Genomic DNA, 69,716 nt, shown 5'->3' on the forward strand with positions numbered 1-69,716 from the left:
CCAGGTCTGGCTCCAGGGTACACAACCAGTGTACTAGACCCTCATGGAGAGAGGTGATACTCGCACACTATCCCCAGATGCCACTGTCATGCACACCTGATCCATCACATCTTGGTGTCTAGTTTACTTTTTTGGTGCCTGTGTGGTCAGACCCTGTGTGATTGATAGGCCCCTGCCCTCTGGGAACTTTGCTCTAGCAGGGAGATGGCTGTAGCAGTGCTCCCCCTGCAGTCAGTGTAGCTTGTGTGGGGCCTTGAAGGAAGAGGAGTTGTTGACAGGAGAGGAGGCGGGGTGGCCTGGAGGACAGAAGAGGGCTTGAGTGCTGGTCCCCACACAGGTCCACTGAGACGAGTCCCAGCCCCTCCAGGGATGAATGAGCAGTCGAGCCACAGCCCCTCGGAGAAGCTCTGGACTAGAGTAAAGGTTGGTTGGGGCAGAGGGTGGGTGGGAGCGTGTGCCGGGGATAGTTGAGAAGAGCCTTCGCTGTTCCTGGGAAGCTGTTGGAGGAGCAGATGATGCTGATTCTTAGAGAAAAATCAGTGGTGCCCAGGTGGTGGGGCCGAGGACATACCACTCCCATGTCACGGGTAGAGGGGACCCTCAGAGAGGTGGTCAGCATGGTAAAATTCCAGGGGGCAACTTAGAAGGGGATTGCAGAGGACTGGCTGGGGGCTTCCTGCACTGAGGACGGCCTTGACCGCCTGCTGCGAGCACCAGCAGCAAGTGGCCACAGTCAGCCATGTGCTGACTCCTTCCAGGTGTCCACAACAGACTCTGCCACCCAAGCCCTCATTTCTGTTACTCCTGTCGCTGCTCCCTCGGGCCTGTCAGCTTTTCCCTTCATATCCTCTGGCTGCGTCCCTGCCCCACGGGACCACACTGCTCCAGCCAGCCTGCCTCCCACCCCTGTGGAGTCACTACATAGCACCCTCCAGGCTCCCTGCTTCTCCCCTGCACGTGGCAGTCTGTCCTTATACAGCACCAGATCTGTCACTCCCCTCTGCCAACACTTCAGTGGCTAAACATGTCTTTAAAAGTAAAAGCCTGTGGCCCCACAGCCTCTGGCTTCACCCCTCCTCCCCCGTCCCAAGGCTTGCTCTGCCCCAGCCCGGCCTTCCTGCTGTTCTGAGAATGCTCAGCATGTTTCTCCTGCACCCCCTTCATCCCTTTGCCTGGGGAGCTCTTCTCTGGACGGCCATAGGGCTCCCCGGGATTCAGCTCAGAGAAGCATCCCAGTGCCCTAATGTGTAGGACAACCCCTCCATCACTCTCTCTCCCGCCCTACCTAACTTTACCACTGGGTGTAATGCTTATTTATTTATTTATTTATTTGAGACGGAGTATCGCTCTGTCGCCTGGGCTAGAGTGCAGTGGCCGGATCTCAGCTCACTGCAAGCTCCGCCTCCCGGGTTTACGCCATTCTCCTGCCTCAGCCTCCCGAGTAGCTGGGACTACAGGCGCCCGCCACCTCGTCCGGCTAGTTTTTTGTATTTTTCTTCAGTAGAGACGGGGTTTCACCGGGTTAGCCAGGATGGTCTCGATCTCCTGACCTCGTGATCCGCCCATCTCGACCTCCCAAAGTGCTGGGATTACAGGCTTGAGCCACCGCGCCTGGCCTGTAATGCATATTTAAGCAAATATGCAAATGTACTTATTTTCTGTACTAACTGAGGTGTCGCTTCCATGAGGGATGGGACTTTGCCTAAAGCAGTACCTGGCATATATGTTTGTAAATATTTCTTGGTCTTCCAGCTGTGGTGGAGCAACAAAACTGGCCCATAGACGACCAGATATAGATACAGATACAGATCTGTAGACAGCAGACGGCAGCCAGTGCAGGATAGCAGTGCCTGAGAGGGAACAAACGCCAGGAGCCCAGGGCAGCTGGAACACTGGAGTAGAAATTGCCTCCGTGTTGTTCCCCACAAGGCTCCTGCTGAGGACTGATGGCTCCTGTGTGTTGGGAAACTGCCTGAGGCTGGGGAAAGAGCCATTGGAAGAAAGCAGGAAGCAAGTCACATTCCCAGCACTAAGTGTGGAGAAACCTCATTCATGGAGAACAGGGTAGAGGACTCCAAAGGATATTGATGTCATATTCAGGCTAGATTAGCCCTAGACTAGAGACTGCTCTGTGCCTTCCTAACAACTTTAAGTCAAGCCTCAAAAAGACCAGACGGTTGCAAGTACTTTAATAGCATCCAGAACAAAACTCAAAAGTAAGGGGGAAACGTTTTGTTTTTCTTTAGAACAAACATGAGGCCGGGTGTCAATAACTCATGCCTGTAATCCAAACACTGTGGGAGGCTGAGGCGGGTGGATCACTTGAGGCTAGGAGTTTGAGAACAGCCTGGCCAACATGGCAAAACCCCATCTCTAAAAATACAAAAATAAGCCAGGCATGGTGGCAGGTGCCTGTAATCCCAGCTACTCGGGAGGCTGAGGCAGGAGAATCACTTGAACCCAGGAGGTGGAAGTTACAGTGAGCCAAGATCTCACCACTGCACTCCAGCCTGGGTGACAGAGTAAGACTCCGTCTCAAAAAAAAGAAAAAAAAACAAACATGCAAAGAAGCAGGAACTACACCACACAATGAGAAGAAAAGTTAGTCTGTAGAAACAGACCCAGAAATGACACAAGGTGGTAGAATAATTCTGTCTACTAAGTAGACAAAGACATCGGAATGGCCATTATTAAGAAGGATAGAGGAAAACAGGAGCATGTTAAGAAAAGGAATGAAAGACATAAAAATGGCCCAAACAATTTCCAGAGACAAAAATACAACGTCGATGGAAAATACACTGATGATATTAAAACCAAAATAGACATTGCAGAATGTGGACTTGAAGCCATAGCAATATAAACTATCCAAAAGGGAACAGAAAAAAAAAAATGGGGGAAATGGCAGAGCCCCTCTGAGTTGTGGGACAAGTTCAGGCAGCCCACTGTGCCTATAACTGGAGACCCATGGACCAGGGGCATAGGAGGGTGGAGACAACTTTTGGAAAAAATAATGGTAGGCTGGGCGTGTAATCTTAGCACTTTGGGAGGCTGATGCTGGCGGATCACCTGAGGTCAGGAGTTGGAGACCAGCCTGGCCAACATGGTGAAATGCCGTCTCTACTAAAAATACAAAAATTAGCCAGGTGTGGTGGCAGTTGCCTATAATCCCAGCTACTTGGGAGGCTAAGACAGGAGAATCACTTGAACCTGGGAGGCAGAGGTTGCAGTGAGCTGAGATTGCGCCATTGCACTCCAGCCTGGTTGATAAGAGCGAAACTCCATCTCTAGATAAATATTAAAATAATGACTGCAAAATTTTCCAATTTGGTGGAAACATAAAGCCACAGATCCAGGAACCTCAGTAAACCCCAATAGAAACATGGAGAAAATTACATGAAGCACATCATGAAATTCTCCAAACCAGTGAAAAATAAAAATCTGAAAAGCAGCCAGAGAAGAAAGGCACTTTGTGTTTACAGGAACAAAAAATGGCAGCAAGACTTCTCACTAGAAACTGCAAGCAGACAGTGAACAACACCTGTGGGTTGGGCAAATAACTTGAATAAACTTATTTATTTATTTATTTAGTTAGTTAGTTAGTTAGTTAGTTAGTTAGTTAGTTAGTTATTTGAGACAGAGTTTCACTCTTGTTGCCCAGGCTGGAGTGCGGTGGCGCGATCTTGCCTCACCACAACTTCCACCTCCCGGGTTCAAGCAATTCTTCTGCCTCAGCCTCCCAAATAGCTGGGATTTCAGGCATGTGCCACCACACCTAGCTAATTTTGTGTTTTTAGTGGAGACGGGGTTTCTCTATGTTGGTCAGGCTGGTCTCAAACTCCCGACCTCAAGTGATCTGCCTGCCTCAGCCTCCCAAAGTGCTGAGATTACAGGCATGAGCCACTGTGCCTGGCTTGAATAAACATTTATCCAAATTTAGTTTTGTAAGAAAAGAATGTCAACCTGGAATTCTATACCCAGTGAAAATATCTTTCAAAAGTGAAGATGAAATAAAGACTTTTCAGACATACAAAGCTGAAAGAATTACAAAAATTATGAAAAGATGCTTTCCTGGCAGAAGGAAAATGACACCAGATGGAAAGTGCATATACACAAAGATATGACGAGCCCCTGAAATGGTCACTGTGTGGGAGGACACAAAAGGCAGGGTTTTTTCTGATTTTTAAAAGTACCTGTAATCCCAGTTACTCAGGAGATTAAGCTGGGAGAATCACTTGATAGGGGTTCAAGGCCAGCCTGGGCAACATGGCAAGACCCTGTCTTTAAATATGTATATATATAATCTCTTTAAAAGACAATTGCCTAGGCTAGCTGCAGTGACTCACACCTGTAATCCCAACACTTTGGGAGACTGAGGCAGGCGAATCACCTAAGGTCAGGAGTTCAAGACCAGCCTGGCCAATATGGCAAAAACCCCATCTCTACTAAAAATACAAAAATTATCCAGGCGTGGTGGCGCACACCTATAATCCCAGCTACTGAGGAGGCTGAGGCAGGAGAATCACTTGAACCCAGGAGGCGGAGGTTGCAGTGAGCCGAGATCTCGCCATTGCACTCTAGCCTGGGCAACAGAACAAGACTGTCTCAATTTTAAAAAAGGCCAGGCGTGATGGCTCATGCCTGTTATCCCAACACTTTGGGAGGCCGATGCTGGCAGCTCACCTGAGGTCAGGAGTTTGAGACCAGCCTGACCAACTTGGAAAACCCTGTCTCTACTAAAAATATAAATTAAAAAAAATTAGCTGGGTGTGGTGGTGGGCGCCTGTAATCCTAGCAACTCAGGAGGCTGAGGCAGGAGAATCGCTTGAACCTAGGAGGCAGAGGTTGCAGTGAGCCTAGATCGCGCCATTGCACTCCTGCCTGGGTGATAGAACGAGACTGTCTCAAAGAAAAAAAAAAAATTAAAAAAAAATTGTCTATACAGATGCTCCTCAGCTTATAATGGGTTACATCCAGATAAACCCATCACAAGTTGGAAATATTGTTAAGGAACATACTGAATGTGTATCGCTTTTGCAACATCATAAAGTTGAAAAATTGTAAGTTGAACCATTGTAAGTCAGGGACCGTCTGTACATAGAGAACTCCTAACAGGCAACAATTAAAAAAAATTCAAAAATGGGCAAAGGACTTGAGTAAACATTTGTCCAAAGAATATGTAAAAACAGCACGCACATGAAAAGATGCTCAACGTCACTGATTATTAGGGAAATGCAAATCAAAACCACAATGAGATACCACCTCACACCCATCAGGATAGCTATTATTTGAAAACAAAACAAGTGTTGGGGAGGATATGGAGAAATTGGAACATTTGTGCACTGCTGGTGGGAATGTGAAATGGTGCAGCCAGTGCAGAAAACAGCAGGCAGTTCCTCAAAACACTAAACATAAGCCTGGCACAGTGGCTAATGCCTGCAATCCTAGTGGTTTGGAAGGCTGAGACGGGAGGATCACTTGAGCCCAGGAGTTCGAGACCAGCCTGGGCAACATAGTGAGACTCTGTCTCAAAAAAATAAAAGGAAAATAAGAACTAAACATAGAATTGCTGTTTGATCCAGCAATTCCACTTCTGGGTATAGACACAAAAGAATAGACAGCAGGGGTGTGAACAGGTATTTGTACACAAGTTTATAGCAGCATTATCCCCAATAGCGAAATGATGGAAACAACCCGCATGTTCATCACGGGACAAATGCATAAACAAAACGGGGTCTATACATGCAGTAAAATAGTATTTAGCCTTAAAAAGAAATAAAATTCTGACATGCTACATCACAAACGAACCTTAAAGATACTATGGCTGAGTGAAATAAGCCAGACACAAAAAGACAAACACTGCATGATCTCACTTCTATGAAATCCCCAGAGGACTGGGGAGCTACATTCATTCGTTTATTCAAAATATATTTATTCTAAATGCAACACAGTATCCTGGATTGTATGTGTATACTGGAATAGAAAAAGAACATCAGTGGGAAAACTGGTAAAATCCAAAAAATAAGCCAATAAAGGAGATAAAATGAGACAACCGACAATACTTATTTAATCCAAAAAAGACAGAAAAGGGTGAACAAAGAACAAATGGGACCTATAGAAAAAGAGCAAGATAGTATATTTAAGCTCAACCATATCAATAGTTGCATTAAATGTAAATGGTCTAGACACCTTAATTAAAGGGCAATGATTGTTAGTTTTTTTAAAAAATAACAACAACAACAACAAAAACCTACATGCTCTCAGCCCCTTCTGTCCCATACTTGCTAGAAGCAAAAGAATGAAATAATTATCTGTTGTATGATAAGTTCAGCCTTTGAGTGGACATTCACTGGAAGTGACATCTTCTGGGAAGGCAGACCTAGCCCTTATCCTGACATGCCACAGAAACGCTGTCAGCTCCTGGGACCTCATCTACAACACTGAGGCCCCCAGACCCAGGGACCTGCAGAGCCTTCAGTTACCCACACCTGCTGAAACGTGGGAGGTCTAAGTGCTAAAGTCACTTTTATTATCTTCCTCCCTTCCAGGCCGGCCTTGTGCTGGAAAGAGCATGATGTGCATATGTGAGAAACAAACTCACCCATCCACGCCCAAAGAATGGACTCGGAGACCCGGAGAGCAGCCAAAGTGAGACTTTTTTTTTTTTTTTTTTTTTTTTGAGACGGAGTCTGGCTCTGTCTCCCAGGCTGGAGTGCAGTGGCCAGATCTCAGCTCACTGCAAGCTCCGCCTCCCGGGTTTACGCCATTCTCCTGCCTCAGCCTCCCGAGTAGCTGGGACTACAGGCGCCCGCCACCTCGCCCGGCTAGTTTTTGTATTTTTTAGTAGAGACAGGGTTTCACCATGTTAGCCAGGATGGTCTCGATCTCCTGACCTCGTGATCCACGTGTCTCGGCCTCCCAAAGTGCTGGGATTACAGGCGTGAGCCACCGCGCCCGGCCCAAAGTGAGACTTTTAATGATGGTCTTGCAAGATTGGGTGTCTGATGGGCTGGCACACCCAGCACAGTTTCAACAAGCAGTGTATCCCCTAGTGCGCAGGTCCCGCCCCCAGTTCCTCATAGGCTGAGTACTATGGGGTCACGACCTTCCTGGACATCACCTATTGGTTGTTGGGTAGGGGCTTTAGGTGTTCTTTAGGGTTGTCTTGTTGCATTTTGTTGCAATGCATTGCAATGCTAGTTAACTCAGGGGCTCTTCAGATATTTGACTTATGACCTAAGTAGCTGGGTGGGCTGGTAAGAACAGACCAAGCGAGTTATTTTGGAGGCTGGTAAGCTTTCATTTTAGACTAAACTTTGGTTCAGATGAGGGCAACTAAGGGGCGGGGGATGGGGGTGACAAACAGGTGTTGGCTATCTAAGCAGGGGCCTAGTATACCCTGTTGCTGCTATAGTTTGCGGACCTAAGCTGATTTAAGGCACTTTGTCTTGGAAATGGACACTTTATACATTATTTCCTTCGGGGTACCTCTGACACAGGAAGGAGAGCTTCCTCTTGGTTGGCATATTCCTGTTATAACCTCTTCAGACAGCCCTTGCTGTTCGGCAGGCCCTGGTGAGGCTTCAGGGTCCTGCCCGTCTCCACCTGCTCTGGCCTTGCTGGCCAGGACTGGACTGCCCCTTGCAGGGGCACCTGCACCTCCTGGAGTTTCCTCTCTGAGATGTGCATCTCCGTGCACATCTCACCCCTCATTGACACCCTCCACCCCACCCCTGGGATGCTGCCTCCTGCTGCGGATGGTTCTGTCTGGGGCAGCTAGGAAGGTCAGGAAATTCTCAGAGGGTCTCCATTTCTGCGTTCATTTTGTTAGGTCCTCAGCCACTTGTAACAGGGACATAACGCAGGGTCATGTCTGTACTAATGCCAATGACTTTGAAGCCTCTCTCTCTGGACTGAAGAAATATCCCTAAGGGGCCAGGTGTGGTGGCTCACACCTTGTAATCCCAGTGCTTTGGGAGGCCAAGGCAGGGGGATCACTTCAGGCCAGGAGTTCAAGACTGGCCTGAGCAACATAGCAAGACCCTATCTCTACCACAAAAAAGGTAAGAACTGGCCCTGAGGCAGGCCTACATTGTCAGAGGGGGCCCTGCTGGGAGAAGCAGCTCGTGCGCCTCAGCCTGGCTGTGGGAGACGCTGCCTCTGCCTGACAATTTCCATCCCTTGGCTACTTTCAGTAATGCTTTGCTCAAAATTGGAGGATATTGGAAAGGCATTGCTGTATTTTTTGGTTTCTAAGAGTCACATTATTGACAGATCTGAAATCCAGATGCCTCTTACCCTCGGAGCATCATTTACTGTGTCAGGTTTTGTGTATTTCCTGAAAAGCTGTGTCAGTTTTGCAGCCTGTTAGAACTGAAGCAATAAGGGATCACCCAGAGGAGAGCTTTGGGCTGCTCCAGATGTGGCTGTTCTTGGCTCCCACAGACCCAGCAGAACATCCTCCCCAGCCTGTGCTCCCTGGGGGCACCCCCTCCAGTGGAAGTGAGGGCAGCCACGCACCCCTGGGAATGCCTTAGAGAGGGGCCAACTGCCATCGCCAGGGGCCTGACTCTGCAACTGTCCACACCTACGGGGAGTCCATCTGACAGATGAGGAAGCTGAGGCTCCAGGGGCCCTGGCTCCCACCCCCTCTGCGGGTCACTCGCCTGCCCGGAGCCTGGTGGCCAACCCGCTGTGTCAGTTGCTTGGCAGCGGACTCCTCTCCTGGCTCAGGGAGTGGTTCAGGCAGGCGTCCACCAGGTGGCAGCACCGGCACATTCTGCAGGCTGTTGGGGCTGAGCTCCATGCAGTGGTGCTCTGCGGGTAACCTGGGCCCCAGCCTATCCCCTCCCAACCCCTGCAGCCCCTCCTCCTGCTCTGTCCAGCTTCCAACAGGACACTCTCAGGCCTCCCAGCCTTTCTTCCACCGCGGCCCAGGCCATGACCTTGGCCTCAGCTCTGGGCCCTGCCCTGTCTGTCCTTCCTGGTGGTCAAGGTCTGGTTTACTGCCCTACCCAGGGGAACAGCAGCTGGGGCTGGGGGCAGATGGCCACGTGGTCCAATGGTCTTCAAGGCTGGGGTGAAGCTGGGTAGGGTCAAAGGAAGAAAAGGTGGATCCCAATCGGGCAGGGCCAGCAGGGCCTCCCATCTCCCCTCAGGCCAGGCCTCTGGAGATGGGGGAGGAACACCTTCCACGGGAGGCTGCCCCTGGGCACAGACCTGCAGACTCCTGCCTCAGCCCACCACACAGCCTGTCCCCAAGCCTGCTGGGGTGGCGGTGCCCACCAGGAGGAGCTGGGGAGGACCAGCTGTTCTGAGAAATGCTCGTTCCCTCCTGGGACCCCCCACTCCCTCCCTGGCCACCCACTCCCCCACCTAGCAAAGTGAGTCAAAAACTTGAAAAGCAACTTTTATTGAAGAATTTGGAGGGACAGTTTCGTATTATAATAGTAAAAATACTAAAGTTTAACGTTGTAAAAAACGCCGTGGTGCAGCAGCAGCGGCAGCATCTGGCCAGGAGGGCGTGGAGGGCCCGGGGACGGCCACCCCCACAGCGAGTCAAGGAGGGCCTGGGGTGAGAGCGGAAAGGTTAAGCGTGGAAAAGGTCAAGTGCTACCGTGGAGAGATCATCTGAGGGGGAGGCTCCCGGTGGGGCAGTCACCAAGAACCATGACACAGAAGGGGAAGGGGGAGGGCTTTCCTGTCACAAAGATTTTTTAAAACCCCCCAATGCATTTGAACAACATAATACACAATAACAAATTTAAACCTTCTCCTCTGTCCCACTGGGTAAACCCTGGCCCATCCCCCATCCCTGGTCCCATCCCAGGGGCCCAGCCTCTGATGATGTCCTCAGAGACACAGCCTTAGTGCTGGGGGGGCTGCCGTGTGCCTGCCACCCCCAGGAGAGGGTGCCGGCCAGCATGCCATAGTGAGGTTGCATCTGGTGCCACAAGGTTGAACTGAGGCCCAGGGCCCCAGAGAGATGCAAGACAGCTGGTGACAGCCCAGGGCGGCTGGCTGACAGGGGACACAGCGCAGGAGCTGCCCGGCCCCCAGCGCCGTATTGCGCATAGCTGCAGAAGTCCTTAACGTTTCCCTACGTGAATCGGATTGTTCTGAGGGCTGAGGCCACGTCCGGAGAACAAACTGGATGAAATAAATTAAAACCCGCAGGACAATTTTCTTCCCTACCCCACTGCGGGGGAGGGTGCTGCCCACAGCACCAAAACGTCTCTCCATCTGCGCTCGGAGGACGGCGTGGCTTCTCTCAAATGCACCCGAGAAATAAAAACCATTAAATACAGATCATGGCACGAGGCCGCCTCTCCATCCCTCCAAGCTGTTGTCCAGCGCAGTCCACTGCCAGCTCAGGCCGTGCCGCTGGCCGAGTAGGAGAACTGGGGAAAGTGGGGCCTGCGCTCGCTGTCCACGCACTCCATGCTGTCATCTGTGGGTGTAGACAGCTCAGATCTGGGCGCCCCACCTCCCTGCCACCCCCACCCACCCACAGCTCCAGTAGGGAGGCAACCTCTTAAAACGCAGCCAGCACGCTGTGATGCCACCAGGAAACTGAGGCAGGACCCCACAGATTGACACAGGGACCTGGGCCCTCAGAGCACTGCCTCCCACCCTCATCATTGGCAGTCTCCAAAGGGAACCTTTTTAAATATTTAGGTTTTAAAACATCTGAAACCAAAAAGGCTGAACACTGCAGGCCTCTCTGAGGGTGGAGAGAAAAGGGAGCGGGCGGGGGCAGGCACAGTGGCCCCTCACCTTGGTCAGGTGGTGTGATGGTGATCATCTGGGCCGTGAACTCCTCATCAAAATACCTGGTGTCGGTCTCCGATGTGACCTGGGGCTTGAAGGGTGGGCTGAGCTGCAGAGGTGGGCAGACAGGACAGTCAGGCGCTTCGCTCCCTACTCCCAACACACCCAGACCCTCAAAGCACCTGGATCTCTAAGGGGTCTCCAGGCAGCACTGATGTCAGAGAGTGGCAAGCCACCAGCCCCCCATGGAGGCAGCTCTGGGAGGGAAGGACATGAGGAGTGCAGGAGCACGGAGACACCCTCACCAGCTGAGACGCAAAGCACGGAGACAGCCTCACAGCAGCCCAGCAGGCGACAGGAGGCGGTGCAGCCCAGCTCTGAGACCCTCCCTGCTACCAGTAGGTGATGACTTTATTTTTGCTTTTTCTTTCTTGTTTTCTTATTTTTCTTATTGGTCTTGTAAATTGGGAAAGAGGGAGACTGGAACAGGGTGCACAGCATGAGCCCACCCTGCCTCCATGGCTCAGGGACTACAGGACCACAGCCTGCTGGCATCTGGCTGCAGAGAGGACTCTCAATAACCCAGGATCAAGGGTGACTCTAAGGTGATGTGCACATGTGAGGAGCTGCCAGAGAGCCCCTCAGGTCCCACAGTGAAGGACCCCCTCAAGCACTGCCCCACTCGAGTCTGGCCTGGGCACCAGCACTGTCCACTGTCAATTAGCAAGGTCTCTGGTCAAGGCTGGGCAGAGGCTGAGCGCTGCCCAGGCCCCCCATACCCTTGGAGGGCAGGGCAGAGCTGGAGGGTGGCAGGCCTCAGGGCAGGAACTGGGACTGGGACCAGGGCCAGGGCACCCTGTGTTAGTGGGAGGACAGGTGCCCAGCTGGGTCCCAGGGCTGCCCAGCCTGACCAGCTGCACATAGCCTAGAACAGGCATTCAGGGGAGGGGCAGGCTGGGAAGTGGGCAGAAGCACACCTGGTGACAGGGCACCCAGCACCTCAGAGTGCAGGCTTCTGAACCTAGCCGGCAGACCCCATCAGCCAGGGTGACGGCCAGGGCTCCTGAAATATGAGCACCTAGGATGGCGACTCATGTAGACAGAGCTGCCTCCTTCCAGGGCGGACTCCCCCATGTGCCAGAAAAGTAGGTGCTGTCCCCTGTCCCTGCACAGCCAGAAAGTAGGGCTGGGCTCTCCTTGCAGCATAAAGGACTGAGGTCAGACAACAGGAGGAACTGGTAGAGAGCAAGGGGCAGCACCCCTGGTCCACCGCCAGCCAGCCTTCACTGCACAGCATCAGGGGAGGGACCCCCAAGGCTGGCACTCAGAGTGTGACACACCTCTGAGGGGAGGAGGAAATAAGGAGGACCAGGCCAGTTTCCTGGAGGAAGCCAGCAGTGCCAGAGCTTCTGAGCAGCAGGCACTGAGGTTGGTGCAGCAAGGCCCTCCTTGTACCAGGACTGCAGCAGGCTTCCGAGGAGAGGGCGAGTGTGTGGGAAATCCGGCGAGCGAGCCACGTGCATGCGTGAGTGTGGCTATGTGGGAAGCAGCCGCACCTTCTTCTCATACACGTGCTGCCACACGATGCCGGCAAAGAAGCGATGCCGCATGATCTCCTTGGCGTCCTCAGAGCCCCCGCCAAGCCTGCGGGTAGGAAACAAGGCCACGGTGTCGGTACTGCCACCCGCCCAGGCCCCAGGCTCAGACCCCTTCCTCCTGTGATGTAGGGCCCGCCGGACAGGACATTCTGGGGCCAGGGAGGGCAGCCAGTGGTGCAGCATCCCTGAGCAGCTGTGGGTAGCAAAGCACCCCAGGGCTCACGGCAGGCAGGGGCTTCCTGAGTGGGTGTGTGGGGGCTGCACGGTTGGGGACCGAGGCCCAACTGACCCTGCCGTACCCAGTCACTCTGCCTGCGCCTGAGGCTTTGGGGATCAGCCCTGGCCAAGGACATCAAGCTCTGGCTATCAGTGTAGTCTGGGAGGTGCCAGGACCACCTGGCACAGGGGCAGGTGCAGCCTGGGGGTGAGGGGGTGGAGGTGGAGCCTGCAGCCGGGATGGGCGGCCCTCACCTCTGCTTAGGGTCCTTCTTGAGCAGCCCTGAGAGCAAGGACTTGGCCTCAGGACCAAGCGTGCGTGGGAAGCGGATCTCCTCCATGAGGATGAGCTCAAAAAGCTTCTCGTGGTCCTGGTTGTAGAAGGGCAGGCGGCCGCACATCATCTCATACATGACCACGCCCAGCCCCCACCAGTCCACCGCACGGCCGTAGTCATTGTCCTCCAGCACCTGCACGGGTGGCAGACGGGCAGGACCTGGCATCAGGGGGTGTCCGGGGAGGTGTCGTGACGTGCTTGGGGCACAGAGAGGACACAGCTTTGCGTGTGCTCGGGACGTGGGGACACAGCGACGCGTATGCACGCAGGTGGGGCGCACACCTCGGGGGCCAGGTACTCGGGTGTGCCGCAAAAGGTCTTCATGGTGGCGCCGTCCTTGATCCCCTCCTTGCACAGCCCGAAGTCTGTGATCTTAATGTGCCCGTCCTTGTCCAGCATGAGGTTCTCCAGCTAGAGGAAAGGTGGCCAGGTCAGTGCTGCCAGGCTCCCAGGGCCCTGCCCCACCCCCAGTGCCCGCCAGCGCACCTTGAGGTCCCGGTACACCACATTCTTCTCCGAGTGCAGGTAGTCCAGGGCTGACACGATCTCAGCGCCATAGAAGCGGGCCCGGTCCTCAGAGAACACACGCTCCCGGGACAGGTGGAAGAAGAGCTGTGGGAAGCGCGACCTGAGGCACAGCCGTGGCCGGGCCTCCACCCCCACGGCCTGCAGGGTTGGGGTTTCGCAGGCAGGGTCTCAGGGCATTGGACACAGGGAAGGGACCACCCCCCAGAGGGCACGGGGGCCTGGAAAGTCTCAGAAGCCCTAACTCAGCAGGAACAAGTCACCCCACAGCGGGCAGCTGCCTGGGCAGGCATCACACCACCCACCCAGCAGGGAGCACTATCTGGTGCTGTGGAGAGTAGCCGAGGTTCCGGGAAGGACCAGCCCCACTATGGGCGGCCCAGCTGCCAGGGCTGGGTCCACAGGCCGTGAGGCCCATCCCCCGCAGCCCCAGCCCCTACCTCGCCCCCATTGGCGTACTCCATGACGAAGCAGAGGCGGTCGTGGGTCTGGAAGGAGTACTTCAGGGCCTGCAAGGAAGCGGAGCTGGAACTGCAGCCCCACGGGCAGGACAGCAGTCCCGCACCACGCTGCCCGATACCACGCTGCTTGATACCATGCCACCCGATACCATGCTGCCCCGTGCCACGCTGCCCGACACATTGTCCCACACCACGCTGCCTGACACCACGCTGCCCCGCACCACACCACACTGCCCGCACCGCGCTGCCCCCCACCACACACCCCCACACCACACTGCCTGCACCGCGCTGCCCCACATCACACACCCCCACAACACGCTGCCTCACACCATACTGCCTCACACCACATTGCCCCACACCACGCTGCCCCACGCCACGCTGCCCCACGCCACGCTGGCCCACACCACGCTGCCGCACACCATGCTGCCTCATGCCACACTCCCCCACACCACGCCACCATCGGGCTGGGCCCTGGCAGCCCCTGAGGCGCCAAGGAGGGTTTGAAAGGTGAGCAAAGTGGCCTGGGCTCAGGTCTCCAGGGCGGGTTGGGACCTCAACAGGGGGCAGTGCTCCCAGCACCAGGGCCCTGGCAAGGGAGGACGCACCCTCCCAGGCAGAGCCAGCTTCCTGCCTTCCACCACAGGCGGCTGTGCTTTTAAAGCAAAGGCTTCTTCTGCAGGAGAATCATCCCCAAACACAGTGACCTGGAACTAACCAAGTGGCTGGAGCCTGGCCCCCTTCACAGTAAATACCTCCTGGGTCGAGTCCCCAGAGCGGGCTCCCCAGGACAGAGCCCGGGCCTCAACAGAAGCCGGGCAGGCAGGGCTGCAGGGCATGGGGAGCTGGGGCCTCCTGGAGCCTCGGCAGAGTGCAGAGACGACCAGGGCCACCTGCCCCACCTGCCCGCACACTGGAGCGGCGAGCACAGCCCCCAGACCACATCGGGCACCTCCACAGCCTGACCCTCCAGGGCAGGCCTGTCACCAGCAGCGGAATCCACGGTGCGTAAAGCCCTCACGTACCCAAGAAGACAGGACATCGTTCCCTAGAGACAGCCCCAGGAGTCGCTACCTGACCCCAGCCCTTCAGCCCCGTCTGGGCTCCCACTCACCGTGAGGAAGGGGTGCCTGGAGTTCTGTAGAACACGGTTCTCGGTGAGTGTGTGGGCCACCTCGTCCTGTAAGGCAGGGTTGGGTGAGCTGCCGCCCTGCATCCTCGTCTCCACCCTGCCCCACCGCCCCGGCCCCACCTTGGCCACGATGACCTCCTTCTTGAGGATCTTCATGGCGTAGTAGCGGCCCGTTGCCTTCTCCTTCACCAGGATCACCTTCCCGAAAGTGCCCTTGCCCAGCAGCTTCAGGTACTCAAACTCGTTCATGGTCTGTGGGCAGGCACCAGGGTCAGCGGGTGGCGCTGCCCACAGTGCCCAGCTGGTCGGCATGTGTCGGGTGGCATGAGGGGCCCCAGTCACCCTCGGCAGACTTGGAGGCGGAGCCAGGAGAGGCGACCGCTTCACACCTGGTGGCCTGCTGGGCTCAGCGGGGAGTCTGGACTTACAGGGAACACATGGCTGCAGCCCTAGCTCAGAGCGTGGGGTTCAGGGAAGGGTGGGGTAACACTGCCCAAGCCTGGCAGGGCTCAGCGGCCCCACTATTTCTCTGACATAGGGACCCGTCTGGGAAGCAGCCGCGCCCCACACGGAAAACCGGCCTAGATGGGGACTGCCGTGGAGTGCCGAGTGTCTCCTGGGCCGAGCTGGGACCCCATGACCCACCCAGCTCTCCACAGCCCAAAGGAGCCCCAGGCACAGGCAGAAATGGGCACAGGCCTCACCACACGGTGCTTGGGTTTGGCCAGGGACACCTCCATCTCTTCAGCCCCTGAGTTGTCGCTGGGTGAGCCCGACCGGAAGTCCATCATCTCCTCCTCGTGCTTCTTGAGGCCATCGGCCACTGTCTGGATGGCGGTTGTCCACTCCTCCCTGCAGGAGGTCAGGTGAGGCTGCAGCCCTGCACCTCACCCCATGAGGTCAGGAGCTCCACCCCACGACTTACACCCACCCTCCAGCCTCACAAGCGGGGTCCCCAGAGACAGCCCTGAGGAGGCCACCCCTTGACCTGGGCTGGCCACACACACTCAGGGTCAGAAAGCCCTTCTGGACCTGGGGGACACACAGGCTTAGCCCCCAAGCAGGGTTCAAGCCCCCAGCAGGACTCCAGCCGAACTCCAACCCGCAGCAGGACGCAGGCCCACAGCAGGACCCAGGCCCACAGCAGGACTCTGCCCCCCAAAAGGACCCTGCACCCCAGCAGGACTCCGCCCCCCAAGCAGGACTGGCCCTCTCCACCGGGTTTTTCTTTTTTTGAGACGGAGTCTTGCTCTGTCACCCAGGCTGGAGTGCACTGGTACAATCTCGGCTCACTGCAGCCTCCGCCTCTCGGGTTCAAGCGATTCTTGTGCCTCAGCCTCCCAAGTAGCTGGGATTACAGGTGTGTACCACCACATCCAGCTAAGTTTTATATTTTTAGTAGAGACGGGGGTTTCACCATGTTGGCCAGGTTGGTCTCGAACTCCTGGTCTCAAGTGATCTGCCCATCTCAGCCTCCCAAAGTGCCAAGATTATAGATGTCGGCCGCTGCGCCCGGTCCCTAGACAGATGTTATCTCCAGCCTCAGTTTCCCCACCCAACCCCACAGGCAGGACTGGGCCAGTTTCCAAACTGGGCTCTGAGGAGGGCCTGGGATCACTGGGGAGTAAGAATGGCTATGGGCAGAGGCGCCCAGCACCCGCCATCCCCATGTCCCTCCTAAGCGCTAGGGCTGCCCAAGTGCCTGGCCTGGCCGCCGCAGCCCACGTACCGCTCCTCGGGAGTCTCCACGTGGAAGGTGCGTTCGATGACAGTGGTCCACTGCAGGCAGCGGATGATGAAGGTGTTGGGCCGGGGCCGCTCTGTCTTCATCAGCTGGCACTCTGCGGGCAAGCAGAGCCTCTGTCTGCATGCATCCCCCTGCCCCTCCCAGGGCCCTCACCACAGTCCCCACCGCACCAGCCAGCTCCCCTTGCATACCACCCACAAGTCCTGGGAAGCCCCATCTCCTCCTCTCTCCAAGCCTCAGTTTCTCGCCTCATAGAGTGGGGCTAGGACCCCCGTTCCAGCTCAGACACTCTACTCCAGGTTGAGGCAGCCCCAAAGGGCATCTGGCCCAGGGTCAGGTCAACCCCCCACCATCGTCCCCTCCTACAGTCCTTCCTTCAGTCACTGAGCCCCACCGTGCGCCAGGCCTCAGAGGATGAGGGATATGGAGATCCCACAGAGGGGCTGGCATGAGGGGGACACCCCAGAAAGCAGCTTGTCCTACCTAGTGTAGAAATGTCCTGCTGTTTTCCCAACCTCACCCTGAGTACCTGGGAAATACAGACACCTAAAGCACATGCATACCTGGGGCACACGCACACCTGGTGCACACCCATACCCGGGGCACAGCCACACCTAGTGCACACCCACACCCGGGGCACAGCCACACCTAGTGCACACCCACACCCGGGGCACACCCACATCTGGGGCACAGCCACACCCGGAGCACAGCCACACCTGGGGCATACCACAGCTGGTGCACACCCACACCCGGGGCACACGCACACCCGGGGCACACCCACATCTGGGGCACAGCCACACCCGGAGCACAGCCACACCTGGGGCATACCACACCTGGTGCACACCCAAACCTGGAGCACACCCACACCTGGGGCACACCCACATCTGGGGCACACCCACACCCGGAGCACAGCTACACCTGAGGCACACCTACACCTGGAACACACCCATATGTGGGGCACAGCCACACCCAGAACACAGTCACAGCCGGGGCACACCCACATGTGGGGCACAGTCACACGTGGAACACAGCCACACGTGGGGCAGTCACACCAGGGGCACACCACACCTGGAACACACCCACATCTGGGGCACACACACACCTGGTGCACAGCCACATCTGGTGCACAGCCGCACCTGGAGTACACACCCACACCTGGAGCACAGCCACACCTGGAGCACACAAACACCTGGAGCACACCCACACCTGGGGCACAGCCACACCTGGAGCACAGCCACACCTGGTGCACAGCCACACCTGGAGCACAGCCACACCTGGAGCACACCCACACCTGGTGCACACCCACACCTGGTGCACACCCACACCTGGGGCACACAAACACCTGGGGAACACATACCTGGGGCACAGCCACTCCTACTGCACGTACACCCTGAGGGCTGTGGGAACGTGCGGGGCCCTGAGAGGTGTGAGTGAGTGCAGTGTGTAGCTGCTGGGGCTCCTTGGCAGGCTCTGGCCCAGCCTGTGCAAAGCAGGAGGGGTCTGAGGGGCCAGTGGGGGGCCTCTGACATTCCAGCATCGAGGCCCTGGCAACCACAAGGGGGCCTGGCCAGGCAGCGAGGGAGCTGTCTTCCAGGCCTGGGGGCCAGGAGGGGGCTCGGGACCAGCCTGGTGGGGAGGGTGGCCTGTGTCAACACAGGCCAGAGAAGTGGAAACCAGCGTGAAGCCCCGGCACACCCACCTCCCACTTGCTCCTGGATGGTCTGATCTGCCCCGATATGCAATCCCCAGGGCCAGGGGCTCGAGCCCACTGCCCCGGAATCCTTCTCTGGAGGAAAGCTCCTGGCCCCTGCCCAGCTCTGCTCCTTGGCCAGGCACTCCAGACCGCCCACCTATGGCCTAATCTGAAGGCCCCAGCCTTGCCGGCTGCTCAGGCAACACCCCCCGCTGGTACCCACCCGTGTGCCTCCCCAGAGAGCTCCCCCTTCCTTCCTTCCCGATGCCTCGGCCTGGCGAGCACACCCACAGCACCCGTCCCCAGCAAGGCCCTGTCCCAGGTGCCACCAGGCACACAGCGAGTATCCAGCCTCTCCCTGATCCCTGAAGCCCCCAGCCCCAACCAAGGAGACACTGGGGAGGGCGTGGGGCAAGTTACGCAGCCCTGCCACATACAGATGGCCCACAACTGGGTCCTACTTAGCTGCTCAATCACACCTTTGGCTGCCACGGGCAGAGCTGGGCTCCAGGACGGACACAGAAAATGAGGACCATGCTGGGAGGCCCACGTGCCTCCAGCCTCCCACCTAGCGGGGCGCCTGGGTCTCCATGCCAGGGTTCCCGTCTAACATGGGTAGGGTTGCACCTGCCCCCGCTACAGGTAGGGAATAAAGCCACAGCAGGGCGAAGCAGGGAGTGTCACATGTGTTTCATCTCTGTGGGATGCTCCGGCCAAGGTCCCCCGCTGGCCTTTCTGCACCTGCCCCTTCATGGGCAAGGAGGCTTCCACCCTGCAGCCTCACAGATGGGAAGCAAAGGCTCCGCCATGGGGTTTGGGGACTGAGAGCCTGTGCAGGGAGAGGCATGAGCTCTTCCTCAGTGATGGAGGCTTCAGAGCTAGAGACCCAGGTGGGCTCTATCTGCCCCGCTAGGAGGAGGGGCCCCCGGGTCAGCTGTCCACCCTGAGGCTAGGCTCTGCTACCACTTGTCTGGACCCTCCAGCCTCCAGAGCATGGCCACCAGGGAACTGCTCCACAGTCAGCCAGCACCGGGACTTGGCCCAGAGACCCCCGCCTAGCCAGCCTCAGGACTCAGCTCAGAGACCCCTGCCCAGCCAGCCTTGGCCTCGGGACTCGGCCCAGAGACCCCCGCCTAGCCAGCCTCAGGACTCAGCTCAGAGACCCCTGCCCAGCCAGCCTTGGCCTCGGGACTCGGCCCAGAGACCCCCGCCTAGCCAGCCTCAGGACTCAGCTCAGAGACCCCTGCCCAGCCAGCCTTGGCCTCGGGACTCGGCCCAGAGACCCCCGCCTAGCCAGCCTCAGGACTCAGCTCAGAGACCCCTGCCCAGCCAGCCTTGACCTCGGGACTCGGCCCAGAGACCCTCGCCTAGCCAGCCTCAGCCTTAGGACTCAGCCTGGAGACTCCCACCCAGTCAGCCTCGGCTTTGGGACTCAGCCTGGAGACCCCTGCCCAGCCAGCCTCGGGACTCAGCCCAGAGACCCCCACCCAACCAGTGCTTGTTGCTTGCTGGCCCAGGACATGGAGACTCCAGGGCACCCCCATCCGGGGGCCTGGTGGGCAAAGAGGGCTCCAGCCAACCCCAAATCTAAATCCCGAAAGGCTGAGGGGACACTTACGTGCCACAGAGAAGTTGTTGAGGGGGGCCTCACGTTGGTCCACGTCCTGCGGCCGCTCCTTATAGCCAATGAAAGTGCCATCGTTCTTGAGGAGGAAGTAGCGTGGTCGCCAGGTCTTGATGTACTCCCCTACAGACGCGCAGGTGGTGAGGGCCACGCACACTCTACCCGTCAGACCCTTGCCAGGCAGCCAGGTAGCAACTGGGTGTGCCAGGACAGATGTGCCTGGGACGCCTGAGTCCCGGGGGGCAGGCGCAGTGGGCGAGCTGTTTCTTAGGGCAAGCGACAGAAGCGGCCCTGGGTCAGTGGGAAGGCAGACTCGCCCCACCACAGCGCCTCTCTCAGAAGAGCCACCCCTAGCTGTGTCTGAAAACGGGCTGGGCCAGCTGGACGCAGGGGATGGAGTACCATTGACAGGAGGCTGGGAAGAGGTCTGGGCCAATCTGCACAGCCTTCCTGGAAGAGGCAGCACCAAACCAGCCAGTCCCCAGCAGGCACCAGCAGCAGCTCGGGCACCAGCTATGGCCACAGGGGCTGCAGGGCTGAGAGCATTCCCCAATCAACCAGGGTTGGCCAGGTGGCGACAGCAGCTGACAGTGGCAAGTATGGGCTGTCCAGCATGGCCGCCCCCCTACCCCTGCTACCCACCAAGAGGATGGAGCATGGCGTCAGAAGTGAGAGATCAGCACTACTCAGACTGAGGGCCAGGCTTGTGGGACAGGACTGCGCCACTGCCGTGGGACAGCACTCCCTGTCTAGGGGCCTGGAGCACAGTCCTGGGGACTGCCAGTGAAGCCAGACACGGAGGTGGCACAGCCAGCTGGGCAGCGGCCCCAGGGCACAGAGGCTGTCAAGTCCCCAGGCTGAGACCCACACTCAGGCCCTGCCGCCGTCGGCCCTGCTGTGTCCCACCCATAGGTCACTCAGGTACACGGGAATGTTTTCCCTCAAGTTTTGCAGCATCAGCCACTTCAGGCGTTCGCACTTCAGAATCAGAGCAGCTGTCCTCGGTGATAGCCCAGCAACCACCATTTTTCATACTGACACTCGGAAAAAAATGTTCCACTACATTTTGCCGAGCAAGGAGTTTGAACAACAGGGAACTTACTAATTAAGCAACTGCTTCATCTGAGGGGCCACTGGGCAGGGGTTGGGGAGGGGGCCGGGTAAGGGGTTGGCGTCCCTGAGCTCTGGGGCCTGGGATTTCCTGCTACACTGAGCCCCTGACAGGGACACCTGGAGGGATGTGGGGGACAAGCAATTGTCCTGTCACCAGACCACCCACCACCCGGTCCTGCTGGGTCTGCATGGTGAGCCCAGACGCGCCCAGCCCTCCCTGGCGCACAGGGAGGTCCCAGCAGGGCAGCAGCCCCAGGGGAGCTCAGAGGCCATGGAGCGTGGGCGTCCCAGCAGGCAAGGCGTTCTACTTTCCAGGGAGCCATGGGCGCTCAGAGGCCATGGGGCGCGGGCGTCCCAGCGGGCAAGGCGTTCTACTTTCCAGGGAGCCACGGGAGCTCAGAGGCCATGGGGCGTGGGCGTCCCAGCGGGCAAGGCGTTCTACTTTCCAGGGAACCACGGGAGCTCAGAGGCCATGGGGCGTGGGCGTCCCAGCTGGCAAGGCATTCTACTTTCCAGGGAGCCACGGGCGAGCTCTTCCAGAGGTGAGCCACCAAGGCTCGACAAATGGCCACCCCCCGGCCAGGTGACCTCTCCCTCCTGCCCCAGTCCCAGGTGCCCAATGCCCTTCCCACCAGCAACATGGGACGTGGTCTCCACAGGACCAGCCCTCATTCTGCCCAAGCCAGGGCTGCTGGGGGGATGCTGGTGGGGGTGGGGACACCCCACCCAGCAGGGCCTGAGTGAGGGGAGAGGCTGCTGTCGGGTCTGGGGTGGACCGGGGAGGGACAGCCACAGCCCACTCACAGCTGCCTGACACCCCTGGAGGATGGCCAACACCCAGTTGCCCATCTGGGGAGGAGGGTCTAGGGCCCAGAATCTGCCCCATGCCCAAGAGCACTCATCAGGGGACCCCACCCACTCCACTGAGCCCTCCATGCCCCTGCCAGTGGGCTGCCGGGCAGGTGTGGTGCTGCCACCCTTGGGCACCGGCTCCTGTCCCTGGCCTGGGATCTCACACGCACACCCCCGAGTGTGCACAGACACGCACACATGTGCCACACAGCTCCACCTCCCCTCCCAGGTCCCCTCCCCCAGCCACAGGACCCCTGCAGGTGCGGCAGGCAGGCAGGGGCTCTCAGAGCAGAGCAGGCTCGGGGGACTGCATACAGCCCACTCCACCCGTCCCCCATCCTAGGCCACCCTGCCGCTCGCGCCCACCCGCCTGCGTGCCAGTCTGGAGCTGTCGGCCCCTGATGGAGTGCCTCCCATCCTGCCAGCTGCCACTCCCCAGGACGCTAACTGAGTGGGAAGACTGATGAGCGCCCAGGCCCGGCACCCCTGAAACCCATCTTGATCCACCAACTGCTGCCAGCCCCCACCATGCCCAGCATGGCCCCATGCTGCCCCCGAGCACACAGCCCCGTGCCCAGCCCCAGTCTTGCCCCTGTCCCTGCTGCCACAAGCTAAGCCCCAGGTTCTGGGAGCTGGATCTGGGGGGTTCTGGGAGCTGGATCTGGGAGTGCGGGAGGGGCAAGCCCAGGGGCGGCGCTTACCAGGCGTAGGGGGTGAAAGAGGGCAGGTGCCCAGACCCGAGCCCTCCTGGGGAGTCTTGGGGTGGGCAGAGGCCCAACTGGGCCCTGGGATTTCAGTGCCTTCCTCTCACCTGGCCCCACGGACCCAGGGAGTGGACAGGGATCACGGCTGGCCCAGGGCGGGCCCGGGAGACAGGTGTGTGTGAGGGAGCCTCACTTGGCCTTTGTCTTCGGAAGCCCGGCCCAGCACACAGACCCCTCTAGGGGAGGAGCAGGATCCCCAGGGACCGGGATAAGGGGTCCAGAGACACACAGTTCTTTTTCTTCATCTCCCGCCTACAGGGTCAGCCAGGCGATCAGTTGTGGGGGTGCCAGCTGCGGCCAGGGCCGTGGCTTGCATCTTAACGAGTTCAGCTCAGACAGGATGCTGGGTGGGCGGCCAGCCCCAACAACAGATGCCCCAGGGCCCCACTACTCCCTGCTCCAGGACTGCGGTGACACAGGACGGGGCAGGTGGAGGAGACAGCCACCCGGGGCCCAGCATCACTGTCCTCACGGCCACGGGACACCTGCAGGCTGGCACCTGCCTACTCCGGGTCCCTCAGGAGGGTCGGAGCACAGACACATCAGTCAGGGCCGCCCCACAGACCCCCCCACACGAAGAGACCGGCCACATGGACTCTTCTCCTTTGCTGTCCTGAGAGTCTCCAGGGGAATTGGAACCTGTCATCCAGGCCTTTCTTGAGTTCCCCACCCTGTTGTGGTCCTCAGATGGCCCCCACTCGAGGAAGGAGTAGAGTCCACTTGGAGATGCATAGAGCCAGCCCCTGACCCCACCCCACTTACCCCCAACCCCACCCCACTCCACCCCACCCACCTACCTGCCCGCACAGCTGACGGCACCAGAGTGGGCACAGACCCCCAGGTTGCCATGCCAGGCCCTCACTCCAGATGGGTACAGGCAGGAAACAAATGGGGAGCCCAGGGCACGCCCCACCCCACAGAACAGAAACCCACACACAGCCAGAGCCATCTCCTGCCAGCAGCCACTCCCAAGGGCAGTGGAGACCGCCCGGCATTCAGGCCCAGTCCCTAACTGGGCCTCTTCAACTCCTAACTCTCACACCCCCATTCTTGGCTCGAGAACCCCCAAGTCCCCAACCACTGCACATGCTTCAGACCTGGGACCTGGAGCAGGCAGGATCCCAGCACAGCCCCGGCCTGGGCCTCAGGATCTAGCAGCAAAGAGGGCTCCGTGCCCCTTCAGGAATGTCAGCAAGTCCGGATGGGGGACCCCACACCACTGCCAGAAGACCTGAGTGGGGACCGAGTGGAGGACGGCACGGGACCGGTCCCACCCTCCTGCCCCGTGGCTGGTCCCCCCGGCAGCGGGGAAGCAGCAGCTCCAGTCCCACCCTCTAGGGTTCTCTCAAGGCCAGCCCTGGGCCGGTGAAAGCCGCCCTGACCCTTAACCCTGTGGCACTGCACCTATCCAAGACCGGGTCCTGTGAAGCCACAAGGGAAGGGACTCCTGTGCCCGATGAAACCCATAACCCTCCCCGCCAGCCAGCACATCCATGGCCCAGGGCTCTAGGCATGGGAGGTGGCTGCCCTCGGTGGGGGTAGGCAGTTGGCCAGACGCCTGTGCCCTGCCCGGAGGGACAGAGGAGCCCAAGCTACCCCGACTCCTCCTGTACCTCCTGGACCCCATATCCCCCAGCCCTGGTCCCTTTGGCATCCCCATGTCCCAAGTGGCCCTCCGGCAGGAGTGACCTTCCATCCCCAATGCTGCTCATCCCCAGGAAGGGGCTGGAGCACCCCCAAGGAAAGGGGATTCCTTCCCAGAAGTCCTCCTGGGCCAAATAGCAGGGTTCGGAGAGGAAGCTGCTCTTGCCTGGCCTCCCCCAGCCCATACCACCACCACAGGGGCCGTGTGGACAGCCACAGGCAGCACACCCTCTCCACGCCTCGCACACGCGCCCCAGGCCACACTGTGGGTCAGGGCCCCCAAGGCAGCACCCACGAAGACATGGGGACCAGGACCCATGTGCCACGGGCAGGACTGGGTGGCCCCTGAGGGCCAGCTGGCGGGTGGTCCATGTCCCAGGACTGACACACGTCCTCCTGAGCCACCAGGTGTGTCAGCCCCTCTAGGCCACCACGTCCTCAGCTCCATGAACATTTTCTCAAAGTCCCCAGTTCTCAGGAAACTGCTGGATAAACACTTCGCAGAGACGGTGGTGGCAGCGGCTGGCAGGGTGCCAGGCGGCACCGAGCTGCTTCTCCACAGTGAAGTGAGCCCAGCAGGCCCTGGGAGCGGGCGCCAGCTGACAGCGGCCACCGCGGTCCCCACTGACGACACATCCATCGCCCCAACAGCTGCCGGGGGCCCATTTACCTTCTCCAGCACATTGAGCAGACGGCCCCGCTGACGGCAGCCCATGAGGGGCCCGCAACCCACCCTCCCTGCCTGCCAGGCCTCTGCCCGGGCCCGAGAGTCCACATCCCTTTACCAGCAGCCCTCGAACCCTGTAAACAACCAGGCTGGGGTGGGGACAGGGGAGGGGCCACACAACAGAGGCCAGCTGACCCCACTCGGCTGGAGCCCCCCGGTCTGTGGGTGAAATACATCCACTGCTCCTCCCGGCACGAGCCCTTCTGAGGTGGCACAAGCGGCCAGTCTGCACAAGGAGAGGTGTCTGTTCCCGCCAGACAGAGGGCTGGCGCTACACCTGCCTGGGCCTCTCCCAACCCAGAACCCATTCTGCTCTCCCAGAAAGCCCACCTGGCAGGCAGGGCAGGCAGGGTTCATCATGCCCATCAGCTCCCTGGGGCAACTGAGACTTAGGGGAGGTGACCCTCAAGGTCACAGAGACGCAGATCACGACCAGAGATCCCAGGTCCTGCCGCTCAGGCAGGGTTTGTAACTTGACACAAACTGGAAATTCTTCACCGCCTTCTGCTCCACCACTGAGCAGGCCTCAGCCTGACACACACACACCGGGAGGAACGTGGGTGCGGGCAGGGGGCACCACCATGACCCCGTCCACCTCGCTGAGGCACAGCTGGAGGCGCTGGGGCCCCTCTTCCTGCTGCTCCAGGGCAACGCCTGGCTCTCAGCTTTCCATTCCCCTGGGGCTCTACAGGGGTGGGGTACCGGGCCTCCCCCTGGCGCTGCCCCTGACAGACCACCTGAGAGCCTGGATGTCCCCCCACAGGCACTGCCCATCACCCACCCCTCGGGCTGGCAAAGGCACCCCACCTGCCACACACCCATCCATCGCAGAGCCCAGCAGGGGCACATCCCAAGACCCTGTGGATATGGCCCTGTGCCCTGTCCCCCACCTCATTTTTAGTCTCCCCCAAGCAAGCCCCACCCATGTCATGGCCCACCCTGCCTACTCAGGAACCCTGCAGATGAGGCTGTAGCCCCTCCCTGGCACCTCCTGCTCTGCCCCCGCCCACTCTCCCCGTAACTGGCAGCAGGCTTTGCCAGGTGCCCTCCACCCAGTGGGTTCCCAGGGCCCTCCCCCTCACTCCCTGCATGGGAGGAAGCAGGGCATGGGGACAGCACACAGTGCCTGCTGCGAGGGAGGGCTGGCCAGAGTGTCCCACGTGTAGACACTGCCCTCGGGAAAGGAAGTGGGCACGGGCACACACAGGCTCCTTCCGGGGCTCGGTCGGGGTCACATAGCCATGCCCACAGCCCCTCCCTCCTCCTGTCTCTCTCGGGCAGGGCCCCTGGCGGGTGAAGGGCTCCAGTGCTGACCTCTCGATCCCTGACATCCCAGGACAAGTGCCCTGCACTGCTGGGGGGAACTGGAACCAAGCAGTAGGGACCTCCTCCCCCACCCCAGCCACAGGAAGCACCTCCCAGAGAGGGGCCTTCCACCTCCCCACCACCGGCCGGCTCCTGTTTCTGCCCTAACTTGGAGCCACGCCTGGGGCAAGAGGGCCCCCAGAGCATGGCCGGCGGAGGAGGGTGCTCCTTCTGATCCCCTGGCCTGCTGGGACACTGCAGCCCTGACCCCCGCGGCCTCACCCCCACACCGCACCAAGCTTGTGCAGCTCAGCATCTCTGCGCCCTACCTGGCTGCTGTGCCCCTGGCCGCAGTCTGTGGGGAAGCCAGCCAGTCCGTGGCCAGCCCAAGGGCCCCTCTGCATACTCCAGGCCCAGGGAGCAGCCACCTCCCCGCCAGGCCTGCCCGGGGGGTGTCTCCACCCCTGAGCTGGACAACCAGCTGAAGGCCTGGGCAGGTGGGCCCGCCAGGTGACAGGGTATTGGTGGGGTCTGCAGTCACCGCCTGGGGGGTGTGTGAGCCCAAACACAGCACCCCAAGGGTCCCACCCCAAAGCCCCTAACATTGGCGGTAGAGTCAACAATGAACTCCCCACTGCCTCAATTCCAATGTTTCTGAAATCCAAACCTATCATTTCTTAAGGTTCAAGAAAAACACACCTAAAGGCGGAATGACAGGGAAGGGAACTCCCACTGGGGATGAGGAATTGAGGGGCCTAGGGTTCGCCCAACAGCCCCATCCTGGCCTAGAGCCCCAGGGCCCTCTGCCAACCTACCCAGGGCTCCAGCGTTGGGCTGGGGGAACCTTCTCCTGAGGCAATGGGACTGGGCACAGTGGTCCAAGCAGGCAGAAGCAGCAGGCATCTGCCCACCCAGGGTGGCCTGAGGAGCAGGCCCAGAGCCACAGCCACCAGGCTCAGCTATGGGAGGGCCCGAGGGCAGGGTGCTGGCCCCAAGCCGGACCGGGTGTGCCCAGGCAGAGGGGACGCCAGCAGGGGCCGCGCCAGTTCCCTCCGCTCAGCCTCCCACAGGACTTCTAGGAACCCGGCCTGATGCAACCCAGCCAGGCCTCTCCTGAGAGCGGAAGGTGTGCAGGGGTCCGGGCGCCAGCGCAGGAACTATTCCACACACATTCTGTCCCCTCTCCTGGGCCTCAGTTTCCCTTCCTGGAGTCCAGGCCCCCACAGGGCATCCCTGTCCAGAGAGGGCCAGCAACCAAGAAACAGACAGGAAGAAGAGCTGCCCATCAGAAGCCACCAGGCGTGGGGTTGAGGTCCAGGGCTGGGGCCAGCAGTGACCCCTCACCCCCACTCAAGGCCACCTTGGCTTCCTCTTTTGTTGTTTTTGAAGTGAGAACTCAACAAGCTCCCAAAACAGGAACCTCCCCAATGCTGGCGGCCTCCACCACAGCTGTGCCATGACCTCCACCAGCCTGTGCCTCCTGCCCCTCACCCAGGTGGGCCCAGGGCTGTCGGGACCCCCACTCTCTGCCCAGCCCACCCATCAGGAGCCAGCACACTTGCCTCCCAATCTCTGTCCCTGGCCCGCCCACAGGAGCTGTTCTGGACCCTCCCCCAGGGGAGGCGGAGCTTGGCACTAACCAGCCCAGGGCCCGTAGGACTCAGACTGAAGCCCCCCAGATGCAGGCTGGGGTTGACCCTCACCTGACAGCCTGGGAAACTGAGGCCCAGGAGGCACAGACAGCCTTGGCCTGGAGCTCACAAGGTTCCCACACAGGCTGAAGGGAGAGTCTGCGGGCTCCCTCCCTCAGGGTCCTGCTGGGCCCCTCATCCTGGCAGGGTAATGAGCAGCCTCCATTTGCACACAAACAATTAGCCCAGCGGGGCCCTCCACGGCAGCTGCTCTCTGGAGTGGGCTCGGAGCCCCCCACAGACCTCTCTTCTCCCGGGTGTGTTTACTCAGCAAAGTCAAGGCCTCCTCCAGGATGAAGGGGAGTGGGCTGTACCCGCTGAGGTCCCCCACCTCATACAGAGACCCCAGGACCAGCTGGATGGCTGGGCAGCAGCTGGGGTGCAGTGAGGGTCTGCGTCACTCACCAATGCGAAGTAACACACTGGGGTGGGACCACTCTCTCCCTGCCTCGGGGCCCCCTGCAGGGACAGCCAGTGGCAGAACCTCAAGGCGGGGAGAGGGGGTGGGAAGGAGGCCCAGCCTGGGCACCTGCTTGGGGTCAGAGAGCAGCCTCCATACTCCCCACCGGGGCGCCTGGGGCTAACTAACTCAGCAGGAGTGGTGAGGGCGCTGCCCTGAGGCCTGGATTGGGGGGTCTATGCCAAGCATGGGCCCGGGGTGGGGCACAGCAAGGACTCAGATGTCCGGAGACTGGACCCTCCGTGAGCTGCATGGACGCATGGTCCCATGTCACCCGGGCCCGGCCCGGGCCCGGCCGGGCACCCAGGTCCGTGGCTTGGACACGCCGCCCATGTGCACTCAGGAGCGTCTGCCGCGTAGACCCACGCATCACAGGCAGCTTCCCTCAAGCCACGCCCACTCGGCCTTGGCCTGCTGGGTTACAGCCTGCCGAAGGCAGCCAGGCCTGCAGCTCTTCCCCGGGCTCCCTCTCAGTGACCAGCCTGAGGGAGTCCAGGAGGTGCCCCTGTGGCTGGCACCCACTCCTGGTCTAGGCCCAGCCCTTTCTCAAGAGCCCAGAGCCCCTCATCCTGGGTCCCAGCATGCCGGCCACCCGCCTTGGCCCTCTACTGACCCACTTGGTCCGGCCAAGTGGATGGGGGGACGCTCAGAAAGACAACTGCAAGTGGACAAGGACAGGCCCCCAGGCCGGCAGCTGCACCGCGGCAGCTCTCCATGGGGCTGGGCTGCAGCCAGGCTGGTGCATGGCCCCAGGAGCACTGGGGCAAGCGGGCAAGGTGAGCAAGCCGTTGGGGAAAAGTACCTCAAAAGAGCCACATAGCCTCTGGCCAAAGCCTGGCACGGAGCTATCAAAGGAAGGGAAACTGCAGGCTGGAGGCTGAGTTCAGCCAGACCTGCGCCCTGGCCCAGGGTTGATTTTTTAAAATTGTCAGCCTTCAAAAATCAGGAGACTTCACACAACAGAACAAATCTTTGAAAACGCAAACATCTGAGCAACACTGAGCCCACCAGGTCACCAATGGCCAGAGCTGAGCTGTGGCTGCTTATCCACTGACACAGCCGAAACAGTAGGGGACATCTGGCCCCCTGTCCCTATAGGTCCCACCAACCTCCTCGCTAGCTCCTGCCCTTAACAGCCTGAGCTCACCCTCCAGGAACCATCTTCCTGTTAGATGCGCAGACCCAGAGGCCTTGCCTGGGTCCAGCCACAGGTCCACACAGGCCTGTAGCCGGAACTCCTGTGTCGCCATGCCAGGTCCCTTCTATCTCTGAAGCTCCTCTGACCCAGAGCACACATATCAGAACAACAGAAAGCAGGCTGGGCCACTTCCCAGAGACGACACCCACCTCCCAAGGGGCAGGAGAAGGAACCTTGGCCTGGCAGACACTGCCACTCTCCCCTCACACACAGGGAACACCCATCCCCTCTCAATGACCACATCACCCCTGAAGGCACCATTACGGGATGTGTGGCCAGCCCAAGTAGCCTTGGTGGGACTGTCACCTGGGGGTTCAGCTGAGAACCAAAGTGCCCCAGGCCATGGCCGTGGGGAGTCCTGGCAAAGGGGACAGGTGTGGGCCAGCCTCCAGGACAGCACCCTAACCTGCAGGAGCAAGGAATGGTGGGGAGTGGCACAGGGCGTCTGCAAGGGGCTGTGGCCAGGTCTGGAGGACAGTCACTGCATCCCTCCCCAGCCAGGCCTGAGCACTGTGAAGCAGGGGTGGGGTCAGCCCAGCACAGCCCTGCTGCGGACAAGGAGGCAGTTGGTACCTCCAACCAGTGTTATGGGTGGGGCTGGCCCAGCCAGCAGGGTGGCAGAGCACATCTGCAACACACAAGGGGCCCGGGGACGGGAGTGGAGAAATGCGGCAGGCCCTGGGGGAGAGGCTTTCCTCCGCAAGCAGGGACCAGCTGTGCGGGTGGACGCCCACCTGCTCTTGGCAACAAGAAGGGCTATGCCTGCCAAGGGCATATGTCATACCCACACCACCTCCCATCCTCAGCACCCACTACACTGGCGATGGAGGAGGAAGAGCCAGGGGTAGAGGTACAGGACCCTCACTCCTGGCCTGAGGCTAGGGGTCAGGTGACAGAGCCCGGAGGCTGCTGAGGCTGGCTGGACCCCAACTCAGGGCCCCCCGCAAGCCATTCTCCACTCCACCAGGTCTCTCTCCCACCACTGCTCCCTGGTGTAGATGGGGAAACTGAGGCCCAAGGAGCTCAATGAACTTGCCCTTGGAAAGGGACATGGTGATGGAGTGGCTAACCAGGGTTCAAACTCAGCTCTCTGGACACCCCACTGGGCCTGATGCCCCGTCCCTGCCAGGTGCCTCCTGAGGGCACGACATCAGCAGCAGCCTGAAAACCACCCTGCCCTCGGAGGAGCACTCCTGCCTGGGCCCAGCTGGCTGATGGGCACCCCAGTCACTGGGGCCTGGGCCCCTGGGCAGTCAAGGCCCTGGCGTCTCCTGGGTCAACCCGAAATCCAACAGTCTACCAACGAACAAGCATTTGCCAGGGATTAAGAAGCAGCGGCCCCGGCAGCAGACTGTGTGTGGCACAGAGAGGAACAGGGCGTGGGGCGGCGGGGGGGGTCCCTGACACCAAAGAAGGCTGCGAGATGAGGTAACAGAGCACCTCCAGACACAGGTGGCAGGACTCCTGGGGAACAAGCAGGGGACAGCACACAGGAGGGGATGGAGAAGGCAGGCTGGGGCAGGAGGCCTTCGGGGGAAGCCGCACCAGAAGCTCCCCATGGACTACAGGCCTCTGCAGCCTCCTTGTCTTCATCTCGAGACCCCGCGTGACATCACTGGTAGCTGCCAACTCGAATGCTCCAAACACACAGCCAACCACACCCGATCCCCCAGCATCTCATCTCGGGCACTCCTTCACCCCACCCCCAGGCTCCTGTGGCTCCTCAGGCCTGCTCTTCTGTGAGCTCCTATACATCCCACAATGCCCCATCTTGTGACACCCACTTTTGCCACACCTCCCTGTCTGCTCCAGCTGTGTCTGGGGTCTCCCCACTACCAGATGTGAAACCCATCTGCTAAAGGGTATACGTAAAGTGGGGAGCTGCTGGCATGAGATCACTAGAACTTAGCAGGGAACAAGTCTGGAAAAAGAAGTCAGGAGAGGGCAGACAGATCCCGCCCGGGGCAGGAGAGAGTGACTCGGCCAGGGGACCTGAACCTGAATAGGAAGCCTACCCCAGCAGCACAGAGGAGCAAAACAGCCACCCAGCCTCCACTGTACCCCCCGGAGCAATGGAGGGTGGGCAAGGCAGAAGGGCCCGCACAGGGTTGGACGGGATGGGGCTATGTCCCCAGCTCCCATCCCACCAGCTCCTAGCCAGGCCCCTTGAGGAGCACCCCCTCCATGGGCTGCAAGGCTAAATGAGTGAGGAGGGGGACTCAGGGGCTGGGGGGCCTGGGCTCAGCCAGCTCTGTAGCTCCAAGGCAAACATGCCCTGCGCCCAGGCGGTACGGATTCCCCCCACCCCCAAAGCTCAGGCCTGAAGCAGGCACCAAGCCAAGCCAAGCAGCCCTGCCCTGCCCTCAGGAGCCCTTGGGCAGTGCCCCGGGCCGTCAGCGTGCCAGACCCTGGAACAGCCCAGTGTCCTCGCCGCCTTCCAGGAAAGCCAGGAGAGAGGCTGGCAGCAGCTCCCCCGCCTGCCAGGGCCCGCACCAGGAAGCCACTCAGATGGCCGGCCCTGCATGGGGCCTCATCCTCCTGGCCTCCCCGAGGCCGTACCCTCCATGCCATGGGAAGACATGGGGCCCTGGACACTCACCCTAGGCCAGCCCAGGGTTCCCAGGGGAGGCAGTCCCTCCCACCCAGCAGGCCTGGGCACAGGCACTCACAGGCCCTGGGGCCACCCCCATCCCTCCCTCCCCAGGCCCAGCCCGGGCAGTGGGTACCAACCTCGTTTGTGCAGCCAGCCCTCCTTCACAATAGCCACGTCACTCATGGTGCCCGAGGCTTCCACGACGCTCCCGCGCTCCTCTCAGGCTGGCGCTCCCCGAGCCCAGCTGGCCTGGCCACAGCCTCTGGGAGACGCAAAGGAAGCTGAGTGTGAGGCCATGCCCAGCTAAGGGAAGCTCCTCGCCCAGGGTGAGTCGGAGACCCACTGCACGTGCCTGGGGGCTCCACCTGCACCTGCCTTCCCAGGTTGGTTGCCATTCCTCTAGGCTCTCTGACCCCCAACTGCCGGCCTGCCTTACCTCCCCCCAAAGCACTCGTGGCTGCCAAGTGTAAAATCTATGTAATTGAACACAGTTCCCCGGACCTGGGCCTCTCCTCATTCTAGGCTGAGTCCCCAGCCCCTGCCACCACCCCCCCGCAACAGCCTGGCCCTGAGAGCTGCTGCCTTGCTCCCCTCCCCATTCCCACCTCCCCAAGCCTTTGGACAAATCATCCCCATCCCCAAAAGGCCTTCCCAGCCTGCCTAACCTGACGCACCAGCTGACAGGCTGCCTCCTCCAGGCAGTCCCTTTGAGACTTCTTTGACCCAGGCTGGCTCGGCCTTCCCTAAGCCCCTGGTGACACATGGCCCCGTTTGCTCTCCCTGTGCATGGTGTTCCTACCCATGGATCCTGGGACAGGGAACAGGGCTCCTCCCTGCTCCCCAGACTAGGAAAGCAAAGAAATTCAAACATGAAGAAGACTGGACCAGGATGCAGGCCACTGGTGCAAACGGCCCAGAGCCCTCCAGGGCGAGCCCAAAAACCTCCTGGGAGAAACCCCAGGCCCCTCCTAAACCACAGCGCCCCTGCCGGTCTGAATCTGGTTCATTCATTTGGCCAACGTGTACCAGGCGTCTCTGGCTTTGCCAGGCCCAGTGCTGGGCGCTGGAGACAAAGAGAGGTTCAGACAAGTCGGTCAGTGAGGAGCACCCAGTCCAGGGTGGTTACAGACCCATAATTACAGCAGTCGGGAGGCAGCAAGTAAGTGGGGGAGCACTGGACAGGCCCCTACCTTGCAGTGGCCCACCAGCCAGCCCTCACCTGAGCACACTTTATCCATTGATCCTGCATGGCTTCCTCATTTCCCCTCTGATAGATGAACTCCTAGGCATCCCTCAAAACCCAGTTCCCATATCACCAACTCCTGGCATCCTGAGAAAGAGCACTCGGCATGCTCTTCCTGTGAGCAGTCCTCTGCTATCCTTCCAGACGGGCCTTCCTGAGGGGAGAAGGGCCCTCTCCGCCAGGCAGAGACACCTGACGACCTCTGTGGAACGGACCCCAACATGGGCCTTTCTACAGTCAGCCAAGATGCTCTCCCACCAGGCAACCTTTCCGGCCTCCTGAGGCATGGGCTGGACACCCACCGAGGGTTGCTTTGCACTGATTGTCTTAAGCTACATTTAGAATGGCAGGAAGGCCCACTGCCTTGTGTCTAGTGCCAGGACAGGGAAGACCACACCTTGCTCAAAGAGGGAAATGCCCCAAGTACTCAGCAGGATGGAAAGCCAGACCCGAGGAGGGCAGGGCTCCCAGCCGCGCGCGCCTCAGGCACAGGGGGCTCTGACGACAGAGTGGGCGTGGCCTGGAGGCAGAGGGCTGGACTCAAAGACCTCTGGATGTCCCCCCACCCCCCACCCGGGCCTGCGCCCCTCCAAGGCCTGCTGCTGACAGAGTCAGACAGCTGTCCAGAGCCATGTGTAAAAATACATCTGTGCACACACAGGGTGGTGTACGTCTGCACAGAAACGTATACACCAGGCCAGTACAGGGCTGCCTGTGGAGGCGGAGGGACCCCAACTTCCCACAGCCTCTGTACCTGCCACCTGCCTTTACCATAAGCACATATTCTTGCCACTATTATTATTTAAGTCACAACTTAAAAAAAAAAAATACTCTGTGTTTCGAAGGGGCTCCTCCATCTGCCTCCAGAACCCTGGTGTATGAGAAGTCTATACAGCTCCGGGGAGAGGGAACCGGGCCTCCACCAATGCACTCCGCCCTTTGCTTGGATGAGGGACTCAAAGCAGTCAAGAAGTGGCCACCTGGAGCAAGGCCAAGGGACCCAGGAGTGAATGTGGGGCGGCCTCTGGCTACAGAGCAGGGGCCCAAGCCAACCCCGCTTACCACAGCAGCACTCAGGGGCCGTCCCGACAAGACCAAGGCTCGCTAGCGCCCCAGGATACTCAATCTAAGGGGCAAGCCCCAGCTGCCCTCCAAGCCTCGGCCTCTGGGACGGGCGGGCAGGACCTCCAGGACCCACCCAAGACAGGAAGCAGTTCCGGGGCCCAGGAGGGTCAGTCCTTTGTGGCTAGCCTGGGTACCCCGCCACCACGTACAACTTTTTGTCCGTGGGAAATGAAGTCTTCTTCCGGGGCCCTCCCACAAACTTGAAGGCCGGCCGCGGCGAGCCTTTCTCCTAACCCTGGGGCACCTCCGCCGGCTGTCTGCTGGCCCAACGCCCGAGGAGCCCCACGGCCCGCAGGGGCACCCCGAGCCCCAGCCCCAGGCCCGGCAGCGCCCCTTCTCCCGGGCCCCGGCCTCGCCGGGTGGAGCGGCCTCCCCAAGGTCATGAAGGAGGCTGGGGCCGGCAGCCTGCACCCCCGGCGCCCGGCGTGGGGCCGCCCTCCCTTGGCCGGGCCCGCGCGCCCCGCGCCCTCCCCGCCCAGGCCCGCTCGGCCACTTCCTGCTCCCGCTCCTCCATTCTGGCGGCGCCGCGGCTCGCGCCCCGGCCCGACCGGCCGGGAACAAAGCGGCCCGGCCCGCGGGGAGGAAATCCGGGCCCGGGCGGCCGCGGCGGGCGGGGACTCACCGGGCCGCCGCGTCCGAGCGCGAGCGCGGGCCTAGCCGGGCCGCGGCCTCCGGCGCCCGCCGCTCCGCATCCCCGCGGGCCGGCGCTGGGCGGGGCCGGGCTGGAGGCCGCGGCGGGCAGGGGCGCTGCTCGGGGCCGGGCCTCGCGTGCCGCTGCCGCTCGGTGCCCGGTGCCCGGCGCTCGGTGCTTGGCCGCCTGCTCCCGTCCTTCGGGCCGCGCTGGCTGCGCTGGGCCAGCCGCCTGCCGCGCTTGGTCCTGCTGCCGCCGCCGGCCCGCCCTCTCCCCGCCCCGCTCCCGCCCCGCGCCCGGAGCCGCCCGCCCACATCCGCCTCCGCCGCCCGGGGCGTCCCCACCGCGCGGCCGCCCGGGCCCGCGGCGAGGGCGGAGCGCGCCGGGGAAGCGCGCGGCCGGGCTGAGGGGCGGCCCCCGGCGGCCTGGGGCCTGGGCTGGGCCGCTAACGGAGCCCGGCCACCAGCCAGCCCGTCCCGGGGCCACGCCTTCTCTGGCCTCAGTTTCCCCATCTGTAAAGTGACCCGGCGCTTCTGGACTCGCTCTGCCCGGACCCTACTAAAACAGGCCCGAGACCGGTCAGGGACGAATCCCGGACTTCTGCCTCCACTGCGCGGGGCGAGGGTGGGTTAGGTTGACTTTCAGGCCGTGCCCCACGTGTGCACTGCCCCACTGTGGGGGGCGTGGGGTGGACGGCCAAGAGTGTCCTAAAAGGCCCAATCCCAGGACCTTGTGCCTCTGGGGGAAGTGCGGGAGGATGCCAGGACAGGAGGCCAGTTGGAGGTGGGCCTCCAAGGAGCGGGAAGGCTCTGAGGGGACTCAACCTTTCACCTAGGTACCGGCAGCTACACTCACAAAAGGGAGACTTTGCTGGGGAGTGGGAGAAGAGGGGCACACTTTGCCTGGGTCCCACCTTGAGCTGGGAGCAGACACCAGACAGAGGAGGAGCGGTGTCTAGGGTGGGCTGTGACAGCTGAGAGCCCAGGACCCTCCCTGCTGGGTGGACTTGGTCAGCCCCGACACCCAGTCCGAAGTCCACTGGGAGGCTGATGGCCCCGGTATGGAGTGAGTGAATGGGACACAGACCCCCTTGTCCTGAACACTCACAGGACAATGCAGGTGACTGCCACCCCGACCCCTTCCTAGCCAGAAGTTCCTCCAACAACTGCCCCTCCCCCATTCCAGAGGCCCACAGTTGATAATAACCCTTTTGTGAAAGAGGGACTCTTGTGAGTGAACCTTCCTGAGGCTGCTAAGTATTGGGGTGGGGGGAGCATTTTTATTTTCAGCCAGAGTGACTTCAGTTGGCAGCAGGGGAGGGGGTGGGAGGAGACGTAGACAGAGGCAGCAGGTTCGGCCCAGCGCTCAGGACAGAGTCTGCAGCCAAAACTGGGGCTTCATCCCTGCCTCTTGGGGCTGACCAAGAGAAGGACTCTCTCCCACTGCATAGGGGCACTCGCTCCTCAGCCGGGGACTCCCCATTTCTGTCTCTCCCCTGAGCACCTCTGCTCCCTCCCAGCTCAGACTTTGTAACCCCAGAAAGGGCCCGACCTCCAGGGGGCCAAGTCAGAGGCCCAGTGGTCTGTGCCACCTGGGTGGGATACCTGACCCAAAGGTTGCCCCCAGAGCCTGGGCGTCTGGTGTCTGTCTCTCACCCAGCAAACCTGAACCATGGGCCACCTGGGGCTCCCTCTGGGACTGTCCCACCTGCCCATTGCTCCTCCTGGAAGAGTTCCTGGTATCCGCCCACTATCCTGGGCTCTGCCATGCAAGGATAGAGGAAGGAATTCAGGGAGGAAGCAGAGGATGAGAGAGCCATGAGAGGAGGCCAGCAAGTGGCCGAGGCTGGGGGTGTGGGAGGGAGCAGGGCACCCTCTCATGGAAGAGGCAGTGACACCGCGGGCTTTTCTTGAAGTGGTCGGACCTCCTGATTATTTTGCACTGGCTGTCTCCAAGAAGGCCTCCCAGTCTTCCCAGCCTGGTGCCCTGGCATCCACTGGTGCCTGCAACCCGCTGTGGGCCCCACACTCCAGTCCTGTCTTCACCTTGGCATGAACTGCCCTCCCCCAAGACGGGGATCTCCCAGTGGGCAGGGCCAGCTCCCTCTCCTCTGGCCTCCCAGAGGGAAAGCAGAGTCCTCTCTTCGAGAATACCCCCTCCCACCTCACAGAATGGCCAGGAGAGAACCCAGTCCCATGGCTGCTGCTGGGACTGCTGAGGAGCTCTGTGGCCAGATGTTTCCAACTAAAACTGCTGCACCAGGGGAGGGCCCGCCGGCTGCCTCCTCCCAGAGCTCAGGGGCCTCCTGCCCTGTCACCTTCTGCAGCTGCTGGCCGGGGGCAGGACTCCAGGGCCCTGGGCTGTGTAGGTCCCAGCAGCAGCTGCAGGGCGGGGCCCCAGGGCAGCTCACAGGCCAGATGGCCGCCTGTGTCTGGAGAGGGTCTGCCTGAACCACCACCGCCGTGACAGTGGCTGTGTGACAGTGTCCTGTCATTCTACACTTGAGACCCAGCCAGTCACAGGGGCTCTGAGGACTGCAGGCTGGCCAGGATCCCAGTACCAACTCTGGGTGCTCTCTGCCTGGGACAGCCCCCCTTCCCTGATCAGCGTGGGGCAGGAGGGACTTGAACCCAGACATCCCAACCTGAGAGGCACAAGGAGCTTCTCTCCCACTGTCCACTCCCCCTCCTCTAGCCCATCCTAGCTGGGTCCACCTTCCAGGTCCTACCCTAGGCTCCCAAAGGCAGCATTCTGACCCTCCTTGTGTACCACAACCCCCATTAAGGGTCCAGGCCCTCTCTGTCCCACCAGCCAGGCAGGGCAGGCTAGGGTGTTTGCTGCCAGCCTGGAGTGGGGAGCTGTCAGCCTGTTGCCCAGAGCCCCAGGGTACCCCTACTTGCTCTGAAGGCTCAGCAGCTGGGGGTGTGGGCAGGCAGGGCTGAACTGCTGCCACAGAGGAGTCAGGATTGGGGATGGTGGGACCATTGGTTATCACTCACAGAAGCAACCATCATGCATTCACTCAACACACATTTACTGAACAGCCACTTGCATCCTGCCAGCTTTTCAGCACCAAGTGAACAAAACGGCCCCTTCCCTTTCGGAAGGAGATGGGATATCCCACAATCACAGGACACCAAGAATGGGCTGGAGAGGAGGGTATGCAGCCCAGGGATTGGGAGGGAGCTTAGCTAAGGTGGGCAAGAACGGCCACCCTGACTAAGGAGTGGACTTTGAGCAGAGACAGGAATGAAGAGAAGCCAGTGAAGGGTTCTTTGGGGAAGAACATTCCAGAACCTGAGAGCTTGCTGAGTGCCAGGCCCTCTAGTTAATTTTCACAAAGACCCCGGGATGCACTCTGATTCCCATTTTGCAGAGAGGGTTATTGAGGTTCAAAGAGGTTAAAGGTTTGGTCGTGCTCAAGATTGGGAGGGGCCGGGGCAGGGCTCTGTTCTAGGCAGGGCAGGAAGGGAGCAGTCACATCTGGGTTCACCCTTAGCTTACTTGAATTCAGCTATTCCTGCTGGTGGCCGGGGCAAGGCAGATGATTATTTAAATGGGTGGAGGGATGGGAGTTAGCCTTCCTCAGGAAGGGGTCCTTAGGGTGGGTGGCCAGCGGCGATGGGACCAGGCCTCTGCTGTCTCTAAGCTGGTCTCAGTGGCTGTAAGTGCAGTGTCATTCCAGGGGTCCAAGCTGCAGTTGCCAGATTTAGGAAATAAAGATGCAGGCCATCCGGTGAAACAAGGAAGGATATTTTAGTATAACAACGAGGCCTTCCTTCCCAGACTTCAGATCCCACTGTGGGCTCCACTCCTCCTGCACACATATACCTGGCTGGGTCCTGTCCTTTGTGATGCAGCCCCTCTTCCAGCACCACCCCCACCCCACTGCTCGGCCTTGGCCAGGGAGACTCCTCCACTACATCCTCCATTTCCCGGACTCCAAGGCAGAGCAGAATGAAACTGGCTGAATTCAAATCCTGGTTCAGTGACTTACTGCCTAATATATGGCCCTGGGTACCTTACCTAACCTCTCTCACCAAAAAGGTATAAAAATAAGAGCATCGAGTTAACGGGACTGTTGTGAAGATGATCTGGTGGTCTAGTATACCGTGAAACCTGCTCAGTCAAGGGCAGCCCAGGTTGTGCCCCTGGGAAAAGGCTCCACCTGCCGGGGAGAGACCCTAGCCCCGACAAACACACTCTACTTCTCTGGCGATTTCCCTGTCCCAGAACCAGGCGTCCCCCTCACATCTCAATGCTGCTTTGCCCTGAACACTTTCCCCCACTCCTCCCTACCCCCACTCCCATGCCAGCCCCTGTCCGGAGTCTCCTCCTCTTTGAATACGTTCCTGTCTACCCTGGGCTCTGGAGGGCTTCCGACTCCCTCTGTTATGGCGTTTGTCGCCCCCCCCCCCCCATGCCACCATGTCTGCTGGGAGGTGCCCGTTTTCCGTGCCTCTCTGCGCTGGGTCCCCCATAGACGCTGGGCTGGGGTCTGTGGAGAGGGTGGAAGTCCCCGTTCTGGACTCCAGGATCGAGATCCTGCTTGAATGTTTGGAAGAGGGTCCCAGCTGAATTAAATTCAAAAAGAGGCTTTCAAGGAAGAAGGAGGTGTCATCTTTGCAAAATTAACGACCCCCAATCCACGCACCCCCTACCCCATCCCAAGGCCGGCGCCCTGCGAGGCGGGAGGAGGCCGGGGTCCCGGGTTTACCCTTGGGTGACTGCCCAACGCGGGCTGGGATAGAAGCGGACCCTCGGAAGGGTTCCCTTTGCAGACCGGCGCAGTGAAGACCCCATGCCTGGAAAGGTTGGGAGGTGGGGGACCCAGGCCAACGCGCCAAGTATCGCGAGAGACCCCCAGCCCCCGCGCAGTGCCCTAAACCCCCCTCTCACCCCAGCGCCCCTGCTGGCTACGCGCGGGGCCCGGCCGGGAAGGGGGGGCGAGAGTGACCTCAGCGGTTCCGCCGCTCCGGGAAGTAGCTCGGCCCGCCCCCTCCGGCCCCCGCCCCGAGTTTCGCTCTCTCCGGGGCGGGGCGATTGGCGGGCGGCGCTGGGCCAGCCAAGTTGGAGCGCGCCCCGCCCGGCGCCCTCGCCGTCCCGGCGCCCTCCCCTCCGGGGCGCGCTGCCCGCAGCTCCACGAGCGCCAGGGCCGCACTGGGGAGGGCGCGCGGCGCGGGCGGCGACCGGAGAGGAGCACGGGGCGGCGGAGGTGAGCGCGGGGGGCGGGCTCCCGACTCTGCCCGCCCCGCCCGCCGGCCCGCTCCCCGCGGCCGCGCTGCCATAAATGGGGCCGCCGGCGGCGGCATCTGGTGGGCCGGGCGGCAGCTGGAGGCTGCGCGGAGGCGTGGGGCGGGCGGCGGCGCAGCCACCGGGGCGTCGGGGACGCTGCGAGCGGGTGGCCGCCCGGGAGTGAAGTTCAGGAGCGCCCGGCGGGGACGCGCGCAGGTTTGCGCGGCTCCGGCCCCTGCGCCTGAGTCCCGGGACCCGCCCCCGCGGCGGAGTGGCTACTGTTTACTTTCGATCGAGTTTTTCCTGCTCGGGGCAGGTGCCCGCGGCGGCTCCGGACGGGCGGTTGTGCGCGTCATTCCCGCACCGCTCTTTCCGCGCTGCCTGCAGCTGGGAAGGGCGCTTCGCGGGCGTCTCCAGGCGCGCTGACGGGCGTCCCGTTTGTGCCCAGGTGATGACGGCGGCGGCATGGAGTTCCCTGAGCACGGCGGACGGCTGCTGGGCCGCCTGAGGCAGCAGCGCGAGCTGGGCTTCCTATGCGACTGCACCGTGCTGGTGGGCGACGCGCGCTTCCCAGCCCACCGTGCAGTGCTGGCCGCGTGCAGCGTCTACTTCCATCTCTTCTACAGGGACCGGCCCGCGGGCAGTCGCGACACGGTGCGGCTCAATTGCGACATCGTCACGGCGCCCGCCTTCGGCCGCCTGCTGGACTTCATGTACGAGGGCCGCCTGGACCTGCGCAGCCTGCCTGTCGAGGACGTCCTGGCGGCCGCCAGCTACCTGCACATGTATGACATCGTCAAGGTCTGCAAGGGCAGGCTCCAGAAGAAGGACCGAAGTCTGGACCCAGGGAACCCTGCCCCTGGGGCAGAATCTGGTCAGCCACCGTGCCCTTGGCCTGTCTGGACCGCGGACCTCTGCCCAGCTGCCCGGAAGGCCAAGCTCCCCCCGGTTGGGGTCAAGGCTGCCCTCCCTCCTCGAGCATCTGGGCCTCCTCCCTGCCAGGTCCCAGAAGAGTCAGACCAGGCCCTGGACCTGTCGCTGAAGCCTGGCCCAAGGCAGGAGCGGGTCCACCCACCGTGCATCCTCCAGACACCCCTCTGCAGCCAGGTGCAACCAGGGGCCCAGCCACTGGTGAAGGATGAGCGGGACTCACTGTCCGAACAGGAGGAGAACAGCAGCTCTAGGAGCACCCACAGCCCCCCGAAGCCACCTCCTGTTCCTGCAGCCAAGGGCCTGGTGGTGGGCTTGCAGCCGCTGCCTGTCAGCGGAGAGGGCAGCCGGGAGCTAGAGCTGGATGTAGGACGAGTGGCCAGTGAGGACGAGCTGGGGCCTGGTGGGCCCCTCTGCATCTGCCCCTTGTGCAGCAAGCTGTTTCCCAGCTCCCACGTGCTGCAGCTGCACCTCAGCGCCCACTTCCGTGAGCGAGACAGCACCCGGGCCCGGCTCTCCCCCGAGGGCGCGGCACCCACCTGCCCGCTCTGCGGGAAGACCTTCTCTTGCACATACACACTGAAGAGGCATGAACGGACACACTCGGGTGAGAAGCCCTATACGTGTGTGCAGTGTGGCAAAAGTTTTCAGTACTCCCACAACCTGAGCCGGCACACCGTGGTGCACACTCGAGAGAAGCCGCATGCCTGCCGGTGGTGTGACCGCCGTTTCACGCAGTCTGGGGACCTCTACCGCCACGTCCGCAAGTTTCACTGTGGCCTCGTCAAGTCCCTCCTGGTGTGATGCATCCCTGTGGGTCCTGAGGGTGGGGTGGAAGGGAAGGGAAGGGATGGGCCCTCCCAGGTGGGACACAGCATGGGGTGTGAAGCCTGGCCAGGTGGAGGTCCCTGCTCGGGCGGGATGGCTCCACCCGCCTGGCAGTGAGAATGCTGCTGCTTCCTGGAACTTGGCCTCAGACTTGGTGACTTGGGCAGCCTTCCTCCCGCCTTGCCTCTCCTTTCCCCTCACTCCCCAACTCATTCCGGCCCCCCAGGCTGTGCCCTGCCTAGGCTGTGACACTGTCTTCCTCTCCTGTCCCCTCCAGCCAAGTTCTGAGGGGTGTCCAACCAGCACCTGGCTCTGCCCCGGTTTCTCCGTGTGAGATGGCACATCATCTCCCGGCCCGGGACTTTCCTGACCACCTCTCTGGCAGGCTTGGGGAAGTCTTCATGAGCCTGGCCCCACGCTAGGTGAATTATTCACATGTCAGAAAAGTTGTTGGTGTGCATCCCGATGGGGCGCTGGGAAGGACAGGACACTCCTGGGGAGTGGCAGCAGGAACCCCTGCCAGGAAGGCCTGGGGCACAGTGAGTGCCAGCAGGGGCCATCTGGGCACAGCTGGTGTCTCGGGGTGGGGGGGGTGCAGCCCCAGCAGGGATCCTAAGGCAGCAGAAGTAGAGCCAGCTAGAAGCTGAGTGGCTGTGGTGTCATTGTCACTTGGGTGGGATGTGGGTCCATGAGAGAGTGCAATTATGACCACACTGTAACTTTGGGCAGAGAAAGTGGGAATTTGGAACTGGATTTTCTTTAGACCCAGGAAGAGCCTCCGGAGGCGGCCAGATGTCTGCTGGTGGCTGCCCAGCCACACGCTTCTCTGCCTGAGTGCAGGTCTAGGACGCCTCTGGGCATCCCCCAGGGTGGGGCTTGGGCCACTGAGCTCTGTGCTGCTGCTGGGCCACCGTGGGCCTTACCTTGAAGGTCACTCTGCCCGCTAGAGGGTCTCCCTGGAGCTGTGGGCATTTCCATGCACTGACTGAGCAGAGGCAAAGGTTGCCCTGTCCGCCAGGGGCAGGGTTTGCGGGCCTTCCTTTCCCCACGACGAGGCATGGGTGAAAGTGGCCATGGCAGCAGGGGTAGGGGCAGGCGAGGAGTAGGAGTCGCAGCACCCTGGTCTCCATCCGCAGCCTTGGGAGACTGACACTCCTTGCATACGAATAGAGTATGAAGACCACGCCCCCCGCACATGTAGTTGGTTCAGGTCGCCCTGCTTTGCCTGCCTAATTAAGCAAATCTTGCTGCCAGAACCTCACTGGCCTCTGGGGGTCAGCCACCTGGACACCTGGAGACCACCTGGGATGTTTCCTCTGTGGCTGGGAATGGCCTTGACAGCAGAGTCCAGCCAAGTCTACGTTATTTTCTCTTCTCCTGACAACACTGGATGTCATATTTATTAACCTGATCTGGAGTGAAAGACCATCCCTAGTGCATCTCCCACATGCCCTGGGTTCCTGGTGTGCTGGGTGCCAGCCTGGGAGCCCAGTGCTTCTAGGTGATGCCCCAGGGCTCAGAGGCCCTGGATGGCTTTGGTCTCGAGACAGCTGGGGGAGGGGTCCTGCTTCTGATTGTCCTGGGCCCTAGCCCCTACCTCTGCAAGGGGTCGGTGTGATGTGCTCCATAATCGGGTGTGTGTGTGTGTGTGTGTGTGTGTGTGTGTGTGTGTCCATGCGTCTAGCACATGGCAAGTCCCAAGCCAACCTGGCACCCCGCAGATGGGCAGCTACACTGTCGCCCAAGCACGGAGATGTGGCCGCGGCACTGGTTCCCCCAGTGGTTTCCATGGGGGAAGAACTTCCTTTCGCTGGGGTGGGCAGCCTGCCCTGAGCTATCAACACTGGATTTGTTGTCTTCCGCACAGCTACTGTGAAGATAATGTAAGGAGAAGTGGTCAGTTTTAATTTTATAACTGACACAGCTGGGATGAAATATATATATATGTACATATATTTAAGACACTAATTGTGTGGGAGAGTTTGGTAGAGGCCTGTGCAGACACAAGGCAAGCAGAGTCAGCAGGGTGGGGGTCTCCTGGGCCAGCTCAGCACCTGTGGGTGCTGTGACCCTGGGGGTGGGGACAGCTCCGTGCTAACCCCAGCAGACAGTTGTTGGTGCACAGTGTCTAGGAGGCGTGGGAATGGGTGCTGTCTTCCTCTTTTCGCATCATGGCGACAGTAATAAAGCCCACCTCCAGTGGAAACGGCAGTGACTATTCCTGGGGACGGGTGGGGATAGGTGTCCCAGATGCCACCACGTGCTCATGCGGGTGGATGGGGGAGGTTGGGACAGGGCTGAGGTGGCACCCCCTCTTTCCCCAGGTTTGTCCCCAGCTGCCAGTGTTTGGGGGAGGGGAGTCCAGGGAGGCACAGAACACAGGCCAGCTTGGGCAGGGGAGGCCACAGTGGTTTCTTGTCCTGGGGAAGGAGGCTGTACCCCAGAGGAAACCTGCGAACCTGGGGATGCCGTGGCCCTCCCCACTACCCTACGCCCTTGGGCCTCTGGCGGGTGGAAGAAGAAATTTCTAGAGCCCTGTGCTGAGCTGGGCTCTGGGCTGATGAGGCTGGGGTAGGCAGTTTCACGCCGCCTCTGTCCTGCTCCCTCCAGGGGCCTTGCAGGGGGTCATTAGCCCTGAGCCCTCCCTGGGGGGAGCACGGCCTTCCTTTCCAGGCCAGGTCAGGCAGGGCCTCCACGTGTGCTGTAAGCGTCAACACAGCGCCCTCTTGGCTTGAGAAGAGCCAGGGTAAGCCCCAGGCCCAGGACAGGGTGGGGATGGTGCTGGCCAGAGGGTCCTCAAAGTCAGGCTGAGCTGGTGTGCAAGGGCCTGCCCCTCTTGGGCCAGCTCCTGCCACCTTCCCAGTCCTGACCCCAAATACAGGTCCTTCCTTCTGGGAGGTAGTGCTGGCTCCTCCCCTCCCCCCCCAACACCCACCCTGCCTCCTGCTGAGCCTGGACCAGTGCCCTGTCCTGCAGGGAGGCCCTCTCATGTTCCCAGTTGGGCTCATGACTCAGCCCAGGCCTTCTCAACCCAGAGGAGGAGGCTGTTGCTATGCCAACCATGCAGGAAAGGAGGATGGTCTGCTGTCCCCTAGGGGGCATGGGGCTTCCTGGGGCCCCTCCAGCCTGCCCAGCTCTGCCACACTGTGCTTACACTCAGCTGACTGCTAGTCGCCGAAGCTTTCAGTCCCACTCCTGGCCAGGGTGGGCCTCCTGGCACCCTCCTTGGAGGCTTCCTTGGCTGGATGGTAAACTGAGGCACATGGAAGGGACCAGTACCGGCCCACGGTCCCAGAGCCAGTTGGTGGCAAATCCAGGACTTCCTTCCACCAACTCCAGGAACCTTGAGCTGTTTACCCACAGTGCTGGGCACAGGGCACCAACGCTATCAGAGGCACATGGCAGGTTGGGGCAGCAAGGACGAGGCCAGAGGGAAGGAGAGGGTCAGACTCTGTGGAGGAGGTATCCCAGGAAGGGTGGCCTCTCAGGAGCCTGCGAGTGGACAACATGGACACAGGCACCAGGCAGGGGCCGGCACGCCACAGAGGCCCGGTCATGTCAGCCCAGGTGCGTGGATACCACCCTGGGGAGGCTGCCTTGCAAGTGGGAAGCAGGTGAGTCGGCAGCCTTGGCCCCTCCCGCCACCTCCCCAGCTCCTGCCCACTCCCACACACACCTGATCTTACCTCTTTCCAGTGTTCCTAAATGGTGCTGAGTCCTTCCCGGTGTGGGAGGCTCCACTCTACAGACACCCCTGGGGAGTATGGTAACAAACAAACCCGGTGCAGACATGGCTCCAATCCTGGCCGTCCCAGCTCTCAGGGGTGAACTCCAAGACCCCAGAAGCTCTGCCCTGGTCTTCTATGACTCCTTCATCCCCACCTCAGTCCCATCTTTCTTCAGTGAACACATCCCGCACTGTCATCATGGTCATTGTCACCATCACCCTACCCCATGGAACCACAACTGTCACCTCCACCATTACCTTTATCTCCACCATCAATATCATCTTGACCACCATCACCTCCACCAGCATCACCACCATCACCACCTCCATCACCATCACCTCCACTTTTACCTCCACCATCACCTCCACCTCCACTACCACCATCACCACCTCCTCCACATCCACCATTGCCTCCACCTCCACCATCACCTCCACCTCTACCACCATTACCTCCACCATCACCTCCACCGTCACCTCCACCATCACTTCCAACCACCATCACCTGCACCTTCACTATCACCATCACTACCTCCTCCACCTCCACCATCGCCTCCACCTCTAGCACCATTACCTCCACCTCTACCATCACCTTCACATCCACCATCACCTACACCTCTACCATCACTTCCACCTCCACCACCTCCTCTATCACCATCATTACCTCCTCCACCTGCATCATTGCCTCCACCTCCAGCACCATTACTTCCAACATCACCCCCACATTCACCATCACCTCCACCTCTACCATCACCCTTACATCCACCATCACCTCCACCTCCATCACCATCACTACCCTCTCTACCTCCACCATCGCCTCCACCTCCAGCACCATTTCCCCCACCTCTATCATCACCCTCACATCCACCATCACCTCCACCACCTCCTCCACCATCACTACCTCCCCCACCTCCACCATTGCCTCCACCTCCAGCACCATTACCTCTACCTCTACCACTATTACCTCCACCATCACCTCCACCTCTACCATCACCTTCACATCCATCATTACCTCCACCATCACCATCACTACCTCCTCCACCTGCATCATTGCCTCCACCTCCAACACCATTACTTCCACCTCTACCATCATTACCTCCACCTCTACCATCATTACCTCCACCTCTACCATCATTACCTCCACCATCACCTCCACCTCCACCATCACCTCCACCTCCACCTCCATCACCTCCACCATCAGCATCACTACCTCCCCCACCTTCATCATCACCTCCACCTCCAGCACCATTACCTCCACATCCACCATCACCTCCACCTCTACCATCACCCTCACATCCAGCTACCATCACCCTCACATCCACCATCACCTCCACCTCCATCACCATCACTACTACCTCCTCTACCTCCACCATCGCCTCCACCTCCAGCACCATTTCCTCCACATCCACCATCGCCTTCACCTCTACCATCACCCTCACATCCACCATCACCTCCACCACCTCCTCCCTCACCATCACTACCTCCTCCACCTGCATCATCGCCTCCAACTCCAGTACCATTACCTCCAACATCGCCTCCACCTCCACATCCACCATCACCTCCACCTCTACCATCACCCTCACATCCACCATCACCTCCACCTCCATCACCATCACTACCTCCTCTACCTCCACCATCGCCTCCACCTCCAGCACCATTTCCTCCACCTCTACCATCACCCTCACATCCACTATCACCGAGATCCACCTCCACCATTGCCTCCACCTCCAGCACCATTATCTCCACCTTTACCACTATTACCTCCGCCATCACCTCCACCTCTACCATCACCCTCACATCCACCATCACCTCCACCATCTCCATCACTACCTCCTCTACCTCCACCATCGCCTCCACTTCCATCACCATTTCCTCCACCATCACATCCACCATCACCTCCACCTCTGCTATCACCCTCACATCTGCCATCACCTCCATCACTATCTCCTCCACCTTCACCATCGCCTCCACCTCCAGCACCATTACCTCCACCACCATTACCTCCACCATCATCACCTTCACCTCTGCCATCAGCCCCAATTCTACCATCACCTCCACCTATACCATCACTTTCACATCCACCATCACCTCCACCTCCTCCATCACCTCTACTTCCACCACCTACTCCATCACTTCCACCCCCACCATAGCCTCCACCTCTATCACCATCATCTCCACCATCATCTCCGCCTCCACTTCCACCATCACCTCCACCTCCAGCACCACTGCCTCCACTTCCATCACCATTACCTCCACCATCATCACCTTCATCTCTACCTCCACCTTCACCATCACCATCACCTCCACCTTAACCACCACCACCACCTTTATGGAAGATCCCTATAGAAATTGAGCCAGCTCTAGGTCGGCTTCCAGGCTGAGGAAGTAGAGCTTGATTATGTTCAAGCTGAGAAGTGGTTGGAGAAAGGGGTGATGTCTGCCCTCCTCATGCAGTGGAGCTTCAATATTTGCACTTCCCTTTTCTGTAGCCCTCAAGTTCCAGGATTTTGTTTTTATTTTTTGAGACAGGGTCTTACCACCTCCACCACCTCCTCTATCACCATCATTACCTCCTCCACCTGCATCATTGCCTCCACCTCCAGCACCATTACTTCCAACATCACCCCCACATTCACCATCACCTCCACCTCTACCATCACCCTTACATCCACCATCACCTCCACCTCCATCACCATCACTACCCTCTCTACCTCCACCATCGCCTCCACCTCCAGCACCATTTCCTCCACCTCTATCATCACCCTCACATCCACCATCACCTCCACCACCTCCTCCACCATCACTACCTCCCCCACCTCCACCATTGCCTCCACCTCCAGCACCATTACCTCTACCTCTACCACTATTACCTCCACCATCACCTCCACCTCTACCATCACCTTCACATCCATCATTACCTCCACCATCACCAGGCTGGTCTTGAACTCCTGGACTCAAGTGACCATCCCCACTCAGCCTCCTGAGTAACTAGGATTCTAGGCATGAGCCACGAAGCCTGGCTAGTTCCAGGGTATTTTCTCAGTTTCCCTGCACCTCCTCCCTCTTGCTGCTACCCTTCCATATACACAAGAAGGAAAGTCTGCATCTCTGTGAAAGTAGGTCTGTACCCCTCTGCATGCACACCCACTGGCACCTCTGAACACACAGCATAGAAGGAAGGCTGCCCCTGCAAGTCCCACGACTTCCATGGCACACAGGGCCACCAGTGCCTGTCCCGTCAGTCACCTGTCCTGTGCTCGCAACCATGTCACTTCCTTTCTTCAGCCTCAGTGTTCTCGCCTGTGAAATGGGAATGGCAGACAACTGTTCATAGGTGAATAGGGTAACATCCACACTGAGTGTTGGCAGCATTGCTGCTGACAAATGTAACACCTGCCTGCCTCTCTCTGGGGCCACTGCCAGGTCAGAAGGGAACCAAGGGTGAGGAGCCTTTGACAACAAGGCCGTACAGAGCACCCCCAGGCTCTCGGGATAACAAGGCCGTACAGAGCACCCCCAGGCTCCCCGGGATAACAAGGCCGCACAGAGTGTCCCCAGGCTCCCCGGGATAACAAAGCCACACAGAGCATCCCCAGGCTCCCCAGGGTGCCAGGTGTGCTTGGGCATTGCTGGTTTGTGAACCTTTGCAATTGGGCCCTGGCCTGGCTCTGTTCCCCTGCTCCGGCCAGCCTCTTGCTCCCCTCTCCGTCCCACTTTCCCTCCACACTCCTTCACCTCCAGCTGTTGCAGAGGATGGTGGGGTACACCACAGCAGTGAGGAGTCCAGGGACAGCAGCCTGGAGGGCTGGGCCGCTCCCGACACAGGCTGGCAGCAGTAGAAAATGCCGCCTCTGGAGCTTGTGCCAGAGCCTGTGGCTGAGGCGGAGAGGGTGGCCATTCAGAAAGGTCCCAGGCCAGGGAGGACTGTCCCCGCCAGGCAGGGATGATTGAGCACCGAGGTTGCTGCTGGCCCAGCTGTAGCCCTAGTATCAGAGGTGACAGTGGATCTGGGGGAGGGCCTGGGACTCATCTCCCTCTGTGGAACTCTCCTGGTTTGGTTTTCACTAATATTAGCAGGAGTCTGAAGTCAAAACACACCCCCCGCCCCCCTGCTTTTTTTTTTCTGAGACGGAGTCTTGCTCTGTCGCCCAGGCTGGAGTGCAATAGTGTGATCTCGGCTCACTGCAAGCTCCGCCTCCCGGGTTCACGCCATTCTCCTGCCTCAGCCTCCCAAGTAGCTGGGACTACAGGCGCCTGCCACCTCGCCCGGCTCGTTTTTTGTATTTTTAGTAGAGACGGGGTTTCACCGTGTTAGCCAGGATGGTCTCGATCTCCTGACCTCGTGATCCACCTGCCTCGGCCTCCCAGAGTGCTGGGATTACAGGCGTGAGCCACCATGCCTGGCCCTAATCTCCTCTTCTTATAAGGACACAAGTCCTGTTGGATTAAGGCCCACCCTAATGACCTCATTTTACCTTCATCACCTCTTTAAAGGCTCTATCTCCAAATACAGGCACATTCTGAGGGACTGGGGGTTAGGACCTCAATGTACAAATTTGGTTGGGGATAAAATTCAGTCCATAACCCTTGATGTTTCAGAAGAATGTGGAGGCCCAGATCCCATCCTGCCTCTGCCAGTCCTGGGCCAGCCACTGCAGTTTTCTCATCAGTACAATGTGTTGATGTTTCCATTTTGTCCCACGACATCCCAGGTACACCCATGGACACTTGGGTACAGTCAGGCGGTACAGCCTCACCCTCAAGAAAACCCAGGTGACTCCATTGCCCAGGCCCTCCCAGCAGCACCCTTCCCTGGCCGCTCACCCCACCCCTGCATCCCCAGAGCAGACTGGGGTGTGGGACAGTCGAGGTCCCCTTCGTGTTTGTTCTCCTGGACACTCAGCTGCCCCCGCTGCTGCCCCACGCACTGCCCCTGAAGAAGTCCGCCTGCGCCACCAACAGGTCAGGAAGGGAGGTGGGGGCATCCCTGACCCCTCCCGCTTACCCAGGCCCAGCTCTTCAGAGGCTCACACCCTCCTCCTCCTCTCTGCGGGACTCTTGACCCAACCCCGTCTCCCCCATATTTGCTCAAGGCTGCAGCTTTGGGCACCCCATCTCCTTCATCTCCCATCCCACCCCAGCCCCCCACTCTTGGGTCTGTGGTCTTTCCCAGTTCATCTCCAGCAGCCGTGGCTCCACTGGAATCTGAGCTTCAGGCGTCCTCACTCATGACACAAGCTCCTATTTTCCTGTTTACCTAATCAAGCAGGTAATTTCTCTATACAGCAATTCCTTCGTTTCGTGGTTTTCCATTTCTTGACCTTGCCACCTTCGCGAGTCTCTCTCCTCCCCACTTCTGCCTGCCTCTCGACTCAATGCCTTGGCCATCATTAGATTGACCCCCAGCCCCTGCCTTGAGCCCTCCCCTCCTTTTCTATCAAACTACTTCCCAAGACCCAACCTGGATGAACCCACACCTTCCCTTCACTGCACAGGTCACAGAAAAGGAAGGGCAAGCATTTCCGCACCATCCATAATAAATATCATTTTAACAAGTAAACTCGCCCCACAGGGAGCAATGGTGGAGCAGCCTGGGCAGACTGACCCTCCATGGATAACAAAGATAGATTCTGAACAAAAATAGGCATGTTAAAAAAACCTCCTGGAAGGCACTGGAGAGCAGGTGAAGACAGGCAGAAGCTGGAGAGGAGGGTGCCCTTGAAAACAAACTGGCGGGTGAGGTCTCTGTGTTTGTGGCAGCAGATCTGATAGACTTTGCACAAAGGAAGTTACACAAATGGCTAATAAACACATGAAAAAGTGCTTAACATCATTAGTCACAGGGAAATGCAACTCAAAACCTACCGAGAGACTGGGTGCGGTGGCTCACGCCTGTAATCCCAACACTTTGGGAGGCCGAGGTGGATAGACCACCTGTGGTCATGAGTTTGAGACCAGCCTGACCAACACCATCTCTACTAAAAATACAAAAAGTAGCCAGGCATGGTGGCATGCACCTGTAATCCCAGCTACTCGGGAGGCTGAGGCAGAAGAATTGCTTGAACCTGGGAGGTGGAGGTTGCAGTGAGCTGGGATCATGCCACAGCACTCCAACCTGAATGACAGAGCAAGACACTGTCTCGAAAACAACAACAAAAACACAAAACAAAACAAAAAACCCACACCAAGGCCAGTCGTGGTGGCTCATGCCTGTAATCCCAACATTTTGGGAGGCCCAGGTGGGAGAATTGCTTGAACCCAGGAGTTCAAGACCAGCCTGGACAACATAGTGAGACTCTGTCTCCACAAAAAACAAAAAATTAGCTGGGTGCAGTGGTGCATACCGGTAGTCCCAGCTACTCGGGAGGCTGAGGTGGGAAGACTGCTTGAGCCTGGGGGATCAAGGCTGCAGTGAGTCATGATTGTGCCACTGCACTGCAGCCTGGGTGACAGAGAGAGACTCTGTCACAAAAGACAAAAAAGTCCCACAACAAGATATCACTACACACCGGCTCTGAAGACTGACAACCCCAAGCACTGTTAACATGTTAACATGCACCTGCCACTTGACCTGAAGATTCTATCCCCAGGTGTCATCCAGAAAAGAAGTGAAAGGTGTGACCACAAAGGATGTGTCCTCTAATGCTCATAGGCGCTTCCTCCAACCCCCATGTCCACCCACGGGAGAACAGACAGACCAACTGCAGAATATTCATACAATGGGATCTTAGGCATGGATGAAAGAGAGGAGCTGGCGAGGCACCCCATGTTGATGAAGCTCCCTGAGCTGAGGGAGAGAAGCCTGCTGTAAGAGTGCCCACTAGTGAGTCCTCGCAGAGGCAAAACTCATCTATGGCGGAAAAAGAGGGGACCAGCAGCTGCCTCAGGGTAAGATCACGAGCAGGGACTGGGAGGGAGGGACACAAAGGAACTTCTAGGGTGATGGACACGCTTAGATTTTTATTGGGCACGGGGCTATACAGGTGCAGCCATTTTCAGAATTTATAGTTAAGATTCGTGCATTTTGGCCAGGCGTGGCCATGCCTATAATCCCAGCACATTGGGAGGCCAAGGTGGGCAGATCACCTGAGGTCAGGAGTTTGAGACCAGGCTGGCCAACATGGCGAAACCCCGTCTCTACTAAAAGTACAAAAATTAGCTGGACATGGTGGCATATGCCTGTAATCTCAGCTACTCGGGAGGCTGAGGCAGGAGAATTACTTGAACCTGGGAGGCAGAGGTTGCAGTGAGCAGAGATGGTGCCATTGCACTCCAGCCTGGATGACAGAGTGACACTCCATCTCAAAAAAAAGGAAAAAGAGGCCAGGCACGGTGGCTCACACCTGTACCTCCAGCACTTTGAGAGGCCAAGGCGGGTGGATCACAAGGTCAGGAGTACAAGACCAGCCTGACCAAGATGGTGAAACTCCATCTCCACTAAAAATACAAAAATTAGTAGGCTGGGCATGATGGCTCACGCCTGTAATCCCAGCACTTTGGGAGGCCGAGGTGGTCGGATCATGAGGTCAGGAGATCGAGACCATCCTGGCTAACACGGTGAAACCCCGTCTCTACTAAAAAAAAAAAAAAATTAGCCCGGCGTGGTGGCAGGCACCTGTAGTCCCAGCTACTCGGGAGGCTGAGGCAGGAGAATGGCGTGAACCCGGGAGGCAGAGCTTGCAGTGAGCTGAGATCGCGCGACTGCATTCCAGTCCAGGCAACAGAGCCAGACTCTGTCTCAAAACAAAACAAAAACAAAAACAAACAACAACAAAAAACTTTCCTTAATACAATGTTTATAGGAAAAAATATAAAGATACTATTTGGTATCAGACTGGCAAATTGTGTCTTAGTTCATGGTGCTGTTACAAAATACCAGACTGGGTGGCTTAAATAACAGAAATGTGTCTCTCAGTTCAGAAGGATGGCATGTCCAAGATAGGGGTGCCAGCGGCTTTGGTGTCTGGTGGGGACAGCCTTCTTGTTGTGCCCTCACATTGCAAAGAGAGCAAGCTCCAGTCTCCTCCTCTTCCCGTAAGAACATCAGTCACTCACCCTCATGACCTCACCTGAACCCAGTGACCTCCCAAAGGTCCTGTCTCCAAATATCATCGCATTGGATGGTAAGATTTCCTATGAATTTTGGGGGGACGCGAACATGCAGTCCATAACTTTGAATCATACACTACTGGGGGAGCTATGGGACAACAGTACCCTCTACTACATTACTGATAAGGTATAAATGGGCACACACCTAATTCAGATGGCAATTTGATCACTGCTGTCCACATTATAATTACATAAGTGTTTTAACCCAGTAGTTCTGGAAATTCTATCCTATAAACTTGCACATAAGCAATACGACCTTGGTATAAGGGTATTTATGAGAGTATTGTTCAGTACAGCAAAGCACTGGAAAAGGCTGAATGTCCACGGGCAGGGGACCAGCTAATAAATCATGGTCCATCCATTAAGCAGACTACTATAGTCACAAAAACGAAGGCACTCTCTTGCAGCCTGTGGGAGCTCATTAGGTTTAGATGGGGTCCTGAGTATAAGAGTATGAAGAGGCCGGGCGCGGTGGCTCAAGCCTGTAATCCCAGCACTTTGGGAGGCCGAGACGGGCGGATCACGAGGTCAGGAGATCGAGACCATCCTGGCGAACATGGTGAAACCTCGTCTCTACTAAAAAATACAAAAAACTAGCCGGGCGAGGTGGCGGGCGCCTGTAGTCCCAGCTACTCGGGAGGCTGAGGCGGGAGAATGGCGTAAACCCGGGAGGCGGAGCTTGCAGTGAGCTGAGATCTGGCCACTGCACTCCAGCCTGGGCGACAGAGCGAGACTCCGTCTCAAAAAAAAAAAAAAAAAAAAAAAGAGTATGAAGAATAGGGAGTATGACTGCACCCTCTCCTCCCGTGGTGTAAAAGGAAATTGGATGCACCTGAACACAGTATGCGTTTTCACATTTATGAAATATTTCTGGACAGATCAAAAGAAGTTTGGTTGTCTGTGGGGAGGGAACTTGGTGGCTGGAAAATGATAGAGGGTAACTTTCAAACTTTTGAACCATGTTACCAATCACTATCAATTCAATGGAATAGATTAAAATAAAATTCAAAACGTATTCCTTTATCCCTTATCTCCTTCCACTTTTCTCTCCTTTCCAGTAAGAGTTCTCACATGACTGGCCACTTTAGTGTACTTTCTTTCTCTTTCTTTTTTTCCTAAGTATTGTTTTAATCTTTATCCTTTGTTATTAAAAAAAAAACCAGACATTGAGACTCCCTGTGGCCTGTGTTCCCTGCCTACCCTGTACCTCCGTCCCCACTCCCTTTCCCCTGCCTTCAAGGAACCACTATTAGTTTCTTGTGCGTTCTCCAATGTTTCTTTTCGCAACTATGGGCAAATATTTTCCCCCATTACCACCCCAAAAGCAGCATACCATGTATGTTGTTCTGTACCTTGCTTTTTTCACTTAAAAATAGACTGTAGGGGCCGGGCACGGTGGCTCAAGCCTGTAATCCAGCTACTCCGGAGGCCGTGGCATGATAATCGCTTGAAGCCGGGAGGGGGAGGTTGCAGTGAGCCGAGATCACGCCATTGGACTCCAGCCTGGGCAACAGGGCAACAAGATATTGTAGAGATCTTGCCATATCATATAGGAACCTTTTTTTTGAGATGGAGTCTCACTCTGTCACCCAGGCTGGAGTGCAGTGGCACCGTCTCGGCTCACCACAACCTCCGTCTCCTGGGTTCGAGTAATTCTCTTGCCTCAGCCTCCTGAGTAGCTGGGATTACAGGTGCCCAACACCACGCCGGCTGATTTTTATATTTTTAGTAGAGACGGGGGTTTCACCATGTTGGTCAGGCTGGTCTCGAACTCCTGACCTCAAGTGATCCACCCACCTTGGCCTCCCAAAGTGCTGGGATTACAGGCGTGAGCCACTGCACCCGGCTGAGCAACGTCACTTACTACCCCTGCTGACTCGGGAGCAAATCTCACATATAAATTCCTCCACGTGTGGAGGCGTTTCCCTTCCCTTGCTGTGTCTGCATTCGTCAGCAGCCATGCTAAGCGACTGGACCATAATGGAGCATCACAAAGTGTTATTTTATTTTATTATTTTATTTTATGTTTTTTGAGACAGAGTCTCGCTCCTCCCGTCCACTTGCCGGCGCTCCTCGGGTTTCGGGCCACGGCTCTCTCCTCCGGGAGCGGCGGCGCTGTAGGAAGCCTGGTCCTCTCCCTCTGCGGTCACAGCCATCTCTCGCGGATGCCGCTGGACTGACGCCGCCCGCCGGGAGCCCTCCTCGAATCCCGCCCGCGCAACTCCCACGCCACAGCCCTGGGCCATCCCTGCTCCCGCGCGGCCCGGGTCGCCTCCCTCCTACCTCGCCTCCCCAAGGCACCAGCGCGCCGGGGCTTCCCTGTCCCGGGCGCCTGCTCGTGGCGGCGGGCGGGCTCCTTGCCCCGCTCTTCAGGGTCAGCGCCGGCTCCTGCGCCTCCCCTCCTTCCTATCGCGGCCTGCTCCTCTCACCTGCCTTCTCCGAGCTGATGCCAAGGCCGGACGGACGCGACAAAGGCCTGCTGCCGAACGTGACCTGTCCGCGGAGTAGACAGACGCACCCTCTGACCGTCAGACTCAGCAGACCCGGAGGGCAGGAGTGGAGGGCGCGCCTGCGCACTCCTTCCCGGCGCTCGCCAGTCACGTGGGACCGCGAGTGGCGCCACTCCCGGAAACGCCCCTCCGGAAACGCGAGCTGCGGAGCGGGGTTCCGCCTGGGCCGGGCTCTAGAGCCTGCGCCGCGCGGGAGTCATTGCGTGCCGACTTCCGTGTCGTCGCTCTCCCTTCCCAAAAGCGCGGCCGCGAGGACCGCGGCCGCGAGGACCGGTGCCGCCGGCGATTTCCCCGCCTTTGTGTCGCGGGGGCTGCCCGCTGCGCGTTATTTGGTGTGATACGGGAGCTCGGCGGTGATCCCGAGCCCCACGCGAACCTCCCTGCGTCCCTGCTAGTGCCTGGCGCCGTCACTGACGCTGAGGCGTGAACACGGAGCCGGCCCAGAGGGGCTCTTCTCCCGGACGCCAAGGCCACCCGGCGCCGCCGGCCGCAGGGCCGGGCAGAGGGGACCTGTAGGGAGCCGCGGGCCGCATCCCTCCCGGAGGTCTGCGAGCTTCTTGAGGCCTCACGCCCTCTTTTGAGCCCCGCCGCTGCCTTGTGGGGCTTCTCCTCCATCCCTGCGGGTGACCATCGACCGCGTTCCCCAGGCCTTGCTCACTTCTTGGTTACGGGCCAGGGGGTGCTCCTGCCCGACCCTCGGCATTGCCCAAGGGAGTTTGCACTTCCCTCTGTTCTCTGCCAAGCCTCTGTGGAGAAGAGCCGTCCACCTGCCTGACTGGGCCCAGCTTTGGGGAAGACCTTCTTGGTTTTGTCTGCTGGCTGGACTGACCCTGGCCCTCAGCCCAGGTGAGGCGACCAGTGGCATGATGCCCAGGTGGAACATGGATTTCTCTCCAGGGTGGCAGAAGAATGGTTTAGAGGCAGCAGTGGGATGGGGGAGAATCCTGACCCCGTCTCAAAAGGTCAAGATACGCCAGGTCTGGGGGAGAAACGTCACTACTCTAGAGGCCTGAGAGCTTGGTTTGGTGCAAATCTGGGAATCCCTCCACACTTTAATTTCTTTAATCCTGCTAATAGTTAACAACTTCCTCCAGGCTGACACCTCAGGAATAAACTCCTTCACCTGTGTTCCCTTTCTGTTTCCTCTGTTCTTTCCTCCAATCCTTAATTTTTTTTTTTTTTAGATGGAGTCTCGCTCTTTTGCCCAGGCTGGAGTGCAGTGGCATGATCCTGGCTCACTGCAACCTCCGCCTCCTGGGCTCAAGCGATTCTCCTGCCTCAGCCTCTCAAGCAGCTGGGATTACAGGCGTCTGCCACCACGCTGGGCTAATTTTTGTAATTTTAGTAGAGACAGGGTTACACCATGTTGGCCAGGCTGGTCTTGAACTCCTAACCTCAAGTGATCCACCCACCTCGGCCTCCCAAAGGGCTGGGATCAGAGGCTTTTTTTCCTTTTGAGATGGAGCCTAACTCTGTCACCCGGGCTGGAGTGCGGTGGCGTCATCTCGGCTCGCTGCAACCTCCACCTCCTGAGTTCCAGCGATTCACATGTCTCAGCTTCCCAAGTAGCTGGGACTACAAGCACGTGCCACCACACCAGCTAATTTTTGTATTTTAGCAATTTTGTATTTAGCAAACTGATCTGGAACTCCTGGCCTCAAGTGATCTGCCAACCTCAGTCTCCCAAAGGGGATTACAGGCATGAGCTACCACGCTGGCTTCCTCCAATCCTTTCTAAAAACCATGTCACTCATTTGCTTAAAGTCTAGGCCAGGTGTGGTGACTCACATGTATAATCCAAGCATTTTAGGAGGCTGAGGCAGGAGGATCGCTTGAGCTCAGGAGTGGGAGACCAGCCAGGGTGGGCAACATAGTGAGCCCCCTTCTCTAAAAAATAAATAAATAAAACCTTTGTTAACTATAGGATGGATGCATAGACGGATAATGTATCAGTTAGAAGCACTTTTGGCTTCACAGCAGAAACTCCAAGTGTGATTTGAACCAATAGGGATTTATTTTTCTCCCATTACAGGAATCCTGGAGGTAGATGTGACTGGCATTACTTCAGCAGCCCAGTGGTGTCAGGGCCAACAATTGCAGGGCCAGGCTTTGCAATTCTGTGACTTTCCCTCATGGTCACAAAAGGATTGCCACAACTCCAGACAGCACACCATGTTCTGGCTGTAAGAACAGGGAAATGATAGTTACAGAGATGTTTATCTCTTTATCATGAAAGCAAAATTCTCAGAGGCTCCCCAGTAGGCTTCTACGTACATCTCACTGGCCAGAAGCAAGTCGTGTGCCCAGTGCTGCTGTGAAGCTTAGAGAAGTTGGCACTAAGCGTTCCCAGTGTTTGTAGTGAACGGGAGTTGGGGAGGCGAGCGTGGACTTAACTGTGGTGGTGGACATCTGTCATTGGGACTGCCCAACATCTTTTGAATATCTTTTTTCCACTTTGATAGTTCTGTCAAGGGGAATCATGTCATTCCCACTTAGAACTCAGGATTTCATTGGTCTGCCCCCCTTTGCCACTAGGGGAGATGAGGCAGAGGCTGCTATGCCGGGACACCCATGGGCTAGCTGGTGGGGCAACCATTTTGCTAAATTTGGTCCTGGCAAACCAAGCAGTGTATTTTGGGAGTTCACACTGGTTGTGTCAGCTTCCTGCCACAGCAATTCTAGGGCTGGTGGGGGCAGCCGACCCCTTACTCAGACCTGACTTAGTTCTGGCAGGGAATCTTGGCATTGTGCCCAGAAAGTTAGCCTCATCTGTCAGCCATCCTACAGCTCTTCAGAAATCCACTTCTACTTAAACTAGCCAGACTAGGTTTGATTGTTTGCACTTGTCATGAATCGAATTGTGTCCCCAAAAAAGCTCTGGTGAAGTCCTAAGCCCCAGTAACTGTGAGTATGACCTTATTTCGGAATGTAACTGATTACAGATATATTCAAGTTAAGATGAGGTCGTATGGGTGAGCCCTAATCCAATATGGCCGCTGGCCTTGTAAGAAGAAGGAAATTTGGACACAGACATATGAGGAAGGCCATGTGCATTAGAGTTCTCCAGATACACAGAGCCAATACATTTATGAGAGGAGATTTACTATAGGAATTGGCTCACATGATTATGGAGGCTGAGCAGTGCCATGATCTGTCAGTCTGTCGCCTGCACGCTGGAGAGGCAAGACAGCCATGGTGGGGCCGGGCGCGGTGGCTCATGCCTGTAATCCCAGCACTTGGGAGGCCGAGACGGGAGGATCACGAGGTCAGGAGATCGAGACCATCCTGGCTAACACGGTGAAACCCCGTCTCTACTAAAAAATACAAAAAACTAGCCGGGCGAGGTGGCGGGCGCTTGTAGTCCCAGCTACTCGGGAGGCTGAGGCAGGAGAATGGCGTAAACCCGGGAGGCGGAGCTTGCAGTGAGCTGAGATCCGACCACTGCACTCCGGCCCGGGCGACAGAGCAAGACTCCGTCTCAAAAAAAAAAAAAAAAAAAAAGACAGCCATGGTGCCATTAGTCTGAATCCAAGGCCCGAGGGCAGGAGAAGATGGCCGTCCCAGCTCAAACAGAAGCAAATTCTTCTTCCACCTTTTTGTCCTTTTCAGGCCCTCAGATTGGATGGTGCTCACCCACACTGGTGAGGGTGGGTCTTCTTTACTCGGTCTACTAGACTAATTCAAGTGCCAACTTCTTCCAGAAATGCCGTCACAGGCGCACCCAGAAATCACGTTTATCAGCTATCTGGGCATCCCCTTGCCCAGTCAAGTTGACGTAAAATTAACCGTCGACCATGTGACACCTGAGGCAGAGCTCGAAGTGCTGCAGCTCCAAGCCAAGGAAAGCAGGACTGTGGGCCCACACCAGAAGCTAGGAGAGCAGCGGGGGAGGCTCCTCCCTCAGCCTTCAGAGAGAGCGCAGCCCTGTGGCACCTTGCCGCCCAGCCTCCGAAGCTGTGTGAATACATGTCTGCCATTTGTGGCACCCAATTTGTGGTCTTTTGTTATGGCAGTGGAACCCCAGCGCAGCCCCTGACCACAGTTCTCTGGGCAAGTGGGAGGGAGGGGGACAGACAAGCAACCAGATTCCACAGTTGGGTTTTGCTTGGTGATGAGGTTCCCACATTCCAAAGAGAGATCCAACCAAGGGCTCAGGCTGCTACCCCTGGGCTTTCAAGGAAGTGACAAGCTACACAGCTTGGCCCAGCGCGGTGGCTCACGCCTGTAATCCCAGCACTTTGGGAGGCTGAGGTGGGCAGATCACGATGTCAGGAGTTCGAGACCAGCCTGACCAACATGGTAAAACCCGTCTCTACTAAAAATACAAAAATTAGCCAGGCATGGTGGCGTGCGCCTGTAGTCCCAGCTACTCGGGAGGCTGAGGCAGGAGAATGGCATGAACCCGGGGAGGCGGAGCTTGCAGTGAGCCAAGATCGCGCCTCTGCACTCTAGCTTGGGCGACTCCATCGCAAAAAAAAAAAAAAAAAAAAAAAAAAAAATCAGCCTGGTGTGGTGGCACATGCCTGTTACTTGAGAGACTGAGGCAGGAGAATCACTTAAACCCAGGAGGCAGAGGGTACAGTGAGCCAAGATTGCACCCCTGTATTCCAGCCTGGGTGACTGAGGGAGACTCTTTAAGCTACACAGCTCTGGCAGCCTCATGTCACACCCTCCCCTGTCCTGCCTACAGGAAGGGAGGCAATTCAGAGCCCACAGCCTGACAGACAAAATGCAGTGATTCCCACCGCTTTCACCGCTGAAGCACTGAGGGTGTGCATTTGACATACTTGCAGGTAAGGACTGCGGCATCTCACCCTCTAGCTGGGAGCCAGCCAAGCTATATTCCCTGCAGACAGCTCTGCTGTCCACCTGGGAGCAGAGCGATCCTCGGGGAACTGGGCTCATCGTCCCCGAAGGTGGGCTGTCCAGTTGAACGTGGAGACGATGCCCACCACTCTGCGTATTTCTGAACTTGGGAGCCTGTGAGAGCAGCAGGCACCAAACTAGGCAGGCAAAGTGGCAGGCCTGGTGCGAGAATGCCCTGGGTGGAGCCTGCAGAAACTGGAGCTCCCTCCTCCTAACTCATTCAGAGGTGCAGGCCAGGGTCAGGGAGTAGACCAGGGGCCGAGGTGCCCAGAAACCAGCCATGTGGGGCCATGAGCCTGGTGAGGTTTGAGAGTCAGGGCCCCTCACCTTCATGTCCTTTCTCAGGGCCCTGGGAGGGACCCCAGAAATGTACTTGCAGAGTCATGTGACTTAGATAATTTATATATGTTAAATAAATAAATATCGCTCTACATATCATCTGTCCATCTACAGTCTGCCAGGGCTGCCAAAACAAAATACTACAGCCTGGGTAGCTTAAACAATTGAATTTTTTTTGTTTTGTTTTTTTTGTTTTTTGTTTTTTGAGATAGGGTCTTACTCTGTTGCCCAGGCTGGAATGCAGTGGTGCGATCTCGGCTCACTGCAACCTCTGCCTCCTGGGTTCAAGTGATTCTCCATCCTCACCCTCCCCAGTCACTGGGACTACAGGTGCCGGCCAACATGCTTGGCTAGTTTTTGTGTTTTTTGGTAGAGACAGGGTTTCACTATGTTGGCCAGGCCGGTCTTGAACTCCTGACCTCAAGTGATCCGCCTGCCTCGGCCTCCTAAAGTGCTGGGATTACAGGCATGAGCCACCACGGCCGGCTGACAATGGAACTGTATTTCTCACAGTTCTGGCGGCCAGAAGTCTGAAAAGGGGTGTCAGCAGGCTTGGGTTCTCCAGAGGCCCCTCCTTGGCTTATAGACGCCGCCTTCTCCCTTTCTTCACGTGGTCTTCCTGTATGTGTCCTGATCTCTTATGAGGGCACCTGTCACATGGGATTAGGGACCTCCCACTCTGGTGACCTTATTTAAGCTTAATTGCTTCTGTAAAGACCCCATCTTGAAATACAGTCACGTTTTGAGGGATAGGGGTTAGGACTTCAACATATGACTTGGCGGGGGCAGGGACACAATTTCGCCAAAAGTAAAGAAATGAAACCTATTTCTATGTTAACGCTGGCTCAAGCTGTATCCAGCACTTTGGGCCGAGCGGGGATCATGTCAGTCGAGACCTCCTGGTGTGAAACCCCGTCTCTTCGGGCGATCGCCTGTATCCCAGACTCGGGAGCTGTAGACGAGAATGGCGTGAACCCGGAGGCGGGCTTGCAGTGGCTAATCGGGCCACTGCATCCAGCCTGAGTGGCAGGCAAGCTCCGTCTCAAAAAAAAAAAAAAAAAAAAAAAAAAAAAAAAAAATATGCACCCTGTGTTGTTGTATCCTCTGCTTAAAGAGGAGCTTTAAAAATGTGCCTGTTGGGCCCTGCAAACCTTCGTGTACCTCTGCCTGGATCCCAGCAGAGCGAGGACCCCGTGGGCACTGCAGGGCAGGTTTGGCGGCAGAAGCAGCGCCTGAGCAGGGAGGGGTGGCGAGCAAGGCCCCAGCAGCCTCCTGCCTTTCAGTCTCCTGCCAGCAGCTCCCACTGGCCACTTCCTGCAGGAACTGGCGGGAAGAGGGTGATGTCCCAGACAGAGCACAGTGCTGGGCGCCAACGGAGGACCACGGCACAGCCCACGTTTGCACTCTGCATCCTGTCCTGGGTAATTGTCCTTCACTGACAGAAAGAATTTCTCACCCCAAACAGGGAAGAAACCATAGCGGCACTTCCCACAGAAATCGGAACTGTGTTGTGAGCCACTACTAATCCCTCCTTAGAGGTAGCAGGGAAGGAGAGGATCAAAGGAAATGGTAAATTAACCTGCAATGTGCTGCGCTGCCTGTGGGAATAGAAGCTCCCGCTGCAGCTGGCCCACTCCTCATCCCTGCACCACGGAGGCTCTCCCGGAGGTGTGTCAAAACCCCAGCCTGACCACCAAGCTCTGTCCACTGCCCACCACAAACAGCCACCACTTGAGCCAAGATGTGTGCACGCAGTGGCAGCATACACCCAGGAGGGAGACCCCAGGAAGAGGCCTGCCATCTAGGAAGCAGGCTCAGGCCTGTGTGGGCAGCAACCTAGAGGGAAGGGGTTAGGTGCTGAGGGGCCATGTCCCTTGAGCTGGAGGAGGCCAGAGCGAGGCACTCTACAGCATGGGCCTCAGGACAGAGCTGGGTCGGGGCAGTGCCGGCCCACACTGCAGGAGCAGGTCAGGGGCCTGCATTGGTGAGAACGGCTCCTGCATTCGTGTGCTAGGGCTGCTGTAAGGAGGTGCCACCGACGGGACATGAATGCAGCAGCGTGTGGTCCCACAGTTCTGGAGGCTCCAGCTGTCCACAGGGCTGGTTCCTCTGAGGTGGTGGCGGGGAATCTGGCCTCTCCTCCACTCTCAAGGGGTTTGCTGGCTACCTTTGCTGTTCCTTGGCTGCTGGAGGCAGCGGCCCGATCTCTGCCCGAATCTTCACATGGCATTCTCCCTGTGAGCTGTGTACAAATTCCCCGTCTTTATAAGGACACAGTCACACAGGATTAGGGGCCCACACTCCCGGGATGACTCATTCTAACTTAATGAATCACATCTGCGAAGACCCTGTTTCCAAACAAGGTCACATTCCAAGGTCTTGGGGGTTAGGCCTTCAGCATATGAATTTGAGGGGACACAATTCAACACATAACAGCTCTGTCTCCCCACGCAGCCGATGTGCTCCTCCCTCTGCCAGGCTTAGGCTGGGGTCTCTATGAGGCTCTTTGACCCGAGTCATCACTCAGGCCAGCTCTGAGCCTCACATCTCTGTCTGTGGGAGCTGCCCGAGTTTTCCACTGACCTTTATTAGGTGACGTGGGAATATTAAGCAGTGCCCCAGAATCCCTGGGTTTTGACACAGTGCTTGCTCCCCACCTGAGGTAGCATTCCCACCTTCCTGCAGGGATCTCTCCAAGGAGATTCCTCTGCAGGGATCTGTGGCCAGCGCAGCTCCCTTCTCCAGTGGTCAGCTGGGCAGCAAGCAGCCCCACATGGCCAGAGGGCATCTCTGCTCCTGTGTCTGGACAGCTGACCGACATTCCCCAGAGGACCGGGAGCCAGGACTGCCACTCCTGTGACCCCACCTCACCAGAGTGGGAAAGAAAAATTCCTTAGTAGCTGATTAGCTGTCACGGCCACTCTGTGTAAGGACTGCAGAGGCGTGGCAAGGCCGTGACTGGTGTCCGTCCACAGAAGGCCTCTCACAGGCATGGCTACCTCCACTTCGGCATTCTGGCGGTGAAGAAACGGCCATCTAGGTCGGTCCCAGGTTAGAAGCCTGTTCTGCCCCCCGCCGGCCTGCATCTCAGTGTTAAGGGTGCAGTCTCCCTGCTGTCTGCCCCCCACCAGCCCGTGTCTCGGTGTTGAAGGTGCAGTCTCCCTGCTGCCTGCCCCCCACCAGCCCGTGTCTCGGTGTTGAGGGTGCAGTCTCCCTGCTGTCTGCCCCCCACCAGCCCGTGTCTCGGTGTTGAGGGTGCAGCCTCCCTTCTGGAGCCATTCCGCCAGTCTGTCAGGACGCCTGCTTCTGGGTGAAGGGTGTGGAGTGAGACCAGTGGAATTGATGGACACAAGCTTATCCCCACACTGGTTTTCCTCTGAAACAAGGCCCTGGATTACAAATGTCATTTGTGGAATCCCAAGGCAGCGAAGGAGGCCAAGGTTGGCATGTTGGCAAGAGGACTCGGCGAGGACCCATCCGTGCGCAGACCGGCTCTTGACAGAAGGCACACCATGTGCTCTGCCTGCTTCCTGGAGGCTGGCTGCCCTCCCCACAGCGGGTGGTGCCAGATCAGGGCTCAGACACCTTCCTTGCCGTTGGAAAGATGGGCGCCCAGCTGTCCATGCTGCTGGAAGGGTCTGGTGGGGGTGAACAGGCCACGGAGCTGGTGCGGCCACCATGCCTGTGACCTCGGCCACTTTGTGCAAAGCACTGCAGAGGCGTGGCAAGGCCATGACGTGTCTGTCCACCGAAGGCCTCCCTGGTTTTGAGCCCCTCCTCTGAAGGGAATGCTTCCAGCACTTTCGTGGATTACAAATGTCTTCCAGCACTTTCGTGGATTACAAATGTCTTCAGCCCCTGCCCTTTCAAGCAGTTTCTTAGCTCCCCTCCCCAGTCCACAGAGCCATCTCCTGCCTGTGAGCTAGGCCTAATCAACGTAAGTCTGTCCTCCAGGCCCTCCCTTCCCTCCAGGTGAGGTGCTGCTGGACGTCTGACCCCCCACTGAGACGGCCCCTCCCTGTTTTCCAGGCCGTCTGTGCAGGGGTTATGGCACCAGTTCACCACACAGGCACCCGCAGATGAACGAGTTCAGTGTCTGCTTTCTCTTCCCTGTGAGGCCAGGGGCATACACAGAGGCACGAGGAACACCAGAACGGCAAGTATCTGCTCCAGCGAATCCCAGCGCCTCCCAGCCCTGCTCGGCCCGGTCTCATACATGCTGTCTTTATTTCATGACAGGAAGGCAGCCATGTGTGTGTGATTTTATGTTTGTGTGTTGAACATCACCAGGTTCATGGCGGGCTGCTCATGGAGACCCTTGATGTTCTCTGGTCAGCTCTTCAGGGCCGGTAACCAAGCCAGGAGGGGCTTCTCAGTGGAGAACAGTTGTTGGCAGATGACAGCATGAGCTCATTCACTGTTTCTTGGGAATCTCCTAAGAGGGCTCACCAAAGGCCCATACAGAATCCACATCTCTTTCCTTTCTTTCTTTTTTTTGGCGGGGGCGGGGACGGTGTCTCACTGTCACCAGGCTGGAGCGCAGTGGTGCGATCTCTCGGCTCACTGCAACCTCCACCTCCCAGTTTCAAGCCAATTCTCCTGCCTCAACCTCCCGAGTAGCTGAGATTACAGCCGCCCGCCACCGTGCCCAGCTAATTTTTTGTATTTTTAGTAGAGATGGGGTTTCACCATGTTATCCAGGCTGGTCTCAAACTCCTGACCTTGTGACCTGGCCGCCTCGGACTCCCAAAGTGCTGGGATTACAGGTGTGAGCCACGGTCTTTTTTTTTTTTTTTTCTTAAGACAGAGTCTCACTCTGTCACCCAGGCTGGAGCGTGAATACAGCTCGCTACAGCCTCTGGATCCTCCCACCTCAGTCGTTTTCCTCTTGTAAGGACCTTTGTAGTGACATTGGGCTCAAATGAGTCATCCAGGATCCTCTCTTCATTTCAAGGACTTTAATCACACCTGAACACCGCTTCTGCCAAGTAAGTAATCCATTCACAGGCCTGGGGATTAGGCTATGGCCCTCTTTGGGGGCCATCACTTAGCTACCACAGGATGCAAGAAGAAACACCACCCCTGTGACTTTGATGTCTTTAATGGTGACGCTAATTTCAGTTCCCCCAGGGATCTATTTCTTTAGCAAAATGTAGAATTTTGGCGAAGTTGGGGTGCAGTTTCAGGGTGTTCTGCTTGGCCTTTCCTACCTTACTAACTCTCATTCCATCAATCACGGAGCCAATACGGAAGCTATGCCAGTGCCAAGTGTCTCCCCTCAATACATTTGGAAGCTGGGGAAATAACCACAGGACAAGCCCACAGACCTGCAGGACCTGCCACAAGATGGGCTTGGACCACCCCACAAGCTCTTTGACCTCCATAACCTTCTACTCTGCCCATGGTGGCATGTTGAGTCCCCGGGAAGAGTATCAAGTCGGAGTCAGTATGCAGTAACCCCTGAAGACCCGGCTGTGCTCTTTTCCCATTTCACAGTTCGCCTTGTGAGTGGCCACTGCTTCTCTAGGGAGGGACTGGAGAAAGACTTACAGCAGACACCTGCGGCCCTGTTGTAGCATCCTGTCTCACAGTGACACACTTACGGAGCTTTGGTTCTATGAACTGCCTTAGGTTTAGGAAGTGGGTGAGAGTCTTGCATTCCCTGGATGGGAGCTAGAGTCAGGGTTCTGCTGCAACTAACCAACCAAGTGAACTGTTAGAGCCACTCCCAGCTGTTCAATCACAAGATTAAGTCAAGTCCTCCATGAGTGCACCCATGTGAACACATTTGTCCCGACCCAATCTTGTGTTTCCTTTCCTTGGTCCAATCCCTTTAAAAATCTATTCTCACAGATAAAATGAACCTGTAGGTTCTGCCCGATACAAATGAACAAGTTCTTCCTCCCTGAGCAGATTTTGCACTTCTCCCCTGGGCTATGCTGGGATTTGACCCTTGATATTGACCTAGAGGCAGCAGCGACAGTGGTGGGTCTGAGGAAGCGGTCTGCCTGTTGCTGAAGACGATCTGAATGCCCAGGATGTTGCTGCGTGTCATGTTATCAATGTCCCACTGCCCCTTAGGGAGGACATTGGGCTTCCACCAGATGTGTGAACACCGCAGTGCCCAGGTCCCATTTGGAAGATCTGTTTCCTGAGCCTGTTCCTTTCATCCAGTGCAAGGTCCATCAGTGGCGGGGTCCATCAGGTGTTGTCAGGAAGCACTACCCACCCCAGACCTTTCAACGCAGAGACTACAAAAAAGGATGACTTCTGGAGGTGTGGGGATGCCTTGGGAGGCAGATGAAGCACGGTGAGGCTCTGAGAGGCTCTCAAAAGCAGAAAACCATGCCTATCTTTAGGGTTGAAAGAATAAAGGTACCAACGAATGTTTCCAGAGCCCACTGAGAACTGGGCCATGAAGGAGGGCTGCCCAGTGAAGGTTGGGGCTGTGGGTGCTGTGAGAGACTTGGCACTAATGTTGGAGGGAGCTAGAAAACTTATTTAAATTACCTATACATTCCCTTCCTCCAGCTGTTTGCTGGTGTCTCCCAGCTGCCATGGAAGCCCAAGTGGAGTGGTCTACAGCAGGCAGCCTCCCAGGGCACGCTGGGCAGAGGCTCCATGTGCAGCAGCAAGGGGTTAAAGGAGGGTCAGAAAATAAGACCCCATAGGGCGTCAGGCCAGCCGAAGGACACTCATCTTGGAGAGGAGCTTGAGCCATGGACTGCTGGTGGGTCTAAGGAAACAGGCAGCAGCTGCTCTTGGGTGGTCTCAGGAACTGAGGGTTCAGCTGCAGCTGTCTGCTGTCCTAACACAAACATGACCTCCACTTACATGGAGACTGTCACATCGTGGGGAAAAGTTGACCCGGTCAGGGCAAGAGCGGGGACATCTCCCCATTCTGAGGGTCTTTGCCTCCCTTCCCCCGCTTCCTGGCCCGCACCCAAGAAGGCCCATGGCCCAGGAGAGGAAGGTAAAAGGTAAAAAGGTTGTCCCAGAGGCAGATCCGTTGCTCTCCTTCTTCATCTAAGGTGCTAGAGTGAATGAGCAGACCCCACCTCTGCTCCTATTTAGGTCCACTGAATCACAGATGTGGCCAGCAATGAGAGATTAATGAGGGATAGGTGTTTGGATTGGATCTGAGATGGATGTTTTAAACTAACTGGACTGTTTTGACATCTTAACATTGTGGACTGCCTGAGATGTAACTACAGGATGCAAAGAGGAAGAGGAATTGGACAGAACACAAGAAGTTTACATCCCAAGGAATTGAGATGCCTCCAAAAACAGGTATAGGGCCAGGCACGGTGGCTCACACCTGTAATCCCTGCACTTTGAGAGGCCAAGGTGGGCAGCTTGAGCCCAGGTGTTTGAGACCAGCCTGGACAACATGATGAAACCTCATTTCTATGAAAAATACAAAAGGCCGGGCGTGGTGGCTCATGCCTGTAATTCCAGCACTTTGGGAGGCCGAGGCGGGTGGATCACGAGGTCAGGAGTTCGCAGCCAGCCTGGCCAAGATGGTGAAACCCTGTCTCAACTAAAAAAATACAAAAAACTAGCCGGGCGAGGTGGCGGGCGCCTGTAGTCCCAGCTACTCGGGAGGCTGAGGCGGGAGAATGGTGTAAACCCAGGGGGCGGAGCTTGCAGTGAGCTGAGATCCAGCCACTGCACTCCAGCCTGGGTGACAGAGTGAGACTCCATCTCAAAAAAAAAAAAAAAAAAATTAGCC

The 69,716-nt window shown here is 58.3% G+C and overlaps 2 protein-coding genes across 3 annotated transcripts; one reads left to right on the top strand and one right to left on the bottom strand.

Annotated features, from left to right (window-relative positions):
- Positions 1-9,393: 9,393 nt before the first annotated feature.
- AKT1 (AKT serine/threonine kinase 1) lies at positions 9,394-35,700 on the bottom strand. 2 transcript variants are annotated; one of them, XM_030930546.1, is made up of 14 exons: positions 35,435-35,700; positions 32,582-32,706; positions 20,092-20,220; positions 16,763-16,874; positions 15,738-15,885; positions 15,154-15,285; positions 15,016-15,081; positions 13,884-13,952; positions 13,405-13,530; positions 13,201-13,329; positions 12,837-13,051; positions 12,324-12,411; positions 10,774-10,876; positions 9,394-10,447 (listed from the first exon to the last, which is right to left on the bottom strand). In XM_030930546.1, exons 2-14 carry the CDS (start codon positions 32,625-32,627, stop codon positions 10,368-10,370), a joined length of 1,443 nt encoding a protein of 480 aa, XP_030786406.1. In that variant the 5' UTR covers positions 32,628-32,706; positions 35,435-35,700; the 3' UTR covers positions 9,394-10,367. The 2 variants fall into 2 exon arrangements, with proteins under 2 accessions (XP_030786406.1, XP_030786407.1); XM_030930547.1 differs by lacking the exon at positions 35,435-35,700 and adding an exon at positions 33,110-34,470.
- A 4,715-nt stretch (positions 35,701-40,415) lies between these two features.
- On the top strand, positions 40,416-44,642 carry ZBTB42 (zinc finger and BTB domain containing 42). Its single transcript, XM_030931732.1, has 2 exons — positions 40,416-40,658; positions 41,127-44,642. The coding sequence occupies exon 2, from the start codon at positions 41,144-41,146 to the stop codon at positions 42,410-42,412; it is 1,269 nt and encodes a 422-aa protein (XP_030787592.1). The 5' UTR covers positions 40,416-40,658; positions 41,127-41,143; the 3' UTR covers positions 42,413-44,642.
- The last annotated feature ends 25,074 nt before the right edge of the window (positions 44,643-69,716 follow it).

This window comes from Rhinopithecus roxellana, chromosome 5 (genome assembly GCF_007565055.1).
Source record: "Rhinopithecus roxellana isolate Shanxi Qingling chromosome 5, ASM756505v1, whole genome shotgun sequence".
In the NCBI taxonomy this organism is placed as follows: domain Eukaryota; kingdom Metazoa; phylum Chordata; class Mammalia; order Primates; family Cercopithecidae; genus Rhinopithecus; species Rhinopithecus roxellana.

Excerpts from the sequence above, each read along its gene's own strand:
- AKT1 (XM_030930546.1), bottom strand. The coding sequence starts at position 32,627 with ATGAGTGACGTGGCTATTGTGAAGGAGGGCTGGCTGCACAAACGAG. Across the intron at positions 13,953-15,015 it reads CCAGGCACCCCTTCCTCACG|GCCCTGAAGTACTCCTTCCA; the intron begins GTGAGTGGGAGC and ends GCTTCCTTGCAG. Across the intron at positions 13,052-13,200 it reads CCGAGTACCTGGCCCCCGAG|GTGCTGGAGGACAATGACTA; the intron begins GTGTGCGCCCCA and ends CCACCCGTGCAG.
- ZBTB42 (XM_030931732.1), top strand. The coding sequence starts at position 41,144 with ATGGAGTTCCCTGAGCACGGCGGACGGCTGCTGGGCCGCCTGAGGCAG.